Source organism: Miscanthus floridulus, chromosome 8, assembly GCF_019320115.1.
Source record: "Miscanthus floridulus cultivar M001 chromosome 8, ASM1932011v1, whole genome shotgun sequence".
Taxonomy (NCBI): Eukaryota; Viridiplantae; Streptophyta; class Magnoliopsida; order Poales; family Poaceae; genus Miscanthus; species Miscanthus floridulus.
The window spans coordinates 222,064,730-222,136,818 of NC_089587.1; the positions used below are offsets into that span (position 1 = coordinate 222,064,730).

Consider the following 72,089-nt stretch of genomic DNA (forward strand, 5'->3'; position numbering starts at 1 on the left):
AAGAGTGGTCTCCCTACAATTTCATTTATTTTTCTCCTGAGGATGGACCTTTAGTCCCGGTTATGTGACATGGGACTAAAGGCCAGGACCTTTAGTCCCGGATTCGTAGTCCCGGTTGGAAAACCGGGACTAAAGCCCGTTCCCAACCGGGACTACAACCCATTTCTCTACTAGTGATAAGGAGAGTATATTCAGTAGCCAACTACAGAATGAGTTATTCTGTAGCCACCTCCATTTACGATTATTTTATATACTAATTTACGATAAAGTGAATACATATTTACGATAGTTGTGTTACTATAACACATGAGGATATTTACCGTAACATTATAGTAAATCACATAGTAAGGAGTTACCATAATCTCGTGAATTAGTATAGTAATTATCGTAACTCAAAGTGGCCATAAAATAAGTTATTTTATAGCCAGTTGCAGAATAGTATATATATATATATATATATATATATATATATATATATATATATATATATATATATATATATATATAAAGCGAGGGTTCTGTGGTAGTGCCAAAGGAAGGGACGAACTGCATGGTCCTACTCCTACTGATTTCTGTCAACCGAGGAGAGTACTACTACGTGCATGTAGTGGCGCAATAATTATAATGCTTCATTACGCGATCACGTGGGTTCTTCCTCCGATCCAAAATTGAACGTACGTAATAATAAGGCAACAATCACGTCGACGGGCCACATGTTGAGTGATGTCACACACTATATCTTAGACAAATTTATTTCACATTAACACACATTGTGTACTGCTTGTAGTGAGTACTCTCACAAATCCATGTTTTCGACCAACTGATGATCTATCCTCGAATTAAACAAAATTCGAGGATAGATCATCAGTTGGTCGAAAACATGGATTTGTGAGAGTACTCACTACAAGCAGTACACAATGTGTGTTAATGTGAAATAAATTTGTCTAGAGATATAGTGTGTGACATCACTCAACATGTGGCCCGTCGACGTGATTGTTGCCTTATTATTACGTACGTTCAATTTTGGATTGGAGGAAGAACCCACGTGATCGCGTAATGAAGCATTATAATTATTGCGCCACTACATGCACGTAGTAGTACTCTCCTCGGTTGACAGAAATCAGTAGGAGTAGGACCATGCAGTTCGTCCCTTCCTTTGGCACTACCACAGAACCCTCGCTTGACGATAGACGATCCGGTCGATCTCCATGCATGTCCTTTTTGTCCTCAGTGCAATTAGCGGTAGGGGCACACACACATTTGCATGCATCGATCATAATAAAAACACTAGATGCGAAGTAGCCAATGGACGCTAAGATTCATCAAGCAGCATAAATGCTTTGCTATAGTGCGCACGTACTTAGTCATAAATACAGATGACAGAAGAATTTAAACATTGGTCCTCTAGATGTTTATCGGTAATGTGTGTAGTATATTACCTCTATATCTAAAAAAGGGATGTAATTTTAGATTTGGTCTAAGTTAGAATGTTTATATTTAGTTCAGTTTAATTATAAAAAATAGTTTCAACTAACATTTATGAAATATTCCATGAATTATACGTATTATTGGTATCATGAATATTAGCATTTTTTTTATAAACTTGTCAAACTCAAATCATTCGACTAAAACAGAGTTATAATAATTATTTTTTGGACAGAGGGGTACTAATTTAAACAACAAACTTAATAAATTAAACCAAGGCAATCCAGATCGGTCTAATCATTAATTTCTGCAAGACGCGTATATTCCTGCCGCCTGCTGAAGAGTAGACCTAATAAAACCACAGAACGGATTTATAGTTAATTAATTATTAAGTGCCCTGTAACTTCAGGAGGTAGAAGAAGCAGCACATAGCTGCGAGCCTGGTGACCTCTGCGCGCGGCTCAGCCCTTTTTTTTACTTCTTATATAGGATGCATCTATGGAGACATGGAGTGATTTACATGCATCATTTGTACTAACTGTGCAGTAAATGTGTGCGGCCACAAGTTTGATTGCAATAATGTAAGGTGGGTCTGAGCATTCACTGTAAAATTCTTCTGACCCCCTCTAAGAGCAGCTCCAACAACTGCCTTTTAAGCTAAGCATTTTTCTCATATTTTAATAGAAGAGAGAGAAAAGCTAGCTCTTGATTAAGAGCTAAAGCTAAGCTCTTTCACACATTTCAAAGTTGTGTGAGAGTGTAATGTAGGGCTATCCATGTTAAAAGCTATATGCTAAAAGTTAGCATTATTGGAGAAGTTGGCTTAGAGCTAGTAACTAGCTCTAACCATTGTGGGTGCCCTAGGGCGTGTTGTATTAAACCTTTTTTCCTACCTTAATATAAAGACGCGTAAACCTTTTGCGTGATCGAGAAAAAATACTGTACTGTATAGCTTTAGCTACTACATACAGTAGGTTAGCCCAGAACCCAGGATCAGATATGAACTCTAAATTAATAAAGGAAAAGGTGTCATACAATATCCCATATAAAATAGGATTATTTGGTCTCCAAAACATGCACGCTGATGAGCCGCATGCATGCATATACACACATACACGTACATTTAGGCTAGGAAATCATCAATTTAATCGGAGCCAGAGAGACAATAGTTGTAAAGTTGGTGACATATATCCATCCATGTACAGTATTAGTGTATAGTAGTAAAAGTTAATTAAAGGCTTTAATTGTCCTTATAATTGACCACAGTGTCTGTCAGTGACTCAGCGACGGTGTCCCTGCTAGAAGCATGCGTGGATCATCGACGACTACGTCGTACATGCTGCATGCTCACGTACGCTTGCATACATGCATGCATGTGCGGCGACGTTAATTCGACTGTTCGTACATTATACATAGTACTACGCGGCATATATACCGTACCACTACCAGGGGGAGAGCCGCCACGTACACCGCACGTACGTACAGATGCGACGCTCGTACGTACCGGATCATGCATCCACCCATCCATCTTCCTCTCCCATCAGTAAATAATACGTACGTAGATCATAGATCGATTCGATATATGCAGCCGCAGGATCATGCAGTCCCGGTCTCTCGCTCGCTAGTCCATTCCCTACAACGACATCGACATGCATATACGTACACATGCATGTCGTTAACCGTCCAGCATCGATCGTTTGTTGTTTCAAAATGCATGCATGGCATAGCTGCTACCTCCTCTAGATCTAGGGCTCTCAAGTCTGAACACGTCCGTCCTCCGTGAACTGCATCTATATACACGATACGAACGACCATGCATATCACAGTACGATGCGTATATATCATCGTCATCACGCATGAAGGCTAGGAGTGTCGTAGTACGTACACAGACACTGCATGCATATATACTCCATTTCTTAGATGCATCACACATGCCAGAATTAAGTGAATGTACAGTTGTTAACTAGATCGAGTACTACTGGGAGAGTCGTCACCTACCTACCTGGTACCTAGCTCCAGATCCAGAAAGGCCGGGCGAGGGCGAGTTGCTCTGCTCATCGTCGATCCACGCTCATGACCTAGGCCAGTTTCAACGGAGATTTCATAGAGTTTTATGGGCATTAAATATATTGATATGGCACTGTCTTATGAAGAGAGAAGATAAAAGTTTCATGGGAGTAGAGAGAGTTTTATGGGGATGAAACTCTTCTGCACTGTTTCTAAAATATGGGTGTGTTGAAAACTGGGAGATGAAACCTCCACTAAGACTAGCCTTAGCAGCAGAAAAGAGAAATTAATTGCCCACGTTCCGTTCCATGTTTCACGTTTGGGAACGTCTATGTTCTCGTTCCCACCTTATAAAATGATATCGCAAACCGGGAACAGGAACGGAAATACGGTGTATGTTTGCTAAGGTCATGACATGACATGACGCCAAATGCAATCGTTCGAGATCACCCGGCCGGCCAGCTAGCAGCGCCCAATCTTTAATTTGTTGGATCCCATGCATTCCCATTCCCGTGCATGCAAGTTCATGCAAGGACCGGCCGGGGGCACCACCAGGGCAGAAATTACTTCCTGATCGATCTCGGTTGCCGTTTGCCGGTCGGTTGCCCGGACGGATCGGAGCAAGAGGACACGTGCGACGTCCATTATGTTATGAAATATTAATGTGGATGTCCATAACCCCTATACCATCAAAGCTATAACCTTCTACTTCATCAATGGTGTAACTCTCCTAGCATCAATTCTTGTACCTCCATCTCACATGTATGGCTATATATAGGAGAGCTTATGTATTGGAAATGACAAGAGAAAAGAGAACAACTCATTTTCTTCCTCTCTAAATTTGTTCTCCACATTCTTACATACATATTCTTGATAGTCAAACTAGCTATTATATAACACGTTATCAGCACGACGGTCTCTAAAAGCTATCAACGACTAGGTAGGAAACTTTACATTGATCATAACATTGTTTTTGTGGTAAGACATTGTCATTTGTATTTGTTTCTATATTTTGTTCTTGCGCGATTGTTTGAATTTCGCAATCTATATATTTTGTAGTTTACTATGTCAAATCTTGCCAAGCATGATTTCACGGCTCTAGATATTTCAGGTAAGAATTACTTATCATGGGTGCTAGATGCTGAAACTCACCTAGATGCCAATGGGCTTGGTGATACGATCAAAGAAAAAAATTAATGCATCTAGCCAAGATAAAGCTAAGGCTTTGATTTTCATTCGCCGCCACATCCATGAAGGTCTAAAGGTTGAATACCTTATTGATAAGGATCCCCTTGTTCTTTGGAACAAACTAAAAGAAAGATTTGGTCATCAGAAAACAGTGATCCTCCCTAAAGCTCGTTATGAGTGGTTGCACCTAAGGTTGCAAGACTATAAAAGTGTTTCTTAATACAATTCAGTCATGTTTAGAATCACATTACTATTACTATTGTGTGGAGAAAAAGTAACAGATGAAGAGATGCTAGAGAAAACATTCTCTACATTCCATGCATCAAATGTGTTGCTTTAACAGCAATACCGTGAGAAAAGATTCAAGAAATATTCTGAACTTATTTCTTGTTTGCTTTTGGTTGAAGAAAACAACGATCTTTTGATGAAAAACCATGAGACACATCCAAGTGGTTCAAATCCACCCCCGGAAGTAAATGTAGCAAGATATGTGTAACACCCTCGGTGTTACAATGTATAGTTTTTGCTAAAACCATGTCATGAGCATCATGTTTATGTATTATTGCATGTGGTAAAGTGAGAAATTAAATTTTATTGCACTAATTCTCAAATTGAGCTCTAATTTATTCCTTGTCCAAGTATTCTTCCGTAGCCCAAATCACTTTCATTTATCCTGATCCAACTCTAGCTCTTATTATTCTTCTCCTCCTTAATTTCCCATGCACGCACTCGGCACTCGCAAGCCTGCAAAGCACGCTTCAGTATATTCTTTGGCAAGACGCAGTGCTTTTACTTTGTCATGTCAAGCAAGTCAAGTTGACAGCACATGACCAACCGGCAGCAGCATCGCACTCGCTACTCATTAATATCAATCACAAGCTCTGCCCACTGCGCACGCTGCTTGCTCTTCTAGTTTGCCTTGTGTGATATGCACTACTCTACTACCCCTAGTGCCAACTAGGATGCTAGTCAAAAAGTGTTTCCATTCAGTACCACTGACTTCACCATCTATCACGAGCAAGTACTTCTTGTTTTTCAATTTATTTTGCAGCATCTCCTGTGCCATTTTTTTAGGGCAATTTTTGTCGTCTTATGTCAGTTGCTGAGTAATTTGGTGAAGGATGTTGGGAGCAGTGATCTACTGTAGCACGAAGTCAACACTGTCCACTGTGTCTTGCACGGCTGCAATGTTCACCACAGGAACACTGTTCACCGTAGGAAACACTGTTCACCACAGAAAACACTATTTATCCAAGCAGCATGTTGTGCACAAGCAGTTGCTTTTGACCAACAGGTCAATGCACAGCGCCTGGCCGCTTGCATGCGTTGCTGCTGGCCGTGACTTTGCGCGTTAAGTGAGGGCGCTGCTGAGCTGCACACCGTCTGGGCATGTGTACGCCGCACCTGGTGACCACGCTAGCATAGAGAGGCGCGTCCGCTGCGGGGCAAACGATCATCGTTTTGAATTTGGGTATACAAGTAGACTTGACCGATGACCCCGTTTGAGACTTGATGAGTGGTTGGCAAGAAACTTCATTTGTCCAGCCGGAACTAACACGGCAAGGCAAAGCTTCAGTAGCTAGTACATACGTCCAGGTCCATGGTCTACTGCACACCACATTCGTCTATCAACATTGAAGTCTCAAGTACAACGGCACACTGCTGCACGCTTCTCCAGTTCATTCACAATAGCCATGCCTAACCTTCTCACCGTCCTCCTTATCCTCCTCTTGCTTAATTCCATACCCACATCTCCTGCCTTTAAAAGGACACACCGAGCCATCGAGCTGTCCCACTTCGCCGCTCACCATCTTGCTCTCCTAAATCAAGTTTCTCTGTTCTTGCCCGTGAAAGCTGCGTCTATCGATTTCTCCCGAGCTGCAATAATCAGCTAAGGTATTTAGTCTACAAATGATCTTCTCATTCTCTAATATTTCCTTGACCTGCATGAATGAACCAGCACCCCACCGCCAAGCACGTTTAGCCCAAAGCACACTCCAGTCCTGATGTGCTCGTTAAGTCCAAAGACCACTCAAAGTCCATCATTTGAAATAATTCACTCATGACCAAAGACTCACTCCAAGTCCATCACGTGAAATCCAATTCATGTGACCAGCTAGCCAAATGCCACTAATCATTTTCCTTAATCACCCTTTACGGTATTAATTAGCGGCCACTTGGCAAAATCAATATCTCTTTCATCCGAGCTCCGATTTCATTATTTCTTCTTCCTAAATTCATTTAAAGCAAGACCTATACATCCTTATCATCTTCTTATTTCCTAGAGCTCATTTGAATTTATTTATTTATTGTGAAATAAATTTTGTTAGATTCATAAATTTCTGATCTATCTGTTGGTATATTTTGTTCGTATGGTTCTGCGATGTTTTAGGGTTACTTATTAATTCTAGGTTGCTTATTATTATTATGGTTATTTAGAGAATGAATTTTTGTGATGCATTGGTAGAAGTGCTAGCCCTATAATTCTTTTACAGTAGATTCATTGTATTATTATGTGCTCACTGTAATTTTTGTAGCCTTAAAATATATTGATAAATATGGTAGCTAGTGCACCTTGTTTTATCATATATATAGTAAATTGATATTAACAATAAGGATGCCTTTAGTTGCTAAGATAATACATGAAATGTTTCATACCTGTTTAGTAGGAATAATAGGTAACTTTGCGTATTAGTCATTAGAGTTAGCTTAGTAGCTTGGTAGATGTATTCTTATTTTAAGAGTTGTTGTTGTCGTATTACTAAGCGTTGCATCATTATTTTATGCATGTAGATAACGAGTTGGTAGAGTTCATGACTACGGGCGAGCAGGAGTACGAGGACATGATCGAGGAGTACGAGGAGGAGGTTCTCGTGCAGGAGGGAGTCCCGGAGCCATCAGTTGCTGACTTTGCTGACACCCCGCCTGCCTAAGGCAAGCCCCAGTGCATAACCCTTACTTTGAATAATAACTAGATATATATCTATGATGTGTATTTATGTTATAGGCATTTTATGAAAACTACATGCATAAATATATCTACCTATGAGTCCTACTAGTACAGGTCGAGTAGCTGCTATGCTCAGGTGATAAACATAATCACTCATGATAAAATAGTGGAAAGGAAAATGGTGACCAGGCAGGGATATGGTTGGGTTTTAGTGGGTGTAAAGGTTGTTTCCTATGGCCAACATGGCATAGCTCGGTTATACTTTTTCTCTGTCTATGTCGATTAAGGATCGATCGTTGCATATGGCTCTAGACAAGTCATAGATCTATTGTCCCGAGCACATACTTGGGTATGGGTGCAGGGAAGGCTTATTGCTCTATTGTCGTGGATCCGGCTCTTTTCGGACCGATTGATTGGAGGCGGAGATGGTGGAGGCCCTTGCACCACACTGAGTCCGGGACTCAGGAGTGGGGGCTTGGAGTCCAAGTTTGGACAGGGACCTGGACACCTAGGACAGGAGAGTAATGGGTTAGTCCTGCTTGTGCCTGGGGTACAAGCGGAGCGTGTGTCTTCGGGGCACCCAGCTGGGCACAATGATTCGTGAATCATTAGGAAATTCGGTATGGCTTGTCTGTGATTTAGCACCATAGTAAGAACTGAAAGTTGAAAGGAGAAGAAATGGAACTGATTGCTCAACCCTTGCTCGAAAGTAGAACATGTGCTTATATAGACTGGATAGATAATAACTTAATCCGGCCAATAAAATAATATAAATAAGGACTCACTATTAGTATTGCTTTCTGCTAAAATAAACCAGCAAACCATAAAGCTTCTCATATTCCTTGGAGTCGTGAAATTATTCCCATAAGTCGGATAAGTCTTGCGAGTACATTGTGTACTCATGGTTTATTTACCCCTGTTGCAGGTGATGCATGAGAAGTACCTTTGTGTGAAGGATTCTTCTAGTGGGCTTAGATGGATCCTCGTTCTTATCGCTAGATGTTTATTTTAAATTCCATTGTTTATCATTCCGCACTCTGATATTTGATATTGTAATAATGTACTTTTAAGAAACTCTGATGTATGAAATGGGCAAGTATTGTAACTCGTTCTCATTATTGGATCCTTGGGAAAAATGTGGATCTTTCAGGTTCTCACGTGGGGTGTGTCCAACGGATACCGCCCTCTGTAGCTTGCTTTCTGGGTGCTTAGTGTCTGGTGAAAGACGAGCATCTCCGTAAGCGTGTTATTTCAGGCGGTTCTACCACAATATGATAATCAAAATAGTGGGAGTGGACGCGGGCGTGGTCGTGGCCACGGACACGGACATGGACGTGGTCGTTCATATGGACATGGTCGTGGTAAAGAAAATTATGGTGTTTAATTCAAGAACATAGAAAATTTCCATAAGAGGCAAGAAATGGGAGATAAAGATAAAGGCAAAATTGATGAAACAAAAAATGCATGATATTGTTGCAGTGGAAGATCTCATAGGGCACACAACTGTCGCACACCAAAATATCTTGTTGATCTCTATCAAGAATCACTCGAGAAGAAGAACAAAAAGATGGAGAAAAACTTTGCAAGTGGTAGTGGTGATAATATTTTTGATGATAATATATTTAGTGCGACAGATATTGGAGAATATGATCACAACACCGCAACTCATCTTGATGTTTCTAATTTCTTCATCCAAGAATAAATGATCTTGTCTTTAATTCTTCTTCGTGCATGAATAAGTGCAATGTAACAGTAGTATTAATGAAGCATGTTTCATCTTATAAAGTAATGAATAAATTAGTATTATGTTTGTATTAGTATTCATTTTTGTACGTTTCACTACATAATAATTGTTTTTCAATGGATAGTAATGTTTATTAGTATGTTTTATGTTGAAGAGAATGGATGAACCATTGCCTCAAGAGCTTGGAATTGAAGAAAATATATGTATTATAGATAGTGGAACAACACATACTATCTTGAAGAGTAAAATGTATTTTTCCTGTCTTACATTGCAAGACGCAGTTGTTCATATTATATCTGGAAGTGCTAAATTGATAGAAGGCTCAGGAAGAGCCACAATAATGTTAAGACAAAGGTAGACATAAATAAAGCACTATATTCCCCAAAATCTCAAAGAAATTTGTTGAGCTTTAAAGATATACGCCGAAATGGCTATCATATAGAGACAATGTGTGCGGGTAATGTGGAGTACCTCAACATTACAAAGATATCATCGGGCAAAAAGTATGTTTTGGAGAAATTACTAGAATTACCTTCTGGTTTATACTATACAAGTCTCAAAAAGAATGAGTCATATATGGTGGTGGAATAGAAGTTCACCAACCATAACAATTTTATTATATGGCCATCCCGGATCAGTAATGATGCGAAAAATTATTAATAGTTCATGCGGGCATAAACTAAAGAACAAAAAGATTCTCCAATCGAATGACTTCCCATGCATCGCATACTCTCAAGGGAAACTGATTGTGTGCCCATCATTGGCTAAAATTGGACATCAGTCCCTCGCTTTTTTGGAGCACATACAAGGAGATATATGTGGACCAATTCATCCACCAAGTGGACCATTTAGATATTTTATGGTTTTAATTGATGCATCAACTAGATGGTCACACGTCTTGTTACTATCAACCCGCAACGTAGCGTTTACGTGGCTGTTGGCTCAAATAATCAAGTTAAGAGCTCAGTTTCCGGATAATCCGATCAAAACTATATGCTTGGATAATGCCGGTGAATTTACATCAAATAGTTTCAATGAATATTGCATGTCGACTGGAATAAGTGTTGAACATCCAGTTGCACATGTTCATACACAGAATGGTCTTGTAGAGTCATTTATTAATCGTCTCCAATTAATAGCGAGACCGTTACTTATGAAGTTGAAACTCCCAATGTCTGCATGGGGACATGCTATTTTGCATGCAGCGGCATTAATTCGCATTAGGCCAACAAGTTACCATAGTTCTTCCCATCTACAGTTAGCTTTTGGCAAAGAGCCAGATATCTCCCATCTAAGAATTTTTGGATGTGCGGTGTATGTCCCAATTGCTCCACCAAAGCGCACAAACATGGGACCTCAAAGAAGGTTGGGAATATATATTGGGTATGAATCCCCATCTATAATAAAGTATCTTGAACCGTCAAAGGCAGCAAGATTTGCTGATTGTCATTTTGATTAATCAAATTTCCCAACAACAGGGGGAGAAAATAAATAGTTGAATAGAGAAATAAGCTAAAATGAATTATCGTTATCTCATTTTGATCCTCATACAAAACAATGTGAGCAAGAAGTTCAAAGGATAATTCATTTACAAAGTTTAGCAAATAATTTGCCAGATGCTTTTATAGACTAAAAAAAGTGACTAAGTCATATATTCCAGCTGCTAATGCTCCTAAAAAATTAATTTCCAAGAGGGACAACCATCTACTGCTAATGAGTCAAAGGCTACTATAAAACGTGGTAGACCATTGGGTTCCAAAGATAAAAATCCTCAAAAATGAAAGGGAGCAAAGAATCAAGATGGTCAAATTGAGGAAATAATAATTCAGGAAAAATCTCTTGAAGGAAATGAAGACATGACTCAAGAGGAGACAAAGGTACCTAATTCTTCAGAAGATGAGATCTCATTAAACTATATCATGTCAGGAAAAATTTGGAATCATGACAAAGTCATCATCAATGATGCATTGGCATATAATCTAGCGCTAGAAGTTATGGATAATAATGAGGATCAAGAACCTCACTCAGTCGAGGAATGCAAAGAAAGAAAAGATTGGCCAAAATGGAATGACGCAATTCAAGCAGAATTGAATTCTCTTGCAAAATGAGAAGTTTTTGGGCCTGTAACCCTTATACCAAATGGTGTCAAACCCGTTGGTTATAAATGGGTATTTGTTAGAAAACAAAATGAGAAAGGAGAAATCACAAGATATAAGGCACGATTGGTTGCCCAAGGATTCTCCCAAAGACTGGGAATTGATTATGAAGAAACATACTCTCCCACGATGGATGCAACAACTTTTAGATAACTTATAAGTCTGGCAATGAAAGAGAATCTTGATTTTGCGTCTAATGGATGTTGCTACAACATATTTATATGGGTCACTTGATAGTAACATATATATGAAACTACCAGAAGGATTTAAACTGCCTGGAGTATGTTCTCGAGAACAATATTCAATTAAATTGAACAAATCTCTATATGGGTTGAAACAATCTTGGAGAATGTGGTACAATCTTCTTAGCGAGTATTTGATAAAAGAAGGGTATAAGAATGACTCGATTTGTCCATGCATATTCATAAAAAGATATGGATCTGAATATGTGATCATAGTTGTATATGTTGATGATCTAAACTTAATTGGTACTCCTCAAGGAATCACTGAGGCAAAAGATTGTTTGAAGAAAGAATTTGAAATAAAGGATCTATTCTTTTGCATCAAGCGACTTGCACAGAGAAAATTCTAGAGCAATTTTACATGGATAAAGCATATCCATTGAGTACCCCAATGGTTGTTAGATCCCTTGATGTAACCAAAGATCCTTTTCGACCTCTGGAATGTGATAGTGAAATTCTTGGTCCTAAGGTGCCATATCTAAGTGCTATAGGTGCACTAATGTATCTATCTACTCATACACAACCTGATATTGCATATGCTATTAATTTATTAGCAAGATATAGCTCATGTCCTACTAGAAGACATTAGAATGGGATAAAACATATACTTTGTTATTTGCAAGGTACAAAGGACATGGGTCTATATTTTTCTAACAAATGCATGGAGGGATTAGTTTGTTTTGCAAATGCAGGATATCTATCTGATCCACACAATGGTCATTCACAAATGGGATATGTATTTATGTGTGGTGGTGCATCTATTTCATGGCATTCAATGAAGCAAACTATAGCAGCTACTTCATCTAACCATGTAGAAATTTTGGCTATCCATGAAGCTAGCAGAGAATGTGTCTGGTTGAGAAATATGACACATCATATTCGCAAGGTATGCAATTTATTTTCAGAAAAGGAAGCACCAACGGTTATACATGAAGACAATGCAGCTTGCATAACTCAATTGAAAGATGGGTACATAAAAGGAGATAGAGTGAAACACATCTCGCCAAAGTTTTTCTTCACTCATGATCTTCAAAAGGATGGTATCATAACAGTCCAGCAAATTCGTTCAAGTGAGAATCTAGCTGACTTGTTCACACAGGCACTCTGTTGACGGTCATTAACATCAATTATAAACCATCAATATAACCTACATTTATACTTAATTCCATCACCAAACATAGGTCTAGGGGTTTAAACTAATAAATTTTATGAGTTTTGGTAAATCTGTATTTGCAGGAGGATATATCCAGAAAACTATCAAAGAGGACCTATTCGTCAAAGCAAATCACGTTTATCCATAGCAAAACCGATGTGGGAAGACTCTAGAACACTTCGGAAGGCAGCCCACCAAAGCAGACCTCGAGGGGCTAACATGTGGGGCCAGTCGGCCCCACCTGCTAGCCGGCCAGCCCATGGGACCCACATGTCATCTTCCCCTTCGAATGTCGGTTCTCCACTGCCTCCTAGATTGCATCTACGCCGTTCTTTCAAGTTGGTTTGATCCGAGGGTCTAGAATTGATGCTCTGGCCTATATATACCAGCCCCTACCCCTCTCCCTAGAGCCATCCTAAAAACCTAATTCATATTCTCCTCGTTAGGATCAAAGCCAGCTATCAAGAAAAGATTAGTCCCTCATAGGATCTAATCTTATAAATAGAAATAGTGAGATGGAGAGTGAGAGAAGAGTATGGAGGAGGTGTCGGCTTGTCGGTGCTTTCTTTACGGCTTGTACCTTGGCGGATCCAAGTTCTATCTAAGCTTGCCTCTGAGATTTCTCTAGTAATCAACTTCAAATTCAAGTAAACATCTTATTTATATTGTTCATCAGGTTTGCGACTCTTCTGAGTGCTTTATTCTCTACATAGGGGGAGTAAAGTATTAATCATAAGTGTAAGCATGGTGCTTAGACTTAGCTTAATTGTGGATGCATCCTGCATTCTGGATCGGTGGTAGCTCACAAGGGTGACTCTTATAGCCTCGTTGAATCCTTTGTAGTCCACCTCCCGTCTATAGGACAAGTAGGACCCGGTTGTGAAAGAAAGCATTTTCTGCTAGTGTCTTTCACTAGTAATGTCCCCAGTTAAATAGTAGAAGGCATAGCTTACCAAAGTCAGAACAAGAGAACCATAGTTATCCTCTCTATGCTCTTGTTTGTCCTAACCTTGTTGCTATCCTTAGTTAAGTTAGACTATAGTTAGTCTCACACATTTTCCTATTGATACGATACTTAGAATACTTCCGGGTGAAAGCTACAGCGGTATTCGTGTGCTTGTGAATTTATCTGTGTGCGTTAATTTATACCAACACACTCCCTACTTCAGTATTCAAGAAATTGGCAAATGGTATTGGATTGCGACGACTGAAACACATCAAGTGATGTTGCCATCAAGGGGAGTGAATATGTGTGTACTCTTTTTTTCCTTGGCCGTGATTTTTTCCCACTGGGTTTTTCCTTGGCAAGGTTTTTAACGAGGCATGCAATTCACCTGTTAATGGACATCCAAGGGGGAGTGTTATGAAATATTAATGTGGATGTCCATAACCCCTATACCATCAAAGCTATAACCTTCTACTTCATCAATGGTGTAACTCTCCTAGCATCAATTCTTGTAACTCCATCTCACATGTATAGCAATATATAGGAGAGCTTATGTATTGGAAATAAGATAAGAGAAAAGAGAACAACTCATTTCCTTCCTCTCTAAATTTGTTCTCTACATTCTTACATACATATTCTTGATAGTCAAACTAGCTATTATATAACACATCATTATTATTATTCAGCGGCGGCATATATACAAATAGTACTACCACACGTCCACACTTACATACTTGTACTCCATCCCGGCCTCTACGACTCTACTACTTGCTCTTGCTCACAGTCGTATGGTATGGGACCCTGCAACCACGTTCCATCATGTCATACTGTGACACCCCTGGTGTTACAAGCTTGCTAGGAATCAAGATTTAGGTCCAAGAGAGATTAGCCAAACAAGTTTTCGAGTTTTAAAAATTTATAACGCACATAAAATGATAAGCGAATCCTATGTGACTCGCTTTTGTGGACTCAAATAAATATCCAAGTTAACTTATGTGGTGCATAAAAGTGCTAATGAAAATCCTAACGAGAAAAATGGGATAAGTCATTTTAATTGTTTGGCATGAAAAACAATTTATATAAACAAAAATAAAATATAACTTGTGTGTAATACTTAAGTAAAGATGACGAGCATGTGGTGTAGTTGAAGATGCAACTTTAAATTGTGAAAATAAATGTTGTTAACTAGTGTTCTTGGGAGCTCAAAAATCAAATTTGAAGTTAAGATTAGTTCTTTTCGTTAAGTCGGCAAACACTTGAACTATTGTTTAAAATGCCATTTTTCGAGAATTATATTGAGCAAAATAATTAAAGAGTGCTTAAATGTTTTGCTCCTATGCGTTAGTATAAGGTATGGACAATTGCATAAAGTATTGGTTGGTTGAAGTTAACAAGGTTTAGACCAATTAAAAATTGCGACAAAAGAAATAATGTCTACTTAGTCTCAACTGAAAACCCTTAACTTTTCTAAGTATGGAAGGGTGGTAGACAATGCTATTTTCACGTTTAAGTTCTAACTAAAATACTTAAACACTAGTTTCATGTTGTTGTACTATTGGTTGCTTCTAAGTAAGCACTTTAGCTTGGTGAAGTCCACGGATGAGTTGGAGTTGTGGCGTCATAGAAATTGCCCTAACTTTGTTAGAACGCGCTGTCGATCTTGTTTTGGGCTTCGGTCGTGAACTGGCGTTAAGCACGATGAGCTCCTATTTGCACCTCTTTATCTTCCTCGATGCTCACTCTCCGACCATGCTTGTAGCTCGGATGAGAAGCCCTTAGTGGCTACTAGAATCTTGAACTCTTGTTTTTATCTCAATTAGGCTCTAAGCGGTTGGTTTTGACGCTTTAAAATTCATACTTAACACGTGTCTGGCCGTTCGGCCAGGAGCGCATGGTCACCGTGTTCGGTGTGTGTCGTGGCTACCTCTGGCCACGTGCATGCATGGGCAGGCTATTGGTGGCCGCCCTCTGCCTAGCTATGGCGTGGCTATGGCTTGGCCACCTTCGGCTACGACGCATGCTGCTGGCCGATGGCCTCGGCACCCGCCCCTCGGTAGCCGCTGCCGCCCTGCATCGTGGCTACCCTACCCGCTACCATCCTTGTCTCGAGCCACATCGCTTCTTGTGGCGCTGTCCTACGCACTATGGCTCACCCAACACTGTAGTAGTTGTTCCCAGCCGCACAACCCACCTACCAAGCCGAGCTCGACATCGTACGAAGTTTATTACATCGCGACGCCGTGCTGCTACGTGCGCGTGGCCGCACGCGGGCACACCTTCAATGACTTCATCCAAGCACTAACCGACGCGTTGCCTATCCCTTGCTCCTACGGTCATTTCCCCGTGCTGTCATGCCTCGTCAGGTCATGGCCAGGCCACCTCTGCTGGGGCCGCTTCCCACGACGTGGCGGTGGCAGTGCACCACTCTCCCTTCCCCTTTCTTAATCACCAGCTCAAGCCCTCCTAGTCCAATTCCTCGCACCGGTGAGTAGCTTAGCAAGTTAGCTAGGTGTCATATTCTCATTAAGCCCAGTCGTGGTCTATCAATGGTCAATTTTGGTTTCTCCTCGCCGTCGGTCATGTGCGTCGCCGTGACCAGAGGGTTAGGGGTAAGGTCCATAGGAGTGTAACAGTTCAATTGGTCGTAACCCTGAACTCACCTTGACTCCCTCTATCCGGTGCTCACACTGTTTTGCCCAGGGAACTCATTGGCGATGTGGTGACATGTTGGTGTCCAGCTCGGGGCGTCACGGTCATGCCCGAGCGCACGTGGCTAGATCACCTTAGCTTTTCCTTGCCTCAACCGTCATCATGGGCAAGCTCGTTGTAAGTTTCTCATGCTCACACGTTAGTCCTCTGGCGGCTCTAGCTCGTCGAAACTAGCACGCCATCGCCGTGGTTAGCCGCTCACCGCTGTAGCCCGTGATAGTATGCCTCCGAGTCCCTAATCGCCACCCATCTTAGCGTGCTTAGTCGTAGATGGCGACCGACCCGCTAAATGGGGCCGCGCAAGCCCCTGGTGGTCGGCGTGGACATCCAGTGCCACCGCTCGCCGCGCCGCCGTGCACGGGATGACCGGTGATGCGCGTGGGGAAATTTTGAAAAATCCAGGGGGCTAAGTGAATTCATTAGAGAAGGGAAGAAATAGTATTAGGACCTAGTCGTGGTTCGGGAAAAGTCTGAGAGCTCATTTGCTAAAGTGCCAAAGCGGGCTCCCCATCGTGGGCCATCTCGTGCATGGGCCACACTCCGCGCTGGGCCGCCGGGCTACTGGGAGGCCACTGGCTCTTTTCCTTTTCTAAGCATTTTCTAATTTAGTTTTTAAGGTAAACTTATAAATTCAATATAAAATTGGGTTGTTAACCGAAAAATATGAAACAAATTTTGTTAGGTTCATAAAATCATGATCTACCTGCTAGTACATTTTGTTCACATAGTTTTATAATATTTTTAGAAGTGATCTAATTAATTTGAGATGCTTAATATTGTTAAGATATAAACTTAAAGGAATTTTTGTGATAAATTAGTGATAGTGTTAATTCTAGAAATTTCACAGTAGCTTCCTAATATTATAAGGTGCTCACTGTAATTTTTGTAGCTCCATAATAATTAATTTGCTAAGGTAGCTAAATGAGCCCTAGTTCGAATATATATATTTAATCAATAAAATGTCGAAACACCTTTGGGATTGCAGAACTAAAATATTTTTCTAGAGACAAAGGCTTATTTGACGACGTGGATACGTAGACCAACACGTTAGTCATTAAAGCTAGCTCGTTAGCTTCCAGAGCGTAATTGTATATTTAAGAGTTATGGTTACCGTTAATTAATTGCGTCTCTGCGTTGCATCCACGTATATCATAATAGGAACAACGATGGATCATAGAGTCGACTGAAGTAGCGAAAAAGATGGTGCCTTGATGATCGTGTCACTAATAGAATGCTAATATTTGGTTATATCTTGCCCAGGCAAGCCCCGGTGCATAACCCCTATTATTCTGCACTTTATTTTATGCTTGTGCATTAAGCAAGTTTTAAGAGTTGAATAAAACCACTTGCATATATATATATATATATATATATATATATATATATATATATATATATATATATATATATATATCCTGATCCTACGAGTCCTACTAGTATTTTAGGATCGTGTAGATTGCTATGCTATAGGATCTGGTAGAAGTTGAGTGATTACCTGTCACTCGAGAGAGACATGAAAGATATTATTGTTGTTATTGCATTACTATCACATGGAATAGATATGAATGATAATTGGAAACCAGGCGGGACTGTGCTTTGGATTTGGACTTGGTTAGGCAATCGAGCGAGGCTCGGATTGCATTGGTTCCGCCTGTGTCGATTGAGGACCGTCCGTTGCTGTGAATGGTAGTCAAGTCACAGACTTATTATCCTGAGCACATACTTGCTTATGGGGGCGGGAAGGCTCATTACGCTCTTGTCGTGGGTTCTAGCTCTTTCCAGACCGATTGATTGGAGGCGGGAAAAGGTAGAGGTCTAAGCACCATACTGAGACCGGGTCTCAAGTGTGGAAGATTATAGTCCAAGTTTAGACGGGGACCTAGACCCCTTGATAGGAGTGGAGTGGGTTGGTCTTGTTTGTGCCTGGCGTACAAGCGGAGCGTGTGTTTCGGGGTACTTAGCTGGGATATATTGATTTGCGAATCGTCATTTCTGTGAGACGGTATGACTTGGCTATGGTATAGCATAGTAGTAAGAACTGGAATATGAAAAATGGTAAAATAGTTCTGATTACTCACCACCTGCTTGAAAGTAACATATGAGCTTAAATAGAATGGATAGTTAATGAACTAATGATGACTGCTAAAAAAATTAATATAAGAACGCACGTTTAGTAATGCTTCCGCAGATGCAACAACCCACAAGCCAAATAAGCCTTGCATATTCTTAGAGTCTTTTATTTTTCTTCCGTCGGGTAAGTCTTGCTGAGTACAATCGAGTACTCAGGGTTTTATTCTCCCCTGTTGCATATGACCGGAGAATACATAGAGCTGACTTTTGTATGTGAAAACCTCCTGGTGGGCTCAGAGAGGATTCCTTTCATGCTACGACCATAGTGTTTATTTATAACCCTCACTAAAGGTTTTATAAGAAAAGATGTAAAATCTGCTAGCATCCCTTGTATAAAAATATCCACTATGTTACTGCTCCACCATGTCATTAAATTAATCTTTGCTACCTCTATAACTCTAATAACATTGTTATATTCCGCTGTTATAATCAATTGAGGTAATATTCTGTTACTGTAATAAAGTGAGGTAAGAAATGACTTAAAAATATTGTAAGCTGTATTATCTTACTATGATTCTGATGGAAAAATATGGATTTTCGAGTTTTCTCTTGGGGTGTGCTCGATGGAACTGCGTAGTTTAATGTCCTCTCCTAAGTACTTAATGTCTAATGAAAGACAAGTACTTCTGAGAGACATTAGATTAGGCGGTTTTGTCATACGTACGTATCATGCATGCATGTATGGATATACTAGCATATACGTAACGCCTAGCTAGCTCATACGTACGTACCATGCATGCATGTATGGATATACTAGCATATACGTAACGCCTAGCTAGCTAGTACTCGCGTGTAGCGTATAATAAAACATACGGAGTAGGAGTGATGCACTGATATATATATATATATATATATATATATATATATATATATATATATATATATATATATATATATATATATATAGAACTACTATCCTGTAGCTGGCTACAGAATAACTTATTCTGTAGCCACTTTGAGTTACGATAATTACTATGTTATTTTACGAGATTATAGTAACTCCTTACTAAGTGGTTTAATATAACGTTATGGTAAATATCCCCATGTGTTATAGTAACCCAACTATCGTAAATATGTATTTATATTATGGTAAATTAGTATATAAAATTATGGTAAATGGAGGTGGCTACAGAATAACTTATTTTGTAGCCGGCTACTGAATAGCCTCTCCCTATATATATATATATATATATATATATATATATAGGGAGAGGCTATTCAGTAGCCAGCTACAGAATAAGTTATTCTGTAGCCACCTCCATTTACCATAATTTTATATACTAATTTACGATAATGTCAATATATATTTACTATAGTTGGGTTACTATAACACATAGGGATATTTACCATAACGTTATAGTAAACCACTTAGTAAGGAGTTACTATAATCTCATAAATTAACATAGTAAATATAGTAACTCAAGGTGGCTACAGAATAAGTTATTTTGCAGCCAGCTATAGAGTAGTTGTTATATATATATATATATATATATATATATATATATATATATATATATATATATATATACACACACACACACTAGACTAGCTACTACAGCCTATGCCCGTGCAAGTGCAAGTGCACGTGCCATGCCATTGTTAATATGTAAATGAATCATTTTAATTAATTATCTCTCAACTTCTTTACTGCTTTTGCCATACCATATCACAAAAATGCTATGATATCCTATTGATGAAAGTGGAAAGACCCCATTAGGATTTGGTCCATGACGAAGGTAGAGCAAAATAGCTAGAATAAGGGCACAGGGCACTACATGGAGACGTGGCCGTCGCCAGCTAGCATACTGCTAGGATGAAAATTTGGTTCGATCGTGGGTGTGCAGACACCCACAGATTGGCCAGCTAGCAGAAGTTTCAAAATCTGCTAGCTCATTTCTTAAAACTGTTTATAGAGAGTGAGACGTGCAAGGTATGTATATGCATGTATACATGCGTGCGTCTATAAGTATCTATATATATGTATTATATAACGTGTTTTATTTTTTTAATAAAAGAATACACCGTCAGTAGCATATACTGCAGACTGGTACAGTGGTAGGCCAACAAAGAGGAGGTAGCATCTGGCAAAATGCAAATAGCACCGAACCAGCCACCAAGGGCGTGATTGGTTGCCCCACTCACGCCGTTTCAAGGCCCATCCGGTATAACTCAGTGCATTGCGGTCGTGTTTGGTTTCTCTGCTCGCACCTTTCATCTGTATCATTTCATTCATTTGTCCTCTTTCATTACGAACGCATCCGTCTTCTCCATTTTTACTTTTCTCTCCATACAGAACGGCTTGATTCACGCATGATACAGGGGCCCATGTGTCAGACACAAAAAAACTTTGATGCATGCGTGCAACCAAACATGACCTCATCTCGTACTAAACCAACAACAAAGACAACTAAACACTACCACTTGCACGAGCTCAACCCGGCTTCTTTATCCTGCACAACCTAGCCATCCTGGCTCGAGGTTCGCTCCGCAACCAATCACGCCCATACTGATGCACAGGTATGCATGCATACAGGTACAGGAGCATGTATACTGCATGCATGCATGCACTGATGCACAGGTTGCATTGCACATGGGACCCCCGGCCGTGCTATCTGGCTGCTGGCTAGCAGAAGCTGCAGCCTCGTGCCTGCTGCCCCCCTGCAACTGCAAGTCTGCACGCAAGCATGGAGATCTGCGTCGCCGTCTGCATGCGGAGAGAGATCGAGCTCGAGCAGCACCAGGAGAGTCAGAGACAAGTCATTCCCTTCCTCTCACCAGCGACCAGGTCCCCCGGCTCAGCGGCGCGAGTGCATGGCCCGACCATGGCAGCCCAACGACGCTTTCTTTCATCACGGCCCACGGGCGCGCGCGAGATGGGGTCAGGACGCAGCTGGGCTTGCTTTCTGGGCCCCGGCCCGCCCCAGCGCAGCCCGTCTCTGACTGCGGCTGTACGTACTCAAACCGAGGGACAAGGACATGGACATGAATCCATGATGGTCGTCACTCGTCAGGTAGTCTCTCTCTCGTCAGCTACAGACTCCCTCACAAGTCACAGCGCACTTCACTTTGTTGCAACAATCAATCAATCAGAACGAATTCTTTTGCACAGTGACTACAATACAGGTAGCGAAAAAAAAAGAAAAGAAGCTACGAACAGGCTAATCCGTGGTCTCCAGTCCTGATCTCCAGCACGGCACACTGCAGCAGCCACAGGTCTGTCTGTCTACTCTGAAGTCTGAACTCAACTCACACGCATCATACATGAACTAGGGCTGCTGCTGCTGCACTGCATTTCCTTCCCAGGTCGTCGGCATCTGCAGAGCACGTAAAACTCGACAGGAAACCCCATCCATCCGCCTGCCTGCCTTCCTCATTGACGACTTGTGCTATCGCTTCGACTTGCACCCGACACGAGCAGCAGCAATGCGATAGCAGGGTTAGTGACTGGGCGTACGCAGCTAAAGACGGCCGAGACCTCATCTCTTCCCGAATCTCAAGCACTTGGTGTGTCTTACTTCGCCCGCCATGCTCGACGACGTCGGCGCCTGGGCCGCCCTGCTGTCCTTGGCCAGCTTCTCCATGGCGTTTATGAACTTGCGCAGGTGCCTGATGTACTCCGGGTACGTCTCCAGGTTGCAGTGGCCACCGCCTTTGATCCACAGCGGCTCGTACTTCTCCTTGGCAAGCTCCCACAGGCGCTTGCCGTGAGTGAAGTCCACTATGTCATCGGCTGTGCCCTGCCATATGGATATACGGTTCACAAAGTCAATCAAGATAGTACAAACAGTAGAAACTACTTGGGTGGTGGTAATTCAGAATCTGACAACTTTTGATCTCGTGACTTGTTGGGTCGTTCGTTAATTAGTTCATGCATGAGGCACGAGTCATTGTTCAGCAATGCGCGTTTGAAAATATAGTACTTGGGAAATGGATTGAGTGGATCGTGGTTCAGAATAGGGATCATAGAGGCATGCATATATAGATTTTTTATGGAACAGGAGGGGTTGAAACCCCTACTGAAAATTTATTAAGGTTAAATGGTGCAAGGATACAAACAGAGTGTCAAGAGACAAAAAAGGTCAAAAAGAAAATCTGAAGGATTACACAAAGTTGTCTAGCCATAGATCAATCTGAAGGATTAGCATACATATATAGTTCCTGACTGATCCGAGAGTCATGACACACCAATATACGTACAAGAAATGCTAGAGGTCAATAAGTTGCTGAGAGACAGATTAGTCAGATATTTGTGGCTACAGATTTTCCTAATTTGTTTTAAAGGGAACAAAATCATAAACTTGTATATGATGCATCTCGACAATAGCAATACAGAAACTAGCAAGGCAATCACAGTGAAGGAAAAAATTAGATGACTTTAGATTAAGAAAACGAGGTTAAAAGCCCACTCACATGTATGACTAACACAGGGCAGTCAACCTGCTTTATTTTGTCGATGTTCTGTAAAATATATGAAAGTTAGCCAGATTTGGATAACAAAGTAAACGCTGTTCTGGAGCAGAAGGGGAATTATCGAATTATGGTGCAAACATGAAACATACCTTGAAGATGTCGAACCAAAGTGTCACTTTCACTGGATACAGAACCCGTATGCCAGAGAGTATACCACTGTGAAGGACAACCCCTCTTAACTTTTGCAAACGTGAGGCCAAATGCAATGTTGGTCCACTTCCAACCGATTGCCCATACAGGATTAAATCCTCTTCTTCTATCCCATACTCCTTTTTTAAGCAATCATAAACAGCCTCTATGTCATTGTATGTGTTGTACTCTGATGGCTGTGTTAGACCACAAAGGGAACTCAGTTAGTCTGCATTACTTACAACCTGGAAAGCAGATACAGCTAGGTGCACAGTACATAGACAGGAACGTGCCTACCATCATTTATTATTTTCTAAATCGAAGTGTTCGTTAGTTCATAAATCTATGTGCGACTTATGGGAACAAGCACACATGCAACATTATTGTTCACAGTCCGAGCAAGTTCTTGAGTAGGCATGATTACCTAAGCTGATGGTCCCTTAGTTTAAAAACTTTGTAAAAAGTATGGCTACCAGAACAAAGGTGCCATCATGGTCTAGATCAAGAAAGCAATGGTCAGCCGTTCCCCCCTTCCTTGGGGAGTATTGATGGTGTAGGTGAAAATTGAAAGAGGCTAACCAGATATTTGCCAAAGTCCTGACCTTGATGAGGCTAAGGGTGCCCATAGATCTATTGAAGAACATAGGATTGATTACGCTAAAAGGATAGACTGAAAGTTGAAGTTCCGGTGGGTCTCGTCAATCGATTACCTTCCTTATTGATTTTGTTGTCTTGGAGATGGAGGATAAGAGCGAGCCTATTATTTTGGGGAGACCCTTTCTAGCTACTGCAGGGGCTGTCATCGATGTGAAAGATGCTAAGCTCACGCTTCAATTTGGTGAGGAGAAAGTATCATTTGACATGAGGCAAAGATAATCGAATGCTGGAAGATACCTAGGGTGATAGGAATAGGAGCGGAGCGCCCCTTTCCTGTTCTGTCCAATCTAACAGTTGCTAGTAGGAGTCATCCCTAACAATGTGGCACAATCATATACAGGAGACATCTTGATCTCAAGAGAAAAAGGAATTGGTGATTGTTCAAGGGGAAAAAATAATTGGTGACCATACGTCCGGACAAACTGACAATTTAATCCGGGACAACTTAACGTCAAATTCAAGCAACAAGAGAACAACATTTCTACCCTTGAAATCACTTGAGATTTTAGAGACTTACTTTTCCTGTAGAGGCACCATAGCCTGAATAATCATAGCTGAAAAGAAAACAGAGGAAACAGCTTTAGTCAATGTAACAATTATTGAATGAAAATGTCGGGAAGTAATTCAACATAATAGTTTTTTCTATTGTTCTAAAGAAAAGTTAGCATTCAATCAAATCCAGATGGAAACTTTTCTGGTGTGGAAAAACTTCTGTTCCTAAAGTCAAACAGTAGGTATTGAATAGATCACTAGAAAGTTATACATCCAACTGCCAGTGAAACTTGGACTTGATGCAAAATTAGCAGATATCCTGGTGGTTTTATTTGGCTGGGCAGAAACAATGGTCTAGAACAAGAAGAAAGGACATGGTGCTCTTCTGCTTTACTCTGCAACTCTCAATTTTTACAGAGTCCGATAAGAGGCACGAAATTGATCCTGATTCGCAGTTTTGCATATATACAACATAATTAGGGCACAATTCGGGCATACAAATTCTGATCTTGTGTCAGAGTTGTGGCCGGTAACTAACTGAAATTTCTACAGGCAAGAACGGCAGAGGTACACCAGGACCCGGTGCAGCATTCATCAGCAACAGAACAAAGACTTGTGAAACAATGTACGAGTACAATAATTGGAACTGTTCATAAGACATGGGATTCCACATGCCTTCTCCAAGCAATACTTGTTATTCTAGCCTCGGATTCGTGGTAAAGGAGATCACGACAGCTTATAACTGCCATGCAGAAAACAACGGAGACACTAAAGCTGTACTTGTGCAGGCTTGCAGCTCTGACCGAACTATTCAGGAAAAGGAAAATTAAACAAGAGCACATGACTACATGAGTTCACAGATTGATTTTTTATAGCTCATTCAATTGAACCGATTGTTCAATAACACGGACAAAATCAGATCTCCTCACAATCAGTTAGCAACTGGCTGACTCGTGGCAAACAAAGAAGATAATCCATCCAATTGAACTCCCCTTAGGAATAAAAGCAACATGCCCTATATTGATCAAAATAAATGTACGTATCTTCGTAATTGGATGGTGTACAAACAACGAACAGGCATCCAAATCTACTCGCGTAGAAGTAATATTAGTGGGGAAACAAAAAACTTAGGAACCGATCGAGCAGCAGAAGCAATGGAGGGGCGTATGTTTGTGAGCTCAACGACCTCATGATGTTGACGCGGAGGTGCGCGCGGAGCTCGAGGAAGAGGCCGAGCATCTGGCCGAGGTCGGCGGCGTTGCCGTGGGAGTAGAGCAGCGTGAGCCGCGCGGCGGGGTGGCGCCAGAAGGCGGAGACGACGCGCGTGCCGGCCCTGGTGGGCAGCGCGCGCACCTCGACGCCCGCGTCCGGCGACACCCCCGTCATCCGCAGCAGGGAGCCGGCGCCGTCCTGGACCTCGATGCCGTACGTCGCCGGCTCCGGCGGGAAGAAGGCCAGCCGCGCCGCCACCGACGACGTGACGTTGCCCATTCTACCCTGCCCCCTGCTGCCCCCGCGGCATGGGCCTCCTCCCACGATGGCGGGGCGCGGCTAGCTGGCTGGCTGGCTGCTGCTGCCACTGCCTATTCCGGGCGTGGGCGATCGCGGGCGGGCGTAGGTGGATCTCGCAGGTCGCAACGTGAGGTGGCTGGTTGGCTGTTGCTCGCGCGGAGTTGCGGCCTCGTTTCTTCCCTCCGTCCTTATGAGGAAGCGGGTGGACAGGTGGAGTCACTTGTTTCTTTTCCGTTTTCCTTTTTGGCATTTTCCCTTACCTTGCTTATTTTTCTTTTTATATAAAACCAAATGTGTCATCTCTCTCTTTTGTGTGTACTCCCTCCCTACGTGCCAAATTAAATACACTTCTAGCACTTTAAATTTATCCTAAAATAAATGCACTTCTAAGTATAGTCCGCCTAGTTCTAATATTTTTTTTTTTTTGCTTTCTCTATTTCCGAATTACAATCATTAAATGCTGAAATGATTTTTAATATTTCTAAGTAACACTGATTCCTTCAAAAAAGTCTATAAGTACACTTATTTTAGAATGGATGATTATTTGGTTGTATCTTTTTTTTTTGATTGCTCGTGTTTTGCAGATTGTCTATTTTCTCAAAAATATTAACTTCACGGTTAGCCCTGGATAACGAGCCGGCTCGGCTCGTTATCCTAACGAGCCAGAAAGCCAGCTCGGCTCGGCTCGTTAAAAGCTCGAGCTGGCTCGTTAAGCTCGCGAGCCAGATATAAAAAATACACAAAATATAATATTTGCATTTATCTAAAGTTTGAGAATAATAATAATACAAAAGAAATGCATCTAGACCAGTTACCAGTCAATTTATAGGGTCTAGACCAGTTACCAGTCAATTGTAAAGTGCAAGACATGAAGTAATACAAAAACTAATACAAGTTTTGATACTTTTTTTCCTGGAAGCTTGGCTCGTTTAGCTCGCGAGCGGCTCACGAGCTGGCTCGAGTTGGCTCGTTATAGCTAACGAGCTAAAATCTTGGCTCGGCTCGGCTCATTATCATAACGAGCCGAGCCGAGCCGAGTCGAGCCAGCCACGAGCCGAGCGAGCTAACGAGCTTCGAGTTTTTCGTCCAGCCTTATTCACGGTAGTTTGACTATTTGGGTTTTTTTAAAACTATCCACCGGAGTTCAAGTCTTTGACTTGACGCGGATGGTCATATTTCTGGCAATTAATTTCAAATTTAACTACATTTATATAAAAAAATCAATGTTTATATCTCTGAATAGCATAAAAAAATACGTTACATGGTTAATGTAATAATATTTATTAATATAATAAATATTAGCATTTTTACAATATTTAATTAAATTTGAGATTTGATAACCTACTAGTGCCTTTTTTATATACAATATTTGGGTCTCATCTGAAAAGGTTTTTTCTTATAAAATTGCTGACTTCTAAGGAATATCCTACACTGTACTAAGAGCCTCTTTGGCAGGGCTTCTGTAGGGGCTTCAGCTCTGGCTCCTGCAGTAGCTGTGCTAAACGCCTGTTTTGAGAAAAGGGCTCTGCATGGGGAGCCGGTCAAGAGCCGGAGTCATTTTTTGCCTGTGCAGGAGAAGCCTCAAAAACGAGTTTCACACGGCTCCTTGCTGTGGATTCACGTCGTCTAGTGCGAAGGAGCCGTTTTACCAAACGTTTTTCAGAACGGCTTCAGCTCCTCCAGAGGAGCTGCTCCTTCAGAGGAGCCAGAGCTGGAGCCATTTTCAGATAAGCCAGAGCCCTGCCAAACAGGCCCTGAGAAGGTGTATTTTTCCCTCTATTTTTTTAGAAATGAACTATGAATCAGACAAAGGAAAAACTAGCTTCCCATTACCGGCTTCTTCAAATGAACCAGAGGACATACGTTTGGTTAAACTTGAGATTTCATCAATTACTCAAAGTAGAACCAGGAGCAGGAGTAGTTGTACACCTTGGCCATGTTTAGTTCCCCAAATTTCTGAATTTGGCATTATACAAAAAGAAGATTCTTCGTCACATCAAACTTGCGGTACATGTATGGAGTACTAAATGTTGACGAAATAAAAAAACTAATTGCACAGTTTGGTTGTACTTTGCGAGACGAACGTTTTGAGCCTAATTAGTCAACGATTGAACAATTATTACCAAATAAAAACAAAATGTACAGTGTAGCTACAGTAATTTTGTCGGCGCAAATTCGGTCGAACTAAACATGGCCCTTGTTCGTTTGATTCGTATTATCAACGATAATATAGTGTTTTTCTGTACCAATACGTAGCGAACTGACTTTTCCAGGAGCTGAGGAAGTGAGGTGAAGGCTGGCTGACGCCTCCCTGACAGGAGAGAGAGAGAGAGCTGTGACTGTGTGAGCAGAGCACAGAACAGAAGCAACGATTGGTTGGAGGGGGGTGGTCAAGATTCGGTCAAAAGAGAAGCGAAGCAAAGCAAAGCACAAAGGACAGTGGCGACTGACTGGCCATGGCCAGTGAAATGATGAGTGACTGAGACGGTTGCTCATGCTGGGGCTGGGCTGGGGTGAGCCGCTGTGCCGCACTAGCAGCAGCAGGACCTGGGTTTTTGTTGATGATGTCCATGTCCATGTCCATGGTCCTCTGGTTTCCTGCACCTCGGGCATCCCAACCACCGTTATTGATGCGTTCAGCATTTCATGCCTTGTTTAGTTGGATCCCAAAATTCAAAAAAATGCTACAGTAACTATCACATCGAATGTTTGCGGTCCGTGTATGGAGCATTAAATATAGACGAAAAGAAAAACTAATTGCACAGTTTAGTGGGAAATTGCGAGACGAACGTTTTGAGCCTAATTAGTCCATGTTTGAACACTATTTGCCAAATAAAAACGAACATGCTACAGTAGCCCCAAAATCCAAATTCCTGGAACTAAACAAGGGCTCAGTTAAGCCTTGTTTAGATTGCTTCAAAGTTCTAAGTTTTTCACTCTCTCTTCGTCACATTAATTTTTGGACGCATATATGGAGCATTAAATGTAGGTAAAAAAAGTAACTAATTACACAGTTTTGTTGTAAATCACGAGACGAATCTTTTGAGCCTAGTTAGTCCATGATCAAACAAAGTTTATCAAATATAAACAAAACATGCTACAGTATCTAGATTGCAAAAATTTATGATCTAAATAAGGCCTCCGTACTCCACTGCTGCTGCTAGTACATATTCTTTGGTTGCCGAAAGTGGCCAAGGATGGCAGGGAAGAGAGAGCTGGCCTTGTAGTACTACTTGCGCGAGTAGAGAGGGGGGCTGGCTCAGGGTCAAGGGCACAAGTAAGTTATTGGTGCGAAAAAATAACTAATAAGTAAATATTGACATAGAATTTATATTGGTTTAGACAATAGACTCAACGTTCAGTTGAGGTCGGTCTGTGACTTTATTCTAGAGCTCAGGTGTTCGGAGTTTGCTGTGGGGTTACAAACGAGTAATGAATGAGAAGGGTGGTGTTAGAGGCCCGGTCGGACTCTGAACCGAGTGGAAGAGAGTGACGGATGGCCAAACGTGCGCCAAGTATTGAAACGAATGCTTTATGTGTCCAAGCTTATCAACTGTTGAGAGCGTGTAGACTATGTAGCTGTCGAGTCCTAGAGCTATTGAGCTGTCGAGTCGATCAGTCTTCGCAGGGCCTTTTATGAGAGAACTCATACCCTTTTATAGTTGAACGGGATGGCCTTACAAGTCAGAGAAAAAGAGAGAGTGTATATGTGTGCTGCCTAGTCTTGTTGCCCACACCATCGGGTACGGGATAGCCGTCGGCGCTCACAATACTGTTTATGTTCAGACACATCTGGTAGGCTCTACCATGTTCGCCTAGTACGACAAACCACGGCGCCCACGATACTGTTTATACTCTGACGCGTCTGGCAGGCTCTACCGTGTTCGCCTGACATGCCCCGATGGCACCGTCCTGCAGGTGCGCAGGGCATGACAGGGTACAGTCATCGGTATTGCGGTTGACTTGAGCGTCTTACCTTATCTGCTCTGCCTGCTCCCCGAGCCCACACAGAGCGGGCGTCCCCGGTCAGTCGTTCCTAGTCGGTCCCGACTGTATCGGTCGAAAAAGAGCAATGAGCAGAGGTCCGGCGTATCCTCGGTCGGAGAAGGGGTCAGATTCAGACTGCGGTCCTACCTTGGCCAGGCCTTTCGATCGGGGACCGGATCGTTGTCTCGACCTGTCATTATGTATCTAGGCCGGTACAGGCGCGTGTTGTCGCTACGCCACCTGCTAGGCCGGGTTTTGTAGAGAAGCGGGTCCATTAGGGACCCCAGGTTTATGAACCCGACAGGAGCCCTCGAGCCCCTTTGGGACTTCTGTGAAGCCGTGAAGGGGCTGTTCACACACGTTTCGCGTGATAGGCTTGTGTTTTTAGCTTAATGCAAACTTGAATTTGCTTTGTAATTCCTATACCCATCATGCCATGAAGGCAGACTGTTATTGGAACTTTGGTGTTTCCCCTCCTCGATTTATTGTACTGCGTAGGGTAACCGAGTAGGATTTAGACGACCAGCCTTCATGTGGAGTACTGGCAAAAGCCATGCATAGTGGATATTGGTGCCCAGCCTCCATGGGGAGGACTAGCGAAGGCCATAGAGGCACGCCGGAAGGATATTGGCGCATAGCCCCTGAGGAGTAGACTCACTGGTAATTTGTTTTCTGTAGGGTGCGCACGAGCGCACCTGGTGGGTGTAAGGTAGTGGGTCACCGTTGGAAGAGATAGAACCCGTGTCCTTGGGGTCGGGCGAGATGGAGCCTGTGGCCTTGGGGTCGGATGAGACAGAGCCCTCGCCCTTGGGGTCGAGCGAGACGGAGCATGAACCCAAGGGGTCAAGCGAGATGGAGCCCGCAGCCTTGGGCTCGGGCAAGACAGAGCGTGAACCCAAGGGTCGGGTGGGATGGAGGCCGTGGCCTTGGGGTCAGGCGAGACGGAGCACGCACCCAAGGGTCAGGCGAGATAGAGGTGGGTGTAGCCCCTGAGCCTGCAGACGACTGGGGAGACGGTCAGAGGCTGAGCACCTTGGTACTCTTTTCTAGGGCTATAGACTCTTGTGTTTCTTCCGATCGGGGTGTTCGCCCGTGTCCGTTCCGACCGCAACCTGTGCGGTCGGTCGGGTTCCTAAGTAGGGACCTGGCAGCTCGAGCCCCCGAGCCACTAGGGGTCGGTCGGGGTCAGTCGCATGATTTCCTGTATCACCTAGTCTATGGTTTCCATAACTAGAGGGGTTGAGCTGACGCCACTTGCCTCGATGGCTCGAGTGGCGAGCTTCGGCGAGCTTGTTAATGGGTATGTCCGAGTGGAATCTGGATCCATCGTTCATGACGGGGTTGGCATAGCCCTCATGTGGCACTCTACTTTTCCTTAACCCGCCTCCCGATAGATGCACGAGTCATTCCAGAGACCGACTCAGGTGGCCTGCTGGCCTCCCCTCGATGGAGATTCTTTGGGCATGGCTTGAGGTCAGGATCAAACAAGAAGGTCGAGATGACCCTGTCCGCTTCTGAGCAAATCAGGGGAGGGCCGCTGGGGCTCATCTGTATTTTCTCCCCTGGCTCTGTTTGACACGAGGCGGCCTCAAGCCCTTTGTGGGCCGGCCTTCGAACCCCGATCGGTCGTTGCTCATATCGAATGAGACAACTACCGCTTCATGATGCAACAATTGCATATGCAATGCTTAGATGTATGGGATGAATGTATGGATGAATATGTGACAGAATGTATGAATGCATGCATGATAATGGATGAATAAATGCTTATGCACTAGGAAAGTAGAATGGGGGTTGGTAAAGTTACATCGATGGCTCGAGTGACGGGTCCGAGGAGCTCTATCAGATATGTCTGAGTGGGATCCATGTCCATCATTCATGATGGGGTCAACATAACCCGCATGGGGCATCCCACTGCTCCTTACCTATCTCTCGACAGCCGCCCGAGCCTTCCGATCAATTCGGGTGCCCCGTTGGCCTCTCCTCGATGGAGATTCCGTTGGTGGGCCATAATAGAGTTAGAGTAGAAATAGTCAATTTATGTAAAAGATGAATTCATGGGGGAGCCCCCATGTGAACAGTTTTACATTCGTGAATATTTTAAGTTCATTTTTTGTGATGAAATCGATTGTGAGGGGAAGTGATGAGGACATCACTTCTTTGGATGTACCCGCTGATCCTCCAACCGTCATGCAAGGTCCAATGACCTAGGCTCGAATGCGTCAACTCAATTTAAAGGTGAGCTCGTTCTTAAGCGATCCTTTTTATACTTTTGAGAATAGACTACTATCTAATGATGTTATCTTACTTAGAAACATTGGAGAGGGTCATGAAGGACTTAGAGGATGTGGTGGACGCGAAGATGACCAGCAAGGACGTCCAACAGGAATCGGAGGCCTAGTCCAACATGATTTCGAGTCTGCCTCGGTCTCCAGGACTAGTCTGCCTTAAACTGGTCACCCAGCATGCATCCAGACTCTGTTTTCGACGATCCATATATGGTTGGAAAGATAATTTGATAAGGAAGCCAATCTAAGTGGTCTCACATCAAAAGCTCTTCAGAATCAATGGAAATCATCAAAACAAGTCAGCATCCAGAATCTACCAGGGTGCTGCGACACCGTCTTTTAGTCTGTTGGACCATGTATCGTGTTTGGGCCCATTAGGGGCACGTCCAGGGGCCTTACACAACTCTAGAGTCTTCATAAATAGCCGCCGCCCCTCCATTAGGGTTTGGGTTTTGCTTAGATTATTTTGTCAAGAACAGTTTCACCGTTCATCGGTTTGTGAGACCCCAACTTTGAGAGATTAATCATTCATCTATAATTTGGTTGTGTTCTTTCTTGTTCTTGCTTGTGTTCTTTGTTGCGTATGCAGAGATTAGCCTTCTTGGCGAGGTCAACCTGGTCCGAGACTTGGTTGATAACCAGAGAAGCTATGGTGCTAAGATTGCAGGGTTCGATCTTTCTATCTGAAGCTGGATCGGTGTGTCATTCTCCGCCACAACGATAGTTACCACCACCTGACGGAAGATCGGGATCCCCGTCCCCATTAAGTGGTATTAGAGCTAAGGTATACCGTCAGGTTTATATTTATTCCCTAGTTTGAGTGTTTCGCATTCGTCCTATAGTCCAGTGCCATACTCGTTTTTTCTGTCCTAGAACCTTCCGCGCCATAGCCTTTGCATATTTCGGTTTTAGAGTCCGTCGTGTTGAGTTTGTGTCCTGGTCAAGGTCTTGTTGCTGGTTAGGTTGTTTTGTGTCCTGGTCAAGGTCTTGTTGCTGGTTAGGTCGTATTAGAGTCCAGTTCATGTGTTTTCCCCCATCGTTTCCATCAAATCTTTGCTATTGTGACCAATTTTGCGCACATTGTTCCCGTTTTATCCTCTAATTCGGAGCCAATTCTTAAAACTGGTCTAGTTTTCACATACGGACTCCGATTTTGACGTTCCATATATCAAAATCGATCAGAAAAAATTTTTGGATCCGTCCATCCCTCGTCATTTCGAGGTTGGAAAATTTTAGATTGGTCAAAAAGTGATCACAAGATCCTCTTTTCGTGGTCATAAGGTTTTTATCGATTTTGAGTAAGTTTTCTAAAAATTCCACAGGCCACGTCTTACACTTGTTTGAGCTTATATTTTCTGTGGTTACTTCTTTTGTGCTCCTAAGTGAAGGAAAAATATCCAAAAAATAAAATAAAAAAGTTGAAATTTCTCAAAAAACAATGACAGCCCAAAAAAATAGAAAAAAAAGAGAGGGACAAAAGAGAAACAATATCTAGAGGAGCACATAGAGAAGATTAAAGTGAGCTGTGTTAGTGTGTGCTATCTGGTTCTTTGTTTGTGTTGCTGTTTTCATCCACCATACTTATTTTTTACACACCTATCTCCTTGCTATCCATCATACTTGCTTGTTTGTTACACACCTGGTACTTGGAGCATTTTAGACCAGCAACGAGAACAGGTACTTTGGACTATAATTTAGCATTACTTTCTGTTACTGACTTGTGTGCCAGATATACATATTACTCTTTGTTTGCCTTCCAAGCTCCACAAATTCTTCAGATCAGTACAGAAAAAGGGCTTTGCAATCTCAGTACCACTGCCTCACAGGTATCATGAACCAGGCGCCGGTTGTACCGCCCACTGCTTGTGTTGGTAAGAACTTTGTAAGAGCTTAGTAAGACGCTTCCACTTGCTATGAAAAGTAACACCACTGCAACCATGTAGTCATTTGGTAGGGATAACTTTCACCGTTTGTTCCTATTTTTGTGTTTACAATGGCAGGAGGTGATCAAACTAGAGATAACAATCCTAAGGGTTTCAGCGAGTATGTCAGCCAAGAGCAACTACAAGCTGTTGTAGAGGATGCCCAAAAAAGGATGAATGGGGCCATTAGGAAGGCCATCACTGACGCACTCATTGAACTCAACATTGGCAATAGCATGGAGAGATTGGACAAACGAATTTCCATGCTAACCGATAAGGTTACTGAGTTGGAAACATTGGTGGCGGTCAACAACAATGACGTCTTCGGCAGCAACACCGATGGTCTCTTGCCAGAAGACATGGTGCATGATGCCGTTGGGAACATAGATCGAGCAGCCTTTCGACAAGCAAGATTACGACGACGTCTTCGCCGCAATACGATAGGTATGGGTGGTGTCCACCACCATCAAGGTAATAAACCGTGTACCCGATGATCCTTATGCTAAGATTAAGTTCACAATTCCATCTTTTTTGGGCCATTATGATGCTGAGGGATATCTTGATTGGGAGATGATGGCAGAACAAAAGTTTAGTGCCCACCTTGTGCCTGAGCAACATAGAGTTCGACAAGCTACTAGTGAATTTAAGGATTTTACCATTATTTGGTAGAATGGGCTAGCTGGACAGGATACTTTACCTGGTACGTGGGAAGAACTTAAGGTAGCTATGCGTGATCACTTTATTCCTCTTCTTATTATAGAGATTTGCGTAAAAATTGATGCGATTAGAACAAGGAGATAAATCTGTACAGGATTACTATGATGAGCTCCAAAAGGGATTGATGCGCTATAGTGTTGTGGAGGGAAACGAAGATGCCATTTGTCATTTTTATTCGGGTTTGAGGCGTGAGATTCAGGACATTGTTGATTATAAAGAATTTAACACTGTCAACCAGTTGTTTCAGTTTGCTATGCTTGCAGAAAAGGAATTGCAGGGGCATGAACAGCAGAGCAAGAGCAAGGTCAGCACCACATACACGCCACGCTCGGCACCATCTTCAGGGCTGACCAAGCCAACCACTTTTTGGCCTCCTCCACCAGTGAGCAAGCGACTAACAGCATCTGGAGTTTCCGCTACACCTAAGGCACCTCCAACACGACCTTCAGATTTAGGTAAAAATTCTTTGCAGGTGCCTACCAAGAGTTCCTCATCCGTTGCATCGACAGGATGCACTTCGAGCATTTAGTGCCACCGCTGCCAAGGCATTGGCCATGTGCAGAAGGACTGCCCAAGTCAACGGGCATATATTACTATAGAAGATGGTTACATCGGTACCTCTAACATTGAGGATGAAGAAGACCAAGATGTAGATGAGGAGGACGGCGAAGTCCTTGGTGATGAGGCCACGGTGGCCTATAGGAGCATCATTGTACAGTGGGTGCTTAGCTCACAAGTCCAACAACCTAAAAAGCTACAACGCCATAACTTGTTCTAGATTTTCTTCGTCATCAGCGACCATCGCGCACGTGTCATTATTGATGGAGGTAGCTGTAACAATTTGGTAAGTTCTTATTTGGTTAAGAAGCTTGGCTTGACCACATGCCCACACCCACGTCCATACCATATTTAGTGGCTAAATAATTCTGGTAAAGCAAAGGTAACACAAACTTGCAGAGTTTTATTTTCCATTGGTTCTTATGTTGATTCTGTTGATTGTGATGTGGTACCTATGCAAGCTTGTTCACTTTTATTAGGTCGTCCTTGGGAACATGATAATGATGCTACACACCATGGTAGAAGTAATAAATACACTTTTGTTCATAAAGGAAAGAAAATTACTTTGGTACCTTTGACCCCTGCTTAAATTGTACAAGCTGATAGAGAACGCACTGCTAGTTTGAATGAAGTTCTATCTAAAAATCAGCAAGTTGCTAATTCTATTTTCCCACCTAAAAAGGATAAGTCTACATCTATTTCTAAGGCTGAGGGGATTAAATTGAAGGGTGGTGTTATGCTTGCAACAAAATGTGACTTTGCTGAAATTTCTGATGATGATATTTGCTATGCTTTGGTATGCAAACGAGCTATGTTTTCACTTGATAATATTGTTAGCTCGGTGCCTCCTGCTGTCACTAACCTTTTGTAGGAGTATGAGGACATTTTTCTAGCTAAGATACCCCCGGGGCAGCCATCTATGAGAGGAATAGAGCATCAAATTGATTTGATTCCGGGAGCAACTTTGCCCAACCGTGCTGCCTATCGAACCAATCCCGAGGAGACTAAGGAAATTCAGCGACAAGTCTAAGACCTTTTGGACCACGGGTATGTATGTGAAAGCCTTAGTCCTTGCGCCGTTCCTATACTTTTGGTTCCTAAGAAAGATGGAACTTGGGTGTATGTGTGTTGATTGTAGAGCCATCAATAATATTACTATTCGGTATCGTCATCCTATTCTTAGGCTAGACGACATGCTTGATGAGTTGTGTGGTTCTATAATTTTCACTAAGATTAACTTGTGAAGTGGCTACCACCAGATTAGAATGAAACTTGGAGATGAATGGAAAACTGCGTTTAAAACCAAATTCGGGTTGTATGAGTGGTTAGTTATGCCTTTTGATTTGACAAATGCACCTAGCACTTTCATGCTCTTAATGAATGAGGTTTTAAGAGCTTTTATTGGTCATTTTGTGGTAATTTACTTTGATAATATATTGATTTACAGCAAGTCTTTTGATGAACATATGGATCACTTACGTGCTGTTTTTAATGCTTTACGTGATGCATGTTTATTTGGTAACCTTGAGAAGTGCATCTTTTGTACGGATCGAGTTTCTTTTCTTGGCTATGTTGTAACTCCACAAGGAATTGAGGCGGATGAGATGAAAATTAAAGCCATAAAGAGCTGGCCGGTTCCCCATACCGTCACACAGGTGATGAGTTTTCTTGGTCTTGTAGGATTCTACCGCCGCTTTGTCAAAGATTTCAGCACCATTGCTGCCCCGTTGCATGAGTTGACAAAGAAAGGAGTGGTGTTCTATTAGGGAAAGGCACATGAGGAGTCCTTTGACATTTTGAAGGACAAGCTTACACACGCACCATTGCTGCAACTTCCAAACTTTGGTAAGACTTTTGAGCTAGAATATGATGCTAGTGAAGTTGGCATTGGAGGTGTTTTGATGAAGATGGTAAACCCATTGCTTACTTTAGTAAAAAATTGCATGGCCCTGTTTTTAATTATTCCACGTATGATAAGGAATTGTATGCACTTGTTCATTCTTTAGAGATGTGGCGTCATTATTTGTGGCCTAAAGAATTTGTTATTCATTTTGATCATGAATCGCTTAAGTATCTTCGCTCTCAAAATAATCTAAATCGTAGGCATGCTAAATGGGTTGAATTTATTGAATCTTTTTCTTATATTATCAAACATAAGAAAGGGAAGGATAATGTGATTGCTGATGCTTTGTCTAGAAGATATACATTGCTGTCCCAACTTGATTGTTGGATTTTTGGTCTTCAATCAATTAAAGAACAATATGTGCTTGATCCTGATTTTAAGAATGTGTTGTTTAATTATAGAGAGGGATGTACATGGAATAAGTTTATCATCAATGATGGATTTTTGTTTAGAGCTAACCATCTATGCATTCTAGTTGGTTCCATTTGTCTTTTGTTGTTGTAGGAGATACATGGAGGTGGATTGATGGGACATTTTGGTGCCAAGAAGATGGAGGAGGTGCTGTCCACACACTTCTTTTGGCTAGGGATGAGGCGAGATGTAGAGCGGTACATGGCTCAGTGTGCCACATGTCAAAAAGCTAAGTCACGGTTGAACCCACATGGTTTGTATATGCCTCTTCCTGTTCCTTCTACTCCTTGGGCTAATATATCTATGGATTTTATGTTGGGTTTGTCAAGGACTAAGAGGGGGAGGGATAGTATTTTTGTGGTGGTTGATCGTTTTTCTAAGATGGCACATTTTATTCCTTGTCATAAGAGCAACGATGTTGTTCATATTGCTGACCTTTTCTTTCAAGAAATCGTTTGCTTGCATGGTATGCCTTCTACTATTGTTTCAGATCGCGACGCAAAATTCTTGAGTCATTTTTTGCGCACGTTGTGGAATAAATTGGGGACCAAGCTGCTATTTTCTACAACATATCATCCCCAAACTGATGGGCAAACTGAGGTTGTGAATCGAACATTGTCCACCATGTTAAGAGTAATTTTGAAGCGTAATTTAAAGATGTGGGAAGAGTGTTTGACGCATGTGGAGTTTGCATATAACAGGGTGGAACATTCCACCACCAAGGTAAGTCCTTTTCAGGTAGTGTATGGTTTTAACCCCCATGCTCCTATTGATCTTTTGCCTTTGCCTACCACTGAGAGAATACATAGTGGTGCTAGAGAGCGCGCTGATTTTATTCGTAAGTTGCATGAAACAACTAAAGCAAATATTGAAAGAATGAATGAAAAGTATAGAATTGTTGGTAGTAAAGGTAGAAAAGAGATTAAACTTAAACCGGGTGATTTAGTTTGCTTACATTTGAGAAAAGATAGATTTTTTGAGCTACGTAAGTCTAAATTAATGCCAAGAGCAGCTGGTCCTTATAAGATAATTAAGAAAATAAATGATAATGTCTACAAACTTGAGTTATCACCCGAGTTTGGGGTTAGTCCCACCTTTAACATTACAGATTTGAAACCTTATTTGGGAGAAGAAGATGAGCTTGAGTCGAGGACGACTCCATTTTCAAGAGGGGGAGGATGATGAGGACATCACTCCTTTGGATGTACCCATTGATCCTCTAACCGTCATGCAAGGTCCAATGACCTAGGCTCGAATGCGTCAACTCAATTTAGAGGTGAGCTCGTTCTTAAGCGATCCTTTTTATACTTTTGAAAATAGACTACTACCTAATGATGTTATCTTGCTTAGGAACATTGGAGAGGGTCATGAAGGACTTAGAGGATGTGGTGGAGGCGAAGATGACCAGCAAGGACATCCAACAGGAACCGGAGGCCCGGTCCAACATGATTTCGAGTCTGCCTCGGCCTCCAGGACTAGTCTACCTTAAACTGGTCACCCAGGATGCATCCGGACTCTATTTTTGACGATCCACATATGTATGGAAAGATAATTTGATAAGGAAGACAATCCAAGTGGTATCACATCAAAAGATCTTCGGAATCAATAGGAATCGTCAAAACAAGTCAGCATCTAGAATCTACCAGGGTGCTGTGACATCGTCTTTTGGTCCGTTGGACCATGTATCGTGTTTGGGCCCATTAGGAGCGCATCTAGGGGTCTTGCATGACCCTAGAGTCTTCATAAATAGCCACCACCCCTCCATTAGGGTTTGGGTTTTGCTTAGATTGTTCTATCAAGAATAGTTTCGCCGTTCATCGGTTTGTGAGACCCCAATTTTGAGAGATTAATCATTCATCTGCAATTTGGTTGTGTTCTTTCTTGTTCTTGCTTGTGTTCTTCATTGTGCAAGTAGGGATTAGCCTTCTTGGTGAGGTCAACCTGGTCCGAGACTCGGTTGATAACCAGAGGAGCTGTGGTGCTAAGATTGTAGGGTTTGATCTTTTGATCTGAAGCCGGATCGGTGTGTCATTCTCCGCCACAACGATAGTTACCACCACCTGACGGAAGATCGGGATCCCCATCCCCATTAGGAAGCTTGTCCCATCCGCCCTTGTTTTTATCCATGCGTAGATTTGTTTTTGTCCTTTCTTTTTCACACCTGCCCGGTGATCCATAGGCTGCAACCTTAAGAACCCGGGCGTGGCCCATGAGACTTAGCTGCTCGTAACCGTAGGTCGTGGCAGGGTGTGATCGGTTGAAAGGCTAAAAGCGCAAGTTATGTAGGATAATCAAAGGAACAGAATGCACTTTTGTTTGGGTGACGCCCATTGCTTTGGGTGAAAAGTGTTACTATATGATAGTAAAAAAGGAGGTGGTATCGCACCTCTGTGGAGCCCCCAAGCGATCTAGGCCAAGAGTGCTCGGACTAGGGCGCTGTAGGAGCAAGCATTGAATGGAAATAAATGGTAAGACCGAGCTTTAGAGAAAGAAATGATGTAACTGTTCGATGTTCCATGTGTTGGTGAGAACGTTGCCGTTGTCGTCCTTCGGTCGGTAGGCGCCCAGTCAGATCACCTCAGTCACCGTGTAGGGTCCTTCCCATGGTAGAGAGAGCTTATGTTTCTCCTTGGTTGACTGGGTCCTTTAGAGTACGAGATCACCGACCTCGAGGATCTTTCCCCTGATTTTTCTTTCATGGTACCTGCAGAGAGTTTGCTGGTAACGAGCAGAGTGAATGATGGTCGTCTCATGAGCCTCCTCGAGTAGGTGGACTGCGTCCTGCTGAGCCTTCGTGGCTCGGTCTTGGTCGAAGGCCTTTACTCTTGGGGCGCTGTGATCAAGATCGGAGGGCAACACTGCTTTGGCTCCATACGCGAGGAAGAAAGGGGTGAACCCTGTGGACCAGTTTGGGGTCGTTCTTAGGCTCTAGAGGATTGCTGGGACCTCTACAACCCATCGCCCAGCATACTTTTTGAGTCAGTCAAAGATATAGGGCTTGAGTCCTTGGAGGACCATGCCATTGTCTCGCTCGACCTAACTGTTAGTACGTGGGTGTCTGACCGAGGCCCAATCGATCCTGATGTCGTATCCATCACATAAGTCTAGGAACTTCTTCTCGGTGAAGTTTGTTCCGTGGTCGGTGATGGTACAGTTAGGGATACCAAACCGATAGATGATGTTGAGGAAGAACTTAACCGCCTCTTCTAAGCGGATATTGGTGATGTGCTTTGCCTCTATCCACTTGGTGAACTTGTCCACTACCACAAGTAGGTGAGTGAAGCCACACGGGCCCTTTTTGAGGGGTCCGACCATGTCGAGGCCCCAGACCATAAATGGCCAGGTGATGGGGATGGTCGGAAGTTCCTACACTGGTAGATGAGTCTACCGAGCGTAGAACTAGCATCCTTCACACTAGCGGACCACCTCCTCTGCATCTCGCAGCGTAGTGGGCAAGTAAAAACCTTGGCAAAAGGCTTTCCCGACTAGCAACCTTAGGGCCACATGATGTCCACAGATTCCATCATGGACTTCGAGGAGAAGCTGTTTCCCCTGGTCGGTCGGGATGCACTTCTTGAGCACTCTCAACGGACTTCGATTGTAAAGTTTGTTACTAATGGTGATGAACGTCTTGGCGCATCGAGTGATTTGTCGCGCTTCAGTCCTTTTTGATGGGAGAACCTCCTCGAGGAGGTAGGCGAGCAGTGGTGCTCTCTAGTCGATCAAATTGAGTGCCATCATGGTGATGTCACTGGGCGATGTTGCCATGGAGGCGCTAAGGTCGGAGCCCCCGAGCACTCGATTGGGGTCGGGGCATGTCGGGGGTCTGAGCCCCTGATTGCTAGATTGGTGTTGGAGCGCATCTGAGTTGGATCCTCTTGGATGTGGGCAGATAGCTCGTGGAGGTTGTTTACAAAGACCCCATCGGTGGGCGGTTCCTGTTTAGCCACCAATTTGCGAGGAAGTCGGCAGCATCATTGTCCTTTCCAGGTACATGATGTAGTTCGATCCCTCAGAAGTTGTCCTCAAGCTTGCGCACCTCCTGGCAATACGCCGCCATGAGAGGGCTCTTGTAGGAGGATTCCTTCATAACTTGGTCGACGACCAACTCTGAGTCACTATAGACATACAGCCGTGTGGCGCCGAGCTCGATGGCGATGCACAGTCCATTGATGAGGGCCTCGTACTCCGTAGCATTGTTGAGGCTAAAAAATGGAGACAGGTCATGTAGCAGAGCCTGCTCCCATTCGAGGAGATCAGAACCACTCCAGCCCCCGAGCTAGGCACCATGATCGACACATCAAAGTACATCGTCCAGTACTCATGGGTGATGTCCGAGGTCGGGAGCTAGACTTCTGTCCATTCGATGATGAAGTCGACAAGAGCCTGAGACTTAATAGAGGTGCAGGGGACATACTTGATGTCATGGCCCATGAGCTCGAGAGCCCACTTGGAGATTCAGCCGGTGGCATCATGGTTATAGACGACCTCCCTGAGTGGGTATGAGGTGATGACCATGACCTCGTGGTCGGTGAAGTAGTGCAGGAGCTTCCGGGTCACCATTAGCATGGCGTATAGAAGCTTCTAAACCTGGGGGTAGAAAACTTTGGCATTGGTGAGTACCTCACTGACGAAGTACACTGGTCATTGGACCTTTAAGGGGTGTCCTAGCTCCTCCCTCTTGATAACGAGGGCAGCGCTCACAACATGGTTGCTTGCTACGACGTAGAGGAGGGATTCTCCCTGTTCAGGAGCGACGAGGATTGGTGCCAACGTCAGCGATGCTTTGAGGCTTTCCAAAGCCTATTGTGCCTCCTTTGTCCAGACGAATGCATCTGTCTTCTTAAGAAGTTTATAGAGAGGCATCCCTCATTTGCCTAGTCGGGAGATGAACTGGCTCAGGGCGGCCAAACAGTTGGTGAGCCTCTATACACCCTTGATGTTGCGTATCGGACCCATGTTGGAGATGGTCATGATTTTTTTGGGGTTGGCTTCGATGTCGCGCTCGGACATGATGTATTCGAGCAACTTCCCCTTTGGAACCCCAAAAACACATTTTTTGGGATTCAATTTGACATTGAATCTTTGGAGGTACATGAATGTTGCGGCCAAGTTTGCTATCAGGTCACTAGCTTGAGCCGTTTTCACCACTACACCATCTACATAGATGGCGATTGTTGGTTTTGGCCACTCGACTTGGTCAGGTTGGTTGAGCGGGCCGATTTGGTCGGTGAAGCATCGTTGCATGCAACGTTGATAGGTGGCACCAGTGTTCTTCAGACCGAAAGGCATGCTTATGTAATAGTACAAACCATATGAGGTGATGAATGAAGTCGTGACCTAGTCAGACTCCTTCATCATGATCTAGTAGCAGCCTGAGTAGGCATCTAGGAAGGAGAGGATTTTGTATCCTGAGGTGCAGTTGACTATCTGATCTATATGTGGTAAAGGGAAGTGATCCTTTGGGCATGCCTTGTTGAGGCTAGTATAGTCAACACACATTCTCCATTTCCCATTCTTCTTTTTCACAAGAATAGGATTAGCTAGCCAGTCTGACTGGTATACCTCTTTGATGAATCCAGCTGCTAGAAGTTTGGCCATCTCCTTGCCTATGGCCCTGTGCCTTTCATCGTCCAAGCAACGCAGGGCTTTAAGCCTGAGATGATGTGTAGTGCATGCTCGATGACCTCCCTCAGTATGCCTAGCATGTTAGAAGGCTTCCACATGAAGACATCATGATTTGCACATAGAAAGTCGGTATTAGTGTATAATCAAGTTTATATCAATTCCCATCAATCCACAATAACCACTAGTCATGAAGGATCTAGATCGCTCGTATCTGTGAGTATGGCTGTTATAACAAGTCAAATATTTCTACAGAAATTGTACAACTTTACCCACCGAGCCATGATTCCCAATGCCGAGGTTTGCAAAGCCCACAACACCTTTACCTAGGAAGTGTGGTAGGGTTTCACTATGTAACCCTTCGCTAGTCACATTAACAAGTCATAGCTGCTAAGGTTTTAGCCGTCTAGCCATATGTGGCCCTCCTCTAGGAGCGACATGCGTGGTCATGGCATGATACACACACCATAGCAGGTAAGGAAACATACCAACTAGTCCTCCCTCTTGTCCTTATGGGAAGCTATAGATGTGCTAGTACGATCTAGTTAATAGGTTAAAGTCATAGCCATATGACACTTGGGGTTGTATGAAACCTCCTGGGTGGCTGCTTCAGGATGAAGTCCTTATGGAGAGGCACTAGAGTACTCAACCCCATACTCTAGCCCCCTAATTATTGCTAAAAAGCTCCATTTTATCACATTGCATAATGCCTTTAGTCATGTTTAACAATTATTTTATGTTAAGCACTGCAACATCTATCCAAAATGCATACCCAAACCCTAGGTAACAAGGATATGTGTTTCAAGTAATAATCTAGGTAAAGTCCTTAAAGGTATTTCAAATTAGACACATGCATGAATATGAATTGTAAAGTTCATAGGTATAAGGGGCCTTTGGTACACTTGCCTTCTTTAAAGTTCTCTTCTGGGTACTGTTGATCCTCTTGCTGGTCCTCAGTCACCACAAACTGCTTACCCTCTAAACGTGTTCCAATTCCCCAATCAATCATCCAATCCAATCATTACATGCATACAAATTGACTTCTATTAGAACAGTACACCAAATAGTAGAAACATAGATTGAAAAGCTTATAAAACTATTCTACGTACTGCTACGAACATGTGAGCGAAAGAATCACTCAAATCAGACTTAAAAAGCAAAAGTTATGCATGAAATAAGGTTCCAATAGCATTTCTGTAAATAAACCGAACTTATTTTTGAATTAAAACAATTAAAATCTAAGTTTACACGGTTTATGGACTACGCATAGTATTTCTGAGAAGTACAGGGTCTAAAATGAATAAAAAAGGACTGAAATGTATTTCTTTTGAACTCGACTGGACTGCGGGTTGATTCACTAGAAATCGAGGGGCTAATCTACAAAACATGTGTGGCTGACCGTGGGTTGACTGCGGCTGTTGACTGGGGCAGCCACGTGGCCACACGTGATTGGCGCGGTGCACCACGTGTGCGTGGGCGCATGCTGACGCGGTGTTGTGGACCGAGTCCACGATCCATGGTGGACCGGTCATATACCGAACCAGTATGTTTTAATCCTAGCCATCCATCCAAGATCCAACGGCGAGGGATGCACGAGAGAACCCCCGCCGGCTGCATAGCACCTTCGGTGAGCCCACCATGGCCGACGGCGAGCCGTGCACTAAGGTGAACACTGGTACGGTGTTCCGGTCCATCTCGATCAAAACCATACACACCTACGCGTATTCTAAGATCCTACGGACTCAATGAAGTGAAAATTTAGGGCGGGGAACACATCGAGGAGATGATCCCATGGTGGCACCATCACCAGCGAGCCTATAACTCACCAATATGGCGTTCTAGGGTGTCAACTACTAAAACGGGGGCACGGGGAGGTGGAGAAGCTCACCACGAGTCGGATGGAAGGGGTCACGGTGTTCGGGAGGGCTCTGAAGGCACGGGTAGATGGCGACTGGAGAGAGAAAAGGGGCGCGGGTGATGGTGAATCCGAGCAATTCAAGGCCAAATTGATGAATTGGGGGTACCTATAGATGTGGGGGAGTACAGTGGAGCTCTGGGTGGCGTCGACGACGACGATTGAGCTCGAGAACGGCGGATTGCAGAGCGGCCATAGCGAGCTCGAGCGCGGATGAATGAAAAGGAGAGGGAGGGGTCTGGCTTGGTGTTTTGTAGGTGGGCGGCATGCGGTAGATGGCAAGGAGCGATGCTCGGGCGGAATTGGTTGCCTTCCATGCGGGCGCGATGGTAGTGACCTGTCGTAGGTGGTAGCGCCATCACCGGTGGGGAAGGAAGGAAAGGGGAAGGAAGGGAGCGTGGCTGGCTGATGGGTGGGTCCTGTGTCACAGCGAGAGGAAGAGAACGAGCGGGCGCACTGGCATGACGTGGGGTAGGCCAATGTGGGCCACGATGTTGAGCTAGGCCATGCGGGTGAGCAGCAGGCACGCATGCAGAGCGAAGCCAAAGCAGGCTACAAGCTAGGCCGGTGCAGAGCAGGCCGCTTGCGGGAGGAAGGGCGTGGAGCGACGGCGCGAGCTAGGCCACCGAGTAGGCCAAAGCCAGGAAGGGGTTGGGCTACACCTAGGGTTGGGCTAGAAGAGAGAAAAGAGAGTTTTTTTTTCAAAATCAAATCCTTTTCTATTTCTATAGCTTTGAAAATTGATCAAATTCAAATCAAATTTGAATTCAACCTCAAACCATCTAGCCCTACACTCAACCAAAAATAGTATGCTTCAGCATGAATGCAACAAACATGTGTTTAAACCTTATAGTTAATTTTATTTAACCAAAATTTATTATTTGGCCAAGGTTAAAAATGCATAGAAAATTAAATAAATGCTCAAACTTAATTACTAATTTGTAAATGATATTTTAGGGTGTTACAAACCTACCCCCTTAAGATAAATTTCGTCCTCGAGATTTGGATGGTTCGAAAAGATTGGGATAGTCAGATTTCAGATCATCTTCTCTTTCCCAAGTGGCCTGATCCATAGAGTATCTGTTCCACTGAACCTTACACATTCTTATTATCCTGCTTCTTGTGATTCTCTCCGATGTTTCCAAAATTCTCACTGGATATTCTTTATAGGATAGATCCTCTTGGATATCCAGTTCATCCAAGGGTAACTATTCCTTAGGTACTCTCAAACATTTCTTAAGCTGCGATACATGGAAGACATCATGAACACCTGAGAGTTATTTCGGTAATTCTAGCTGGTAAGCAACTTCTCCTCTCCTGTTGATGATCTTGAAGGGTCCCACATACCTGGGTGACAACTTTCCCTTGGTATGAAACCTCTTAACTCCTCTCATAGGTGAAACTTTGATTTAAACAAAGTCACCAATCTCAAACACCAAATCCCTTCTTCTCATGTCAGCATACCTTTTCTGTCAAGACTGTGCAACCTTCAAGTTTTGCCTTATTGTTTGTACTTGTTTCTTTGCCAGTTGTAAAACTTATGGTCCAAAGACTTGACTTTCCCCCATTTGATTCCAAAACAGTGGTGTCCTACACTTTCTGCCATACAACGCCTCAAACGGTGTCGTCTTAGGACTTTTCTGGTAGCTATTATTATAAGGGAATTCGGCATAGGGTAAACTTTTATCCCAACTTGTTCCATACTGTATAGCACAAGCTCTTAGCATATCCTCTAAAATCTGATTTGTCCTCTCTGTCTACCCATCTGTCTGAGGATGATAAGCTGAGCTAAAGTTCAACTTCATATCCATGGACTCATGCAATTTCTGCCAGAAATGAGATGTGAACTATGTACCCCTATTTGAAACAATCTTCTTTGGTACTCCATGTAAATATACAATCCTCTCTATGTATAGCTCTGCCAACTTTGCACCAGAATAAGTGGTCTTGATAGGAATGAAATATGCTACTTTTGTCAGACGGTCTACAATTACCCAGATCGAGTCATATCCCCTCTGTGTATGGGGTAATCCTACTATGAAATCCATTCCAACTTCTTCCCATTTTCACTTTGGTATCTTCATAGGTTGTAATAAACCTGCTGGCCTTTGATGCTCTGCCTTTACTCTTTGGCATGTATCACATATGGCCACATGTTTAGCTACATCTATTTTTAGTCCATACCACCAATATCTCTCTTTAAGATCAAGATACATTTTAGTACTCCCCGGGTGTATGGAATAGGATGAGTCATGAGCTTCCCTCAAAATAGACTCTCTAATAGACTTCACTTCTGGCACACAAATCCTTTTTACCAAACCACACTATTCCTTGATCATCCATGTCAAATCCTAGGGCTTTACCAATCACTATATGTTCAGCAATATCTTTAATCCTTTCATCATTCAACTGTCACTTACGAATCTCTCGTTCTAGAGTAGGTTCTACCTCTAACTCCATGGTGTTAGCCACAATACCCAAATTCAGGTATTCGAACTCCTCACACAACTCTCTAGGTAGCTGAGTTCTATAGGCCATGTTCACATAACTCCTCCTACTCAAAGCATCTGCTACAATGTTAGCCTTTCTCGAGTGATAGTATGTCTCCAAATCATAATCCTTGATTAACTCTAACCATCTACGCTGCCTCAAATTTAGATATGACTGTGTGAATATATACTTCAAACTCTTATGGTCCATATAAATCTCACAATTATGACCAATCAGGTAATGCCTCCAAATTTTGAGAGCATGTAGCATAGCTGCTAACTCCAGATCATGAGTTGGATAATTTAACTCATGTTTTCTCATCTGTCTAGATGCATAGGCAACAACTCTATCCTCTTACATAAGAACATAGCCTAGACCTTGCCGTGAGGCATCACAATAGATAGAGAAGCTTTTGGTAAGATAAGCACTAGGGCAGAAGTCGGTCTCTTCTTCAACTCCTCAAAACTATCCTGACATTGCTTAGACCATACAAATTTGGCATTCTTCTCTAATAGAACAGTCATAGGTTTGGTTAACTTAGAAAATCCCTCGATGAATCTCCTATAGTACCCAGCCATACTAAGGAAACTCTGAATCTCACTGACATCCTGAGGTGGCTTCCAACTCAACACATCTCTAACCTTCATGGGATCTACTGCTACTCCACCATTAGAGATTATGTGACCAAGGAAAGATACTTATTTTAGCCAAAACTCACATTTGCTAAACTTAGCATAGAGTTAATGTTTTCTAAGCTTCTATAATAATAACCTCAAATGTCCCTCATGTTCTTCTTCATTCTAAGAGTAGACTAATATAACATCAATGAACACCACGACAAACTTGTCAAGGTACTCCATGAATACTTTGTTCATTAAATACATGAAGTAAGCAGGTGCATTTGTTAGACCAAAAGATATGACTATGAACTCATATAGTCCATATTAGGTCACAAAAGCAGTTTTAGGAATGTTAGAACATCTTATTCTCAACTGATGGTATCCAGATCGGAGGTCGATCTTAAAAAAACACACAAGCTCCTTTCAACTGGTCAAACAGGTCATCGATTCTAGGTAGTGAATACTTGTTCTTAATTGTGACCTCATTAAGTGATCTGTAATCTATGCACATTCTTTTTGTATCATCTTTCTTCTCTACAAACAATACCGGTGCACCCCAAGGTGAAAAACTAGGTTGGACATAACCCTTATCTAGCAATTCTCTTATTTATTTCTTAAGTTCTGCTAATTCATTCACTCTCATTCTATAAGGTCTCTTAGCTATGGGTGTAGTTCCAGGTAAAAGATCAATTATAAACTCAATATCTCATTCAGGTGGCATACCTAGTAACTCCTCAGGGAAGACATCTGGATACTCATTTACTATCCGTATATCCTCTATAGTTGTGCCCTCTAATTGATTAACCCGATACATTTTCATGGGCCGCGGCTGACTGTGTTGCCACATACTCAACTTTCTCTCCAGATAGAGTGGTAAGATTCATGGAACTGTTCCCACAATTAATAACTGCCTTCCAGGACCTCAACAAATCCATACCCAAGATAACATCAATACTAGATGAGTCTATGACTATAAGGTTGGCTTAAAATTCTACCCCCTTATGTTGAGACTAGCATCTAAGCATATCCAATTTGCTTTCATTTCCCCTCCAGGTGAGTTTACTAACATGGGTTTCTTCATAACACATACAGAAATACCATGCTTCTTTATGAAAGTATATGTTATAAAGGAATGCAAAGCACTAGAATCAAAAAGTACTATAGCTGAGTTTGAGTTGACCGAAAACATACCGATCACTACATCCGGTGCCTCTTGAGCTATTTCTGCAGTTACATGGTTGATCTTTCCCTGGACATAGTTCTGCTACATGTTAGTTGTCTTCTTGGGGCATCTGTTAGAGTAATGTCCTGGTTCTCCATAATTCAAGCATCTGTTATCATTAACTACATTTGGCGCCTTTGGTGCGCCATTCTTCTATGGAGCATTGGGGACATTATTCCTCACACAAACATGTGTGACTTGCTGCTAGTGCTGAGCTAGTGCCTTATACTGCTACTGCTACTACTATGCATGTTGTCGTTGCTGGTTGCGATTGACCAGACTAGACTGACCTTGATAGCGCTGCTGCGGGTAAGCTTGCTGAGGAGCGGTGCGGACATGAGAGTTACTCCCTTGCTGTTGCCCCTAGAACTTTCTCTTCTTGTCTTCCATTTAGCGACGCTTGTTTTCTATAACCAAGGCCTTGTCCACTAGCTACTGAAAACTAGCAAAGGTATGAGACAATAGTTGGTACTAGAGACCATCATTCAAACCTTCCATGAATAGCTCCTGTCTCTTCTCATCATCATCCACCTTAGTAGGTGCGTACCATGACAATTGTATGAACTTGTCATGATATTCTACAATAGACTTGCTCCCCTGCTTGAGAGCCAAGAATTTCTTCTTCTTCAGCTTCATCAATCTAGCAGGCACATGATGAGAGCGGAAGGCACCACAAAACTCTTGCCTGGTGATGGGATTAGCTTTGTACAGCCAAAGCGAAAGGAGTCCCACCAATCAAGTGCAACTCCTTGCTACTATCCAGAAGCATACGGGACCTTCTCTTTGTCATCGCACTGGGCAATCTCAAGTGCCTCTCAATAGCACGTAGCCAATCGTCAGCCTAGAGTGGGTCAGTGGAGTGCTTGAAGATAGGTGGATGTCCTTTCAGAAACTCTTCCCTCTTATCTGTAACTTGAGGGGGTGCATTCCCATTCCCATGCCCCATATTCTGCATATTTTGAGCCATCTACTAAAGCAACTGGGTTTGCATCATCATCAGCTGCTCTATAGTGACAGGAGGTGGTGGTGGCAGGTCCTCGCCTCCCTGGTTGTTTCTCCTGGTGTTCACCATCTATAGATACATCATATAAGTCTCATATGTCCATAATATATAACCTTTAAGAGATAATGGTCTATTATGAGTAGGTACCACAAGATCAAGACAAGAGATATATGTAGTGTATACAAGAAGATAATTGTTCTGAACTTTTTTGGTGAGTTAGACAAACAGCAGTGCAGTAAAATAAGCATATCTCATTCTATGTTTATCATCTGGATGCTAATTTTATCTTTCTAGAAATATTATGAAATTGTATACAACTTTCATTTAGAACACTTTTTTAGATTCTGACGTTTAATCAGGCAAAAACAAACGACAAGCAGTACTGCTCTAGAATTCTGACAGCACAGAAACATCAACTTACAATAGTTGTATCTCACAATTCATAATAGGTATTGAGGTGATTCTAGATCCAAAAGAAAGATGTAGAAGTATACTTATCTCCATAAAATTTTCAAGACCATTGGACATACAGAACATGAGATATGAACTGGTAATTGTGGACTGCTCACAATGATACAGAATGGGCAACAAGTTAAAAAGAAACCCAACTATTTATTCATATTATCCTTAAGCCTTAATCTTAAACTAAATGATCGTGGACATGCCCATAAGTCATCACAATCATGTCAAAAATGCAAATCAAACATTGTTCATCATGACAATCATCCAACCATTCAAATGACAATTGTTCAACCATTAAAAGAAAAAGAAACTAAACACTCTCTCGCGCATCTACGTGTGTTTATTACATATTTTTAGGGAATCCTCCTATGGGTCAATGTTGGTGCTGGTGTTGGGGTCTCCAAATTCTCCTCTATTCCTCAGGAGCGACTGAGCTAGAACACCTGGCGCTTCCACATCGAGACCTGCTTGATGTTGCTTCAATATAGCATTCTCACGGGCAAGCTGCAAGTAAGCCTTCCCCATGACATCTAGCACACCTGTGCCAAGCTCATCAAGGTAGGCCTAAACCTTAGGTTTGCCTCTCCAAGCGGTGCAACGATGTTGCAAGTAGACTAGCCACTCTGATGGCGGGGAAGATAATGATCCTCCTCCCATGCAATGTCATCGAAGTGGTGGTCAGGGTTGACCACCAACGCCTATCGAGCAACATCCTGGATGGTGGCTGCACGTGTGAGTCATGCAGTGATGGCGCGATGGATGTAGCGCACCCGAGTCCCTTCATAGATGTACACTTCTATCTCCTAGAAGCCGGTGTAGTTGGGTTGGGTCCAATGCTCTGTCCTATACTGAACAGTGTACCTGGTTTGGTAGTGGTGTACGAGTGAGAGAAGCTTGGGGTGGTAGTAGGCATCTCCTTGCAGATCATAGTGGATCTCCATGGTCCACCCTTGAGCTAGTAGTGCATCATGGTCATCATCACCATTATTTCCACCGTCTCCTCCATCACCACCATCTCCATCACCACCCTCATCTCCATTACCATCTCCACCATCACCACCATCACCACCATCTCCACCATCATCAGAATCAGAACCATCAGAATCATCTCCATCATTAGGATCACCAGCTCCCTCTTGGCCACCCTGACCATTTTCTTCCATGGGCTCCTCCCCAGATTCTTCTATCTCTATGGGCTCCTCAAACATGGGCCCCTCTTCCGTCTCTTCATCCATGGGCTCATCTTCCATCACGTCCTCCAGAGGTTCCCACATGGGCACCTCCACAGACGGTTCCTCCTCCATGCTCCTCAAAGCCTCCACCAGATGTGCAGGAATGCGCTTTCCAAATGTGAACCTTGTCCTCCTTATGGGCATCACAATGGTCCTCTTGCGGGGTGTCAGCTTAGTGCGGGCCATCTATAAGATTGAAAAGGTTGAGTATTAGAATAAGATAATTTTTGCAACAGATAAAGGATAGAATATAAGCAAAAATTTTATAACAAATTAAAAATAGCAAAATAAAGAACATGTGATCCTAAAAACATCCATTTCTAACTAGGTTGATCGTCCTACAGTCAGTTATAGCTTTGATATCAATTTATCGCACCCAATTTTGCATAGCAAAATTAAGTACTCATATATGTGCACCTAGAATGTCCAAACACACACACATATCACAAATTGCAATAATATCAAAGTAAAGTACTATATTACATCACATATCTCATCATAAGGTTAATACATAGTTTGCTCATTGGCAACATTATTACATACACAGCGGGATAACTAGACCCAATCTGCCATAGGGACTCCGACTGGTGAACATCATCCTAGTAGTCCTGGACATCCTCCAGAAACTCTTCATACACGTTATCTATTACCCATCTAGGATTTTCATTGAATGTAAAGCAAGTGTAAGCTCACCATGCTTAGCAAGTATATCAAAGGGATCTATGAGGCTCAAAGGCTAGACACGGTGTGACTACGGTTCACAATTTTAGTTGATCAAGTTTTAGCATCCTGAATCACTACTTTAGTGAACAATTCCAATTCCCAAGTGATATTAGTGTATAATCAAGTTTATATCAATTCCCATCCATCCACAGTAACCACTAATCATGAAGGATCAAGATCGCTCGTATCCATGAGCATGACTGTTATAACAGGTCAAATATTTCTACAGAAATTGTACAACTTTACCCACCGAGTCGTGATTCCCAATGCTGGGGTTTGCAAAGCCCACAACACCTCTACCTAGGAAGTGTGGTAGGGTTTCACTACGTAACCCATCGCTAGTCGCACTAACAAGTCGTAGCTACTAAGGTTTTAGCCATCTAGCCATATGTGGCCCTCCTCTAGGAGTGGCACACGTGGTCGCGACATGGTATACACACCCTAGTAGGTAAGGAAACATACCAACTAGTGCCCCCCTCTTGCCCTTATGGAAAGCTACAGACGAGCTAGTATGATCTAGTTAATAGGTTAAAGTCAGAGCCATATGACACTTGGGGTTGTATGAAACCTCCTGGGTGGCCGCTTCAGGATTAAGTCCTTATGGAGAGGCACCAGAGTACTCAACCCCATACTCTAGCCCCCTAATTATTGCTAAAAAGCTCTATTTTATCACATTACATAATGCCTTTAGTCATGTTTAATAATTATTTTATGTTAAGCCCTGTAGCATCTATCCAAAATGTATACCCAAACCCTAGGTAACAAGGATATGTGGTACAAGTAATAATCTAGGTAAAGTCCTTAAATGTATTTCAAATTAGACACATGCATGAATATGAATTGTAAAGTTCATAGGTAAAAGGGGCCTTTGCTACACTTGCCTTCCTCAAAGTTCTCTTCTAGGTACTACTGATCCTCTTGCTGGTCCTCAGTCACCACAAACTGCTCACCCTCTAAACGTGTTCTAATTCACCAATCAAGCATCCAATCCAATCATTACATGTATACAAATAGACTTATATTAGAATAGTACACCAAATAGTATAAACATAGATTGAAAAGATTATAAAACGATTCTATGTACTGCTACGAACACGTGAGCGAAAAGAATCACTCAAATTGGACTTAAAACGCAAAAGTTATGCATGAAATAAGGTTCCAATAGCATTTTTGTAAATAAACCAAACTTATTTTTGAATTAAAACAATTAAAATCTACATTTACATGGTTTATGGACTGTGCATACTATTTCTGAGAACTACAGGGTCTAAAATGAATAAAAATAGGACTAAAATGAATTTCATTTGAACTGGACTGGACTACGGGTTGATTCACTAGAAACCGAGGGGCTAATCTACAAAATGTGCATGACTGACCGTGGGTTGACTACAGCTGCTGACTGGGTAGCCATGTGGCCACACATGATTGGTGCGGTGCACCACGTGTGCGTGGGCACGCGCTGACGCGGCACTGTGGACCGAGTCCACGGTCCATGGTGGACCGGTCATATACCAAACCGATATGTTTTAATCTTGAATGTCCATCCAAGATTCGACGGTGAGGGATCCACGGGAGAACCGCCGCCGGCTACACAGCACCTCCGACGAGCCATGTGCTACGACAAATGCCAGTACGGCATTCCGGTCCATCTCGATTGAAACCAAACACACCTACGTGTAGTCTGAGATCCTGCAGACTCAATGAAGTGAAAATTTAGGGCGGGGAACACATCAAGGAGACGATCCCGTGGCGGCGTCATGGCCAGCGTGCCTAGAACTCTCCGGTATGGCGTTCTAGGGCGTCAACTACTGAAATGGTGGCACGGGGAGGTGGAGAAGCTCAACGCGAGTCGGATGGAAGGGGTCGCGACATCCAAGAGGGCTCCAAAGGCATAGGTCGATGGCGGCAGCAACTGGAGAGAGAAAAGGGGCATGGATGAGGGTGAATCCGAGCAATTCAAGACCAAATCGAGGAATTGGGGGTACCTAAGGACATAGGGGAGTATGACAGAGCTTCGGGTGGCATCGGCGACGGCGATTGAGCTTGAGAACGGTGGATTGCTGAGCGACGGTGGCGAGCTCGAGCACGGACAAATGAAAAGGAGAGGGAGGGGTTTGGCTTGGGGTTTTGTAGGTGGGCATCATGTGGTAGATGGCAAGGAGTGATGCTCGGGTGCAATTGGTCACCTTCCATGTGGGAACGATGGCGGTGACCTGCCATAGGTGGCAGCGCCATCACCGGCGGGAAGAAAGGAAAGGGGAAGGAAGGGAGCGTGGCTGGCTGATAGGTGTGTCCTACGTCGCAGCGAGAGGAAGAGAGTGAGCGAGTGCACATGCATGACATGGGGTAGGCCAATGCTGGCCGCGACGTCGAGCTGGGCCGCATGGGCGAACAGCAGGCATGTGCGTGGAGCGAAGCCGAAGCAGGCCTCAAGCTGGGCTAGTGTGGAGCAGGCCGCGTGCGGGAGGAAGGGCGCATAGCGATGGCGTGAGCTGGGCCACCGAGTAGGCCAAAGCCTTGAAGGGGTTGGGCTGCGCCTAGGGTTAGGCTGGAAGAGAGAAAAGAGAGTTTTTTTTCAAAATCAAATCCTTTTCTATTTCTATAGCTTTGAAAATTGATCAAATTCAAATAAAATTTTAATTCAACCTCAAACCTTCTAGCCCTACACTCAACCAAAAATAGTATGCTTCAGCATAAATGCAACAAACATGTTTTTAAACCTTATAGTTAATTTTATTTAACCAAAATTTATTATTTGGCCTAGGTTAAAAATATATAGAAAATTAAATAAATACACAAAGTTAATTACTAATTTGTAAATGATATTTAGGGTGTTACAGTTCGGCCTAAGCCGTTCGTACAAAGGTGGTGGAGCGGGCGCCGGGTTGGGCTACAGTGCAGCTGTGCTTCCTGCTCCATGCCTGGCAACTATTGCGGTGAGTGGATGGAGCGATTCGACTGGTACGGCCCTAGTCTCTTGGTTGGGCAAGAGGCCACGAGCTAATGTCGTGACATGGAGCTCTCCACCTAATGAACGGCGGCGATCTCCACCAACACCCGGAGGTTCGGGTGTATTGCTTGTTCCTAGGGGTCAGTAGGCTCGGGGAGGCCACATAGAAGCATTGCTACAGTAGCGATGTTCTGGCCAACCCGAGCAAACAGAGGGGGGTCATCCCTTCCATCTAGTATATTATGCAGCAGCATGCGGCGGTGGCTGGCTCTACCGCCTTTGCCATAACTCCTCACCATGCTGCTGCACACACGCTAGGGCCTACGCACGGGGGTCTGAAGGGGTGTGAGTCTATAGAGACTCCACTATATCCGATGACTATCCTAGGGCATTCGCCATAGCACACTTCTAGGATAGAGGGTGGCCAGATGCCATGACGTCACCGATGCGGGAGCCATCACTTTTGACCTCATCATCGATGAGGTCATAGAAGGAGGCAAGAGCATAGCCTGCCATCCCCATGAACTCGAACATGAGAGGGGGTGGCATCAACATCCTTCGGAGTCCCTGTGCGCATGCGTCCATAGGGAAAGGGAAGCCGTAGGGGAATCGATCGCATAGCGATCATGGTGGGGACAACGGGGTCCCTCTGGAGAGTCGGTAGAAGGTGTTAAATAGTGTAAAGAGGACATCACTTACCATGGGGTTTGAGCCCAGCATGGGCTCAAGGCAAAGCACGGGTGTCTCGATGTTGAGGTCGTCGAGTGGCCCATTGCAGTTGGTGGAGGGCGCTCCTATAGTGGGTGTCGAGACAAGTGCCTCTTTGTGGAGGTGAAGTACACCGAGCTAGTCAGCGACAAAGTCTAGACTCCCAAAGAGGAAGGTCTAGAGTGGCACGAAGATGGGAGGAACCCACATCCTTGCAAATGGGAGCATAGGAAACTCCAGTGAGCCGAAGTGAATCGTATCGCTCGAGGCTGCCATGCCGAAGATGGTGGAAAGGTGGGCCATCCGATGACCAAAGGCATGAACGCGCAGCGTCCTCCCCACGGACGGCGCCAACTATAGGTGCAAAAAGTGACCAATAAGTAAATATTTGTAGTTATACCATGTGTTGTGATCGGATGTCGCCTAGCACTTAATGACATAGGATTTATACTGGTTCAGGCAGCATGCCCTACATCCTATTGAGGTCGGTCGGTGACTTTATTCCTGAGTCTAGGTGCTTAAAGTTTGCTGTGGGGTTACTGTCGGGGACCAATACTAGGGTACCCGAAGAGGAGGAGCTAATGGTCATCAACATTGATTTATCTGAGCAATCAAGAGCACGACTACCGCTCCAACTTCTGGCATCGTGCAGGGAGTAGGCACATCTCAACATGACCCATGCTGGCGACATGTCAATCAAGGGAACTCACATCACCAATAGTGACAGACACATGGTCACTATGTTGCCTACTCCCTGTACGGTCGCTGACTAGCATGCTAGTTTATCGCATCGCCCGCTAGGGCGGATTGGGACGTCACGATCCGCTGACAATGCCAGGGCGTGGCATCAGCAGTGAATAGGCACCCAGCGTGGAGCTATCCCTGTCACCATTTACTATGTCGGTGGGACCCACACAAAGGAAAAGAAATGCCTAGCGGTCCTGGAAGCCTTCCTCTCCTTGCCTCTTCTCCCTCTTTCTCTCTATGTAACCTACCCTTCCCCTTCATCTATAAAAGGGGAAGTAGGACATCCCAGGAAGGGGGCGGTTCACCATTCTACATGGCTATAGACATCAAAACACATGCCCTAACATGCCTTAGGAGCACACACACATCAGAGACTTGGGACATGTCCCTCTGTCGCTCGTTTGTAAACCCTACTACAAACTTTTAGTGCTAGTAACATAAGCAGCAGTGATGAACTGGACATAGGGACTTTCTACCTGAACCAGTATAAACCTCATGTCCTCTAAGCATACCATCTGAGCTAGACGTGCAATACTAGAAATTTACTAGTTGGTAACTCAAAACACCGATAGTTGATGCACCAGGTAGGGGCTTTTTGCGTGTCTCGACATCAACATCAGGCCTCGGATGGCTAGTCATGACATCAGCTGGGTCTCGAGCATGCACGTGCACTTCAAGAACCTAGACTTCATCGTCATGATGGAGGGAGAGTTAATGCTGGCTACTGTCATCGTCCAACCTCTCCACTTCGCTGGCCTCGACGCGATCGCTAAGGCGATTACGCACCGGAGGCCTGTGCCCCTAGGAGCGACCAACTCCTTGGCTTTGATTATGGGAGGCTAGAGCACCAGCTTGGTGCCTTGCTAGGACCCCGATCGTCCTAGGAGGACCTAGGTCATCTCACCTTCTCCTTCGCCAATGTCATGACACAGCTGGCTAGGGGAGCACCACTCTCCCTGGAACACCTCATCCAGAGCACTCTGACAGTGCTCCTATCCGGTCTCCGCAATGCCACAGAGACCGTTGGCCACCTTGTGGCGCAACGCATGCCTCCATTCCCCATGTTTGTGGTGATGACGGAATATGTCGTGGAATCTTTCCACGACCTCCTCGTGGGAGAATCGAGGTCACCCTCCAACTCTGACTCTAGTAGAGGGAGCCATCACCCTTCTCATGAATGTTTCATGGTAGGTATCCCTCGAAGGATACGTCAAAAGCATCAACGAGGGAGAGGCTACCTCAACAAATGACCTCGACGATGAGGTTGAGGGGGACACAGGGCCCCCACCTCACCTATGGGTAGAGCAGCTGAAGGCCTCACACTAAGAGATCGAGGAAGCATGGCTCCAACTCGAATAGGAACATGCGGAGCTTGAGCGAGAGATCGAGCACCACAGAGATGGTGGGCGTGCACATGACGTGGCTTGCGATGTGAACCAGAGAATCATCGAGGATGACAAAGCCCTCCCACAATTCACCCATGCAATCTAGAACATCGCTGTTATGGTGGCCTTGCTCCAGGGGTTTCTAGGGCCCATGATGCCCAAGGATCATCAGTGCCATCACAAGATTCGCACGCTACTCGAGCGTACGACGTTGCAATAGGCCAAGTGCTCACCATCAGAGTGACTCGACATGGATATGTTGGTCCACCAAGCGCTGCAAGGCGGCAGGCCATGCACCACGGTCCCTATACATGAATGTCTCGGCCTCCACCATGACACGCATGACACCCTCGATGCCTATAGGTGTACCCATAGAGATGTGAGGGAGGAGGCTAGCCATGGCTACCACCCTCATCATGGCGAATGCTATGACAGTGGCAAGGACCAAAGCCTGAGCCCCCACTTGACAAGACCTCAGGCCTTTGGCCGACACATCCTTAACGCTGTCTTCCCACCGCAATATCGACCACCAACCAACATCCCAAAATACTCTAGGAAAACAAACCCTAGACTATGGCTCAAGGATTATTGGCTTGCTTGCCAAGCCAATGGAGCAGATAATGATGATTTGATTATCTATAACCTTCCATTGTTCCTGGCCGACTGAGCGCGAATGTGGTTGGAACACCTTCCGCCCAACTAAATCCAAAGTTGGGCAGACCTAAAAGAGATCTTTGTGGGAAACTTCCAGGGCATGTACATATGTCAAGGGAACCCATGGGATCTCAAAAACTACCGACAAAAGTGTGGGGAAACTCTTCGTGGGTACATCTAGCACTTATCCCGGTAGTGCAACGAGCTGCCCAACATTGCTGATGCCGACGTCATAGGAGCCTTCCTGTCTAGGACCACTTGCAAGTCCTTGGTCCACAAGCTAGGACGTAAGGGCCTATGAACCACCAAGGAACTCCTCGACATCACCACCAGCCACACCTCGAGTGAGGAGGCGGTTAGAGTGATTTTTGACCTCCTCAAAGGCAAGGTGAAGCAGGACGAGGATGCTGATGAAGGCGCCTCCAACCATCTGAGCAAGAAGAAGAACAAGCAGTGGTATGAAGGCTCGCTCGTGGCTGCCACCAACCGCAAGGGGGTTGGAAGCCCATCGAGGGCACCCCGGACCACTTTGAAAAGTTGCTCGAAGGACCATATCTAAACCATGCTTTCCCCGTCAAGCACCTAAACAAGGACTGTGTCCTCATGAAGCGGTTCTTGTCTGGAGGCTCCAATAAGGGGAGCATAGGGGGGACCCCAAGCCAGCCATGGACGATGCCAAGGGGAAGGACAGCAGATTTACAACACTAGATGGCTGCCTCTTGATCTTTGGAGGGTCAACGGCCTATGACTCCAAGTGCCGCTAGAAGCTTGCGCATCACGAGGTCTACACAGCCGAGTTGGCCATGCCTACCTTCCTTGGATGGTCAGAGTCTGCCATAACCTTTGATCGGACTAATCACCCAGAAAGCATCCCATGGCCAGGAAGATATCTGCTCATGATCGACCTAATCATCAGCACGAAATGGCTCACCAAGGTACTAATGGATGGAGGCAGCGGTCTCAACATCATGTACGTTGAAACGCTCGGTGCCATGCTCATCGACCGATCACGCATCTAACCCATTGGGGTGCCTTTCCACGATGTCATGCCTAGAAAGCAGGTCATGCCACTTAGGCAGATCGATCTACTCGTCACCTTTGGGGATCTGACCAATTATAGGATGAAAACCCTTACTTTCAAGGTGGTTGGGTTCCACGGGACCTACCTCGCCATCCTGGGACGTCCATGCTACACGAAGTTCATGGCTGTCCCCAACTACACCTACCTGAAGTTGAAGATGTCGGGTCCATATGGGGTCATCACCATCGGCACCTCCTTCTAGCACACCTACGAGTGCGAGGTCGAGTGCTACGAACATGTCATGGCAATTGTTGCCTCCAAAGAGCTTGCGGCCATCAGGAAGGAGGTCATCAAAGAAGCACCCGACCCCAAGCATGCATTGGCACCATGCTTTCCTTCGAATAGGAAAGAACGCTCGTCAACTTTCTCTATGTCAACAGAGACATCTTTGTGTGGAGACCCTCAAATATGCCAGGCATTCTAAGAGAAGTTGCTGAGCATGCCTTAAAGATTAGACCAGGCTCCAAGCCAATGAAGCAGCGCCTATGTCGCTTAGGCGAGGAGAAGCGCAGGGCCATCAGCGAGGAGATCATGAAGCTTTTGGCAGCTAGGTTCATCAAGGAAGTATACCACCCCAAGTGGTTAGCCAATCCCATTCTTGTATGAAAAAAGAGTGGGAAATGGAGAATGTGTGTTGACTACACGGGTCTAAACAAAGCGTGTCCAAAGGATCCATTTCCTTTGCCACGCATAGACCAAGTAGTCGACTCGACCTCAAGGTGCAAAACCCTTTGCTTCCTTGATGCATACTCCAGGTACCATCAAATCGCGATGAAAGAATATGACCAGCTCGTGACATCTTTCATCACCCCATTCAGATCGTTTTGCTATGTCACAATGCCGTTCAGTCTAAAAAAACATGGGGCTACATACTAGCATTGTATGCTCAAGTGTTTTAGGGACCTCATTGGGCAAACCATTGGGGCCTACATGGATGACATCGTGGTCAAGTCCAAATGGGTTGAATAGGTCACAGCCGATCTAGAGCAAACCTTCGCGAAACTCTGAGCAAACGACTTTAAGCTCAACCTCGAGAACTGCATTTTTGGGGTTCCAAGGGGTATGCTACTAGGTTTTATCATCTTTGAGCATGGAATCAAAGCCAACCCAGAGAAGATCTCGGCCATCATGAGGATGGGCCTGATTCAGAACATAAAGGGGGTACAATGAGTTATAGGGTGCCTCGCCGCGCTCAGCCGCTTTATCTCACGCCTCGATGAGCGAGGTCTCCCCCTCTATCGGCTCCTAAAGAAAGCCGACCATTTTGAATGGACACCCGAGGCCTAGGAGGCACTTGACATGGTCAAGTGCCTTCTAACGAAGGCCCTGATCCTGGTCCCTCTAACCAATGGAGAATCGCTTGTGCTCTATATTTCAGCCACCACGCAAGTGGTCAGCGCTGGCCTGGTGGTAGAGCGAGAAGAAGAGGGACACACCCTCAAAGTGTAGCATCCCACGTACTTCATTAGTGAGGTCTTGTCTAATTCCAAGACCCGCTACCCCCAAATCTAGAAGCTCCTATGCGCCGTCCTTATCGCCAAGAGGAAGTTGTGTCACTACTTTGAGTCACATCCAGTGATGATCGTGATGTCCGCCTCCCTCGATGAGGCTGTACAAAACTAGGATGCCATGGGGAGAATCGCGAAGTGGGCACTCGAGCTAATGGGTCAAGGCATTTCATATGCCCCCTGAACGGCTATCAAGTCCCAAGTGTTGGCTGATTTCGTTACAGAGTGGACCAAGATCCAAATGTCGCAGTGGTCATCGACCAAGAGTATTGAACGATGTACTTCGATGGATTGCTAATGAAGAAAGGTGCCTATAACACCCTAGGTGTTTGGCTTCCACATTTGCATGTGCATTTCACAAACATGAGCATCATTCATTCATTCACGAGCCTAGATTGTTGAAACACGCTTTTGAAACATTGCAACATATTGCTATATGCCATGTGTGTTTGTTTTATAAAATGAATAGTGTGCAACACTCAAGTGCAACATGTGCAACTCACTCTTGAAACATGTCACATACTTTAGGGAAACATGGTTAGTTAGTACTATGCAACAAACTCATGAAATATATGAAACATGGCTTTGAAACACAAGTAACATTTCACTTGTTCTTCCTTGTTTCAATACATGTGATGCTTGATTTTGGTGTGACCAATGTGTGGTGTAGCTAATTATCCTCTTAAACAACTTTGCTACACTTAGAATGTCATTAGGAACAATGTTCATGTTGACCATATTGCCTAATTATGCTTTCAAGTAATGGTTGGACTTGTTTGACCCCTAGAGCTCTTTGGTTTGACTAAACTGGAACAGTGCTATAGAGTGTTTGTATGTCTGAGCAACCTAAAGCAAAGTTGTAGCAAATTATATAAGGAACAAAAGTTATTTTATGACCATCTCATCAAAATGTGCAGAACATGCTCAAAAAGGGCCCACAAGTCAGTTTTGAGGTCTATTTGGAGACTGAAAATTTTCTAAGCCACAAATCAAATTTTAGTTTCATGTACCCAACTTGTTAGCCTTGTAGCTCCCAAACCAGACCGAATCTGCTCAAGCTCCAATTGGCAAAGTTGTAGTCCTCACTTAGATCTCCAACTTTGTCAATTACACCTTAACATGGATCATCATGGATTAGGAGTTTGAAGGTCACCAAGTCTCGCTATCAGGCCAAAATCAGAGTTCTGATGGCGCGCTACAGTGTCCGACCATCTTCAGAACTTCACTGTCGTGTAGCGCCGTGCGTCGCCGACGTCTGGCTCGGTCAGGCCACGATGGGCCAGAGAGCGCCACATCAATCCCCAGCGCGCGCCTATGAGCTTCCTAGCGCCCTAGTTCACTCCGCTTCTCCTTCACCTCAGCGCAGCACCCGCAACAGCCACCGCCATCGCCATTGCTCTGCTGAGCTCGCGTGAGCTCGCCGTTGAGCTAGGGAATCAAGGTCGTTTCCACCGCCGTCCGGACCTCGTCGGAGTTGTGCTCTCTATGGCCGACCACCACCAGAGCCCTCTCACTCCCTTTTCTTCCTTCCCTAAGCTTCCCCATGAGCCCTTGAAGCTCGTACCATGCTTAGCCACACCCTACATGGCTGGTTTTCACTGGAGCGCCGTCGGAGCCTCGCCACCGTCCGCCATGCCCGTCGCCGCCCTAGTTAGGCTTTGGTAGGGGTTGAACCCTAGACACCATTAGGTGTGGCTCGTCGTGAGGAGCACGCCAGTGCCCTCGGTTTCACCAGAGAAGTCACCATTGGCGAGCTAGTGCCGCTCCCACACTGTCCCACACCGTGGCTCTGCTTCTCAGTCACTGACGCATGGACCCGGCTAACCGGTGGACCCCGGTTGTCAGTGACTTGAGGATTGAAAGCTAGTTCAAATATTTCAGATTTGAATGCTGTTTTGTAAACTTTATATCTCCAGTTTTGTAGATCCAAATTGGGTGGTTCCAATTTTGTTAGGATCTTGGGGAAGTGTAGTATTTAGAAAAAATATAGTATGAGCACTTGTAGTAGAGTTTCTAAAATAATTAAATTGAAACTTGAAATGTGTTTTTAAATGGATGCAAACTTGTTTAAATTATATCTAGAGTTCATGTGCTCCAAAAATTATGGAATTTGGATGGTGAGCTCTTCTTGATGAGTAGAAGCTCTGGTAAAAATTTTAGAGTCAGTGCATGAATAGTTTTTGAGTTATAGATTTTCCTTTTATCATTAAATGATCCTTGTGTGAATTTTAATAAATTATTTATGAATCCAATGCTCATGAAATTTATTGGAGGTTGTTCTAGTACCTTAAGAATGCTAATAAAAATATAAAATATGTTGTTTGACATTTTTCACTAGGGTTTCTTATTTATGTTATTTTAAGCCTTTTTACCTTGTCATTTTTGTGTAGGATGTTATACTTCTTCAAATGATGTGAAATTTTTATAGTAGCCTACTTAGAGCATGTAGTACCTACTGTAATTTTTGTTGATTACATGGTGCAGTTTTAGTATATGTTTAGTATTCCCCTTAAATAATTAAATAAATTAAGAAAGGCATTAAAAGAAATGAATTGGTGGTGAACACTTTACTTTCTGGTGTTCCTGTGATATGAGTGATAAATGAGTCAAGTTGGTTTTGTCTATTTATATGTTTGCAACATAAATTAATAATTATTCTCTTACATTATGTCTTTCGGGACAGTTCTGGGAACTTTGCAAAGTTCACTATGATAATTTGGTTTTCTTGGAAAGTGGTGAATACAAAAGTTGTAGATAACTTATGTATCTAGCTACTGTTAAAATTTGGTGGAATTTGGCCTAGTAGTTTAGGAGTTACAGTCGTTCAAAGTTGAATCACAGTTTTGCTTGCTCTCTGTCTTGTTTGGACCTGATTATGTGGTTCTATAAATTCGACCTGGTAAAGTTTGGAATCATGCCTTGAGGTCTCAAAATGAATTGTAGGCAATTTCATAAGCTTTCCAAATTGTCTTGTTGCTTGTTATTTTGATTTGTAGATCTCTGGTTATAATCAGTTTACAGTACCACTTTATAGTTCCTATTTTGCTGAAATACGGATGTTTGTGTGTATGCTTGTTGCAATGTTCTTGTGATTGTTTAGGTGCTAGCCTAACTTGAGAACATGCTTAGGTGCAGGTGCTAGGTCCTTAACTGAAGATGAGTAATTGTACATTAGGTTGTATAAACTTGGTAAGTTAAAGTAATTTGAATAGAGCTTAAGTTAGAATATGCGGACTGCAGTAAGCATGTGCATTCCCCGAGCATCCCTAACTTCGTTCATGTGCATCCATGATATTTATCTTGCGTATATATGCAATAGGTGTGCCAGAGGGAGTGACGCTTCTGGAGTTCGAGGGAGCGAGCCAGGTGGAGGAGCCCGAGGTTCAGGCCACCGACGAAGCAGCCACCGAGGAGGAGTTGCCTGAGTGCCTTGACCACCACCCATCCTCTTTCCTGAAAGGCAAGCCCTAGAGCATATTAAGTCTCCCATGTTTTTACAAATATCTTGAGTATCTTTTATCGTTGATGATGCATTAAGTATAGGAATTGGTTGGAACCAATTGTTGCATTATATATCTATCCTTGTCCAGATATTGCACTTGAATCCTATTTAAGTTTAGAAACAGATTAAATGCTTAGCCATGCTTAGTGCGGTAGAAGTCAGGTGATTTCCTATCACCTACGAGCTTTAGGATGAGGTGGTCATGGTTGGCTATATTTGCTATCATGGAAAAGAACCATGTTAATAATGAATTAAGAATGGGCGGAGTCTTGTGTAGGTTTGGACATAGTGACTCTCTCTATGTCGTTTAAGGACCGATACGCTATACGTCTTTATGTCATGTTGAACGCAGCCTAACATTTAGCTAGCTGGATAACTCATTCCGACCGCAAAGCCTAGTAGCTCGATTCAGGACGAGGGTGCGAGCAGTTGGTCGCAATCTAGATGGTAGCAAGGATGTGTGGAGAGCCATTGGCGTAAGCCCAAGGGCGGGTTAAGTCACCGAGCACTCATGGCAGAGTGGTTCTCTGATTTTTCGGCACTGATCGAACCCGTGACTCCTGAATTGTCCCAAAGGTGACTTGTTTGTGACCCTAACAGGGAAAGTAGGGTTTGTGTTAGGAATACCCCTCTAGCTGGATAGGAATAGATTCGAATCGCCGTCTCTCCCGGATAGTGAGAACTTGACTGAGCGGCCGCAACGTAGATTCACTTAATTTAACGATATGGTTAAATGGAGAATGATGATAAAGTTGCCACAGTTTATACCTGCTATGGTTAATAATGTTTGCATCTTAATCAAGTGATTGCTTAGTATAGGTGCTAATATAGATGACAGGTTAATGGCTAAAAGTCACTGCTAGCTCAGGCTAAGAGTTGATCATTATTACTTATGCTTTTCCACAAAAAGAAAGTGTCAGCAAGATCTACTAAAGTAAGCTATGCATGATCCTTGGTGTCAGTTATTTTTTGTTTCCGACGGGTAAGTCTAGCTGAGTACATTCTCGTACTCAGGGTTTATTCCCTCTTGTTGCAGATGACCTTCTTTATCAGGGCTTCTGTAAGTACTGTCTCCACCCGGTGGGTGATGAAGACTAGATCATGGGCATGATCTCTGTTTATCGTATCCAAATGCTTTTGTGGGATGTGATCGGCAAGCTGGTACTTGTATTTGAACTCGTGTGTGTGAGTTAAACTATTTGCTTCCGCTACTTTACAAGACTTGGTTTGTAATAACTATGACTCTGATGTGTTGTAATCTATCTATGAACTATTTATGAAATATTGTAACATGTGATGTGTTATGTTGAATTACTGTCATCTTAGTTGTATGCAAGTTGGTTTGAAATTCTTCGAGGTTTTAGTTGACTACCGGGTTTATATGGGCTCAAATGCGAGAATTTGATTGTTTCGGCGATTGTTTTTGTACTTGTGCTCTTATAAATTGGACGGTTCTACGACAACTGCAATCAGAGCTAGATTCAACACTAAACATGTCATACAGGTATTTAAAAACAAAAGCTTTTGTTGCGAAAATGGTTTTCCAACTTATAGTTATATATAAGTGTTTCAAAATCTGAAATTTTATAGTGTGCCGGCGATCACATCCCTTGTAGCCCACATAAGGACTTTTAGGTGGCTTATATAATTACTAACTTGGGGGGAAGTGATTGTTTCTATTTTATCGTCCATGCGGTGTGCTATTGCACGGGTGCCATTCGCTTGAATGGTAATGTATGGATCAATTGCCTCTACACCAAGGTAAGTGTGAGTTGTGAGAGCATGACCGTCCAACTGTCGGTCTAGGGGAGAGTTAGTTGTGGTTACTAGAATATTTATATATTGCATACATGTACATATGAAGGTACTTAATTGTTGGTATATCTATCGGGTAGTTTGAATACCAAAGTATATATATATCTGGGGATGTATATATGGAGAGTATCTTAGTTTACTACTTTCATTGTTAGCATTATATCTTATTGGGATGGGCTGCAATGAAATTTTCTGCAAGTACGCTGACAACGCACCATGTAGATTGATTGGTTACCGCTATTCAAGAGAATGTGTGTATGCCACCGTATATTTTGCTAGAACTTAACTTTTCTTAGGTTTGTGAGGACGTACGGAATGTGCATGCATCATGTTCACTCATGTCATTCAAATTGCATTACTCCCTCCCTTATAATTGCTTATCCCAAATATTAAGTTCTATCTCTCAACAAAATAATCCTCTCACGAGAGTTGCATCCCTTTTGATATAGATGGTCGCGCTCGTGTTTCCTCCTGGTAGCAGCACCTTTTTGGACCAGTTTGGTACGCCTACCTTGCTCTAGAGGGTGCTAAGCTCAGTTGGGTACCTAGAGGCGCCCTGTTACACGTGGGTGTAGACGGTGCCATTTGGAGATGTGCCATGGTACAATGTGACCTTGGTGGTGCCGCAGAACCCCATGAGACCGCTGTGGCGTGGGTGGAGCACCGAGTCTGATGGGCAAAGCCCATGGGAAGCCACGCAAGTTGCTGCCCTTGAGGTGCTTATGGACATAGCACATAGTTTCAGAGATGAATTAGTGGGTGGACCAGCTGCATCCATTCCCCAAGTGGCTCCTATAGATGCTGAGTGGACTCAAGAAGCTGGCCAGGCCTTGGTTCGAGGCCGTGGTGAACGTGTTTAGAGTGACAATGTGGGAATGAGTGCTATGATGGCCGTCTTGAAGCTTTGTTGAGTCAGGCAGGACACACTTTCTAGAGTATTAGAAGAAGCTAGCAAGGCAATGGTGGCCCAGCACAAGTTCAGGTTGTGTGCTCGCAAGTATTGCCATAGGGTGGAGGCATGTGGGCAAGCTCAGCTAGAGGTAGATGAGATTTAGGGCATTGCAAATTATCGTCTGCAGCAGTGGGGGCAAGTAGCACGCGAGAGAGATGAGCTTCATAACCAGCTTATGAACCTCACCATAGAGAGAGATGAGGTAGTACAGGAGTTGGACCGTGTGACCCATCATAGAGATGCAGCTCTAGAGTTAGCAGAAGAAAGGCGTCAGGGATGGATTATGGCTAACCACAATGCTTTTCAAAGAGAGAATGAGCTCCAAGAGCAACTAGAGGAGCTTCAGGTTGAGTACCATCAACTGAACAATCGTCTATTTCCTATTCCCCACCCTCCACCAGTTTACCCAAATCTCGGACCTCAAGTGATTGAGGCCGATGAGGAAGAAGAGGACATGCAAATAGATGTCAATGCAGCTGAACCTGCAAATGAAGAGGAAGAGGATGACCCTGATGAAGTCCAGGGCATTTCTGATGTGGACAGTGACCACTTTGATGAGTAGTTAGCTAGTAAGTCTCACTAGTTTAAGCTTTTGCAGCCATTTGTGTAATGGACCAAGTACTGTAGTGGATGTTGGATGTATCTTTTAATTCGAACTTGGCATATACTGTACCTTAATCCGCTCCCTTTGGGATGCTTATCTGAGTTGGTGAATTTTAAAACTTATCATGTTGGAATGCACTGCGAATGGCACTAGTAATCAATTGATGATATGATGACTAGAGAATAAATTATTGCCTCTATTTTATTGTATGAATTTTATATTCTCTCCAGTAAATTCAGTTTGGCATAATTACATTATTCATCTCCAATGTGCTAACATCACCAATAATTGCTGGTTACGCATTGTTGTAGATGCCTCACACTCATTCCACTAGTGCGGCTGGTGATGATGATGATCTCCCACCGCCACCACCACCCACACCAGTGGAATTGATGGTAATTCTTGCTGAAGGACAGCGCACTATGGCTGAGGCTCTCCGCACAATTGCAAATCGTGATGGCCGAGGTGCACGCTAAGGACCTAAACCAAATCAGTATAGTGACTTCAAAGATTTTCTTGACACTAAACCACCGATCTTCAAGGAGGCTGAAGAGCCCTCCAAGCTGATGAGTGGTTGAACACTCTCGAGCAAAAATTCCATCTGCTTCGCTTGATGGAGGTGCTGAAGACTGAGTATGCATCTCACCAACTGCATGGGTCAGCTGGTATTTGGTGGAGTCATCATCGGTCCACTATGCCCGCTAACGCCCAAATCACTTGAGATCAGTTCAAGTCTGCTTTCAGGGAAAATTATATTCCTCCTAGTCTCATGGCAATCAAGCACACTAAATTTATGAAGCTAACACAAGGGAACAAGAGCTTGAATGAATACCTATAGACTTTCAATAATCTTGCATGCTACTGAGTTTGTTGACACTAATGCCAAGAAGATTGCTAGTTTTAAGCGGGGACTTAGCCCCAAATTGATGAAGACTATGGGAAATTGTAAGTGTGCTACCTTTAATGAGTTTGTTAGTGATATTTTATCTCAAGAAAACAACAATGCTATTTATGCTGCTTCAAAGAATCACAAGAGAGTCTATGAGGCGGGTGCCTCACAGTCCAAAGCTCCAGTCACATCTAAGGCTCCATTCCGTCCTCCGGCATCAGCTGTTAAGTTCCGCCCACCGCTGAAGAAGAATCCAGGCAAGACTAGATTTCGCAAGGCTTTTACAGTTGCTCTCCCAAAGGGCACTACTAGTCAAGGCAGCTCCAATGTTCCTCCAAGCAACATGCCATGCTAGAATAGCAACAAGCCAGGTCACTGGACAAGGAAGTGTCCTTATCCTAGGAAGAATAACAACCAAGGTGGCTATTAGGGGCAGGTGAACTACACTAATATTACTGATATTCCTTCAGGGAAGATAGTCACGGCTGGTAAGTTTCTGGTTGATCAACACCCTGCAGTTGTACTATTTGATTCGGGTGCTTCCCATTCTTTTATGAGCCCCACATTTGCATCCAAGTTTAAACAGGAAACATACATTGTAGAGGGTGATGGTTATTGTATTAGGGCTACCAATGGTACTATCCCAACCAAGCTCATAGTCGGGGACATGCAACTTGAGATAGAGGGATGAAGTTATCAGGTTGATCTGGTAGTTTTACCAGGGCTGGGTATCGATGTGATATTGGGAATGAACTGGATGAGCGATCATGGAGTGCTTATTGATACATCGACTAGAGTAGTCATGCTCAGAGATCCTAGTAATTAGGAAGGTTTTCTAGTGCAACTACCTAGGGACATCAATCTCTCTTGTGCGGCAAATACGGTGCAAGCAAATGCTATTGCAGATATCCTAGTAGTGTGTGATTTTTCAGATGTTTTTCCTAATGATTTGCCTGGATTGCCTCTGGATCGGGATGTGGAGTTTAAGATAGAGTTGCTACCTGGTACAGCGCCTATATCTAGAAGACCTTATAGAATGCCTCCCAACAAACTAGCCGAACTTAAGACCCAGTTGAATGAACTTCTAAAGAAATGCCTTATCCGTCCTAGTTCGTCTCCGTGGGGGTGTCTGGCTATTTTTTATAAAGAAGAAGGATCAATCACTGCACATGTGTGTAGATTATAGGCCTTTGAATGTAGTCACAATCAAGAATAAGTATCCTCTGCCATGCATAGATATCTTATTTGATCAGTTGTCTAAAGCAAAAGTCTTTTCCAAGATTAATTTGAGATCTGGTTATCATCAAATCAAAATCCAACCTGAGGATATTCCAAAAACTACCTTCTCTACCAAATACGGTCTTTATGAGTATCTTGTTATGTCTTTTGGATTGACCAATATCCCCGCACACTTCATGTATTTGATGAATTCAGTGTTTATGCCCGAGTTGGACAAATTTGTGGTGGTGTTTATAGATGATATCTTGGTCTATTCTGAGAATGAAGAAGATCATGTTGAACACTTGTGAGTGGTTCTCACTAGATTGTGTGAACACCAGCTTTATGCAAAGTTCAGCAAGTGTGAATTCTGGCTTTGTGAGGTACCTTTTCTCGGGCATGTGTTGTTCGATGGTGGAATTATGGTAGACCCCGCCAAGGTGCAAGAAGTGTTGGACTGGAAGGCTCTAATCTCGGTGCATGAGGTTCGGAGTTTTCTAGGATTGGCTAGCTATTATCATCGCTTCATCCCAGATTTCTCTAAAATAGCCAAGCCTATGACTCGGTTGCTGCAAAAAGACACGAGGTTTGTCTGGACTTCTGAGTGTGATGTAGTTTTTCACACTCTGCGAACCCTTCTAACTTTGGCTCTAGTTTTGGTGCAACCGGACATCGAGAAACCTTTTGATGTGTTTTGTGATGCATCCGGCACAGGTTTAGGAGGTGTTCTTATGTAGGAAGGTAGAGTCATTGCTTATACCTCTCGCCAACTTCAGAAGCATGAGGTGAATTATCCTATGCATGACTTAGAACTCACTGTAGTTGTCCATGCTTTGAAGGTCTAGAGTTATTATTTGCTTGGTAATGTGTGCAACATCTACACTAATCATAAAAGTCTTAAGTACATCTTCACTCAACCTGAGTTGAATATGTGTCAGAGAAGATGGCTCAAGTTGATCAAGGATTATAACCTCCAAGTGCACTATCACCCTAGCAAGGCAAACATCGTTGTGGATGCCTTAAGCAGGAAATCTCATTGCCACTCTTTGATTGAAAGTGACCTCCATTTGTCACAACTCCTACATCCT

The 72,089-nt window shown here is 43.6% G+C and overlaps 1 protein-coding gene across 1 annotated transcript; it reads right to left on the reverse strand.

Annotated features, from left to right (window-relative positions):
* Positions 1–21,721: 21,721 nt before the first annotated feature.
* On the reverse strand, positions 21,722–26,094 carry LOC136475088 (uncharacterized). The gene is made up of 5 exons (XM_066472639.1): positions 25,585–26,094; positions 24,424–24,460; positions 23,210–23,446; positions 23,061–23,108; positions 21,722–22,387 (listed from the first exon to the last, which is right to left on the reverse strand). The coding sequence occupies exons 1-5, from the start codon at positions 25,887–25,889 to the stop codon at positions 22,127–22,129; spliced, it is 888 nt and encodes a 295-aa protein (XP_066328736.1). The 5' UTR covers positions 25,890–26,094; the 3' UTR covers positions 21,722–22,126.
* Between the last annotated feature and the right edge of the window lie 45,995 nt (positions 26,095–72,089).

What these genes read in the sequence shown, in the direction of transcription:
- LOC136475088 (XM_066472639.1), bottom strand. Translation starts at nt 25,889, where the DNA reads ATGGGCAACGTCACGTCGTCGGTGGCGGCGCGGCTGGCCTTCTTCCCG. An exon ending in CTCCGCGTCAACATCATGAG is followed by an intron (nt 24,461 to 25,584) that starts GTCGTTGAGCTC and finishes TTTTCTTTTCAG; the next exon opens with CTATGATTATTCAGGCTATG. An exon ending in TTTGGTTCGACATCTTCAAG is followed by an intron (nt 23,109 to 23,209) that starts GTATGTTTCATG and finishes TATATTTTACAG; the next exon opens with AACATCGACAAAATAAAGCA.